General features: G+C 36.2%; 1 protein-coding gene, 1 long non-coding RNA gene and 3 other non-coding genes across 5 annotated transcripts in view; 4 read left to right on the top strand and 1 right to left on the bottom strand.

Annotated features, from left to right (window-relative positions):
- The window catches only part of LOC111473780, a 13,952-nt gene extending 10,858 nt beyond the window's left edge, over positions 1-3,094 (top strand). The window contains exon 3 of the long non-coding RNA XR_002715771.1: positions 3,084-3,094. This is a non-coding gene — a long non-coding RNA (uncharacterized LOC111473780). The remainder of the gene's footprint in view (positions 1-3,083) is intronic.
- A 25,259-nt stretch (positions 3,095-28,353) lies between these two features.
- On the bottom strand, positions 28,354-37,790 carry LOC111473779 (probable DNA-directed RNA polymerase). Its single transcript, XM_023119191.1, has 7 exons — positions 37,638-37,790; positions 37,175-37,588; positions 37,054-37,074; positions 30,526-31,621; positions 29,340-30,448; positions 28,652-28,841; positions 28,354-28,514 (listed from the first exon to the last, which is right to left on the bottom strand). The coding sequence occupies exons 1-7, from the start codon at positions 37,788-37,790 to the stop codon at positions 28,354-28,356; spliced, it is 3,144 nt and encodes a 1,047-aa protein (XP_022974959.1).
- Positions 37,791-42,015: 4,225 nt separating this feature from the next.
- On the top strand, positions 42,016-42,089 carry TRNAI-AAU. The gene has a single exon. It is a non-coding gene; the product is annotated as a tRNA-Ile (tRNA).
- Positions 42,090-43,561: 1,472 nt separating this feature from the next.
- Positions 43,562-43,635, top strand: TRNAI-AAU. The gene has a single exon. It is a non-coding gene; the product is annotated as a tRNA-Ile (tRNA).
- Positions 43,636-44,899: 1,264 nt separating this feature from the next.
- On the top strand, positions 44,900-44,973 carry TRNAI-AAU. Its single transcript has one exon. It is a non-coding gene; the product is annotated as a tRNA-Ile (tRNA).
- The last annotated feature ends 20,256 nt before the right edge of the window (positions 44,974-65,229 follow it).

Below are 65,229 nucleotides of genomic sequence, written 5' to 3' on the forward strand. Positions count from 1 at the left end.
TATTTTTGCCCGCCATAATCTAGCTTTGAAGCCCCAAAGCCCCCCATCTCCCTTATATTTCTTCTTCCCACATTGCTTCCCTACTCCTTCATTGGCACCCTCTTTCTTCCATTTTTTGTGTTTTTCTCAGGGTGAATGGCTATCCATTTTCAGTGTTTGAGGGAATTTGCTACTTTTTGGGTTTTCTCTCTTTTTAAATATCTTTTTGTTTCCTTTGTTCATAAATTATGTTGTCAGTTTAGGTTCATTTTGTTGGTGTTATTATAACACGTGCGGAAGAAATTTGGATCTTAGGCACTCTAAGTACATCAATTATAGTAAATTAGCTAGCATGTTCAAAAGCTTTGAAACTTATTGAGTTTGAATACTGACCTTTTGTAGTTCAAATTCATTCTTCCAAACGAATGGTTTTGAACCACCGCTAGTGTCTTTCGTACTATTCTCCGACCTTAGAATAGGATTGTGGAATCCGGTGAGTGATGAAACTTGATAGAAATTTAGTATAGGTAAAGAGAGAGTTTTGAGAGATTTTTTCAAAGTTTTTGAAGAAGAATTTGCATGTACATTGATCACTCTATTTATAGAGTCATATTTGCATGTTCATGCAAATTTGAGATTACCAAATTTTGGCACTCAAAATTCCACCCTAATTTGTGGGATTATGTGGCAAGCATGCAAGTTTGGTTAAACCATATATTGACCATCAATATTCCACTAACTCAAGCATGAATTTTTTCATTAGGTGGAGTAAACATTTTGACTTTCTTTATTTAATCTAACAATTAATTACAAATCAAAATAATATTAAATGATTAATTAAAAAATTTAATTAATATTTAACATTAAATAAAATGTCAATTCCAATTAATTCCAGCACATATTCATTATCTATCACTATTCATAATTAAAATATTTAAATCTTATTTAAATATCTCCAATTCTCTCTTTTTGTTCAATTCATAACTAAAAAAATGAGGTTAAATATATCGTATATATTTAACGTGTATTCTGTAATTCTAATTCGAAAACTTTGAACTCACTCATCACACTGTTCTAAGGTTTCGTTCGATATGAGCTACCAGAGGGATCTAATGGACCTACATCTCATGGGCTCCAACGATCCGAGATTAACCGGCTAAACTCATTAACCTTGTTATCCAACATTCGTTCACTACTAGGACACTCCATTGTAGCCTAGTTGTTGCACTCCTCTCACTATAGATATATTTCTGTCCATTTGATATAACCATAATTAGTAAGTCGATCCTTCACAGGTTGATCGTAACTAGAGCTGGGTCAATTTAAAGTTTTACCCCTAAAGTTACTTTTTGTTCCTTAAGTCTCACTGATCCTCTAATGAAAAATTGGTTTGTGGTTCAACCACCAAACCGAATCCCTCTCAGGCCCATGAGAGGGTGGGGCTCCTCGTTCAAGACTTGGAGTCAGTACTTAAGGGAACAACCTCTCTACTAAACCTAAAAGTGGGTAGGAGTGTTCCATCATACACCCTATGTCCTCAACTATTCATCCAGTCTTACCCTTAAAATGGGAGGCTTAATGAGTCGACGAACTCGGGCCACTCTCACCCATGAAAATCTAAGGATAATTTTGAATAAACTAGAGTTCATAGTTAGCTCAGGATTAAGATCGAGTTACCTAGGTCATAAATGAAAAAATCAGTCTCAATAGTAAACGACATTATAAAGTGAGAGAGGTTTTTTTCATGGTCCGATCTTATGCAATACTCATTGCATAGGATGCTCCCATTCACATGTCTCCAGATGTACAATTTAGTGATCACATTGTTTATATCATATACAAAAGTGGGTCGCATCCATAGTGTCCCCAAAATAAGGTACTCAGCCTTATCCCTGTACTATAAACCATTTTGACTATATACTTGAACTTGATCCACTCTTGTGTCTGTACATATAGTTCAAGTAATCATACTATAGCCAGAGTGTTCTTAGTTTATTGGATTTAGATTAATGATCGTAACATTTACTTTATTCAATAGCAATCTTTTATATTTATTCAATAGCAATCTTTAATAAATAAATATCAATAATAACTTTATTGAAAACAGAATATGTTTTTGTTTACAAACTATGAGCAATATAGGTACTGTCAATATACTTCAAACACCTTAAAAGGGAAACCAAAAATCAATTCGGCTCAAAGTTGCATTTACATTTTATTTCAACGACCCGAAGCTACCCCTAAAAATTACTATAACATTATAACTCAATTCAAGGGTTTTGATCCAGTAGAAAAGGTTGGACGATAATATTACCTATGAAATCTCATCGAGAATGCTTGATTAAGACTAAGTAACAACGTTAGAAAACTCAAAGATACCCCAAAAAATGAACTAAAAAATTATAATTCACTGAAAATTATTAAAACATTATAACTCAATTCAAGGGTTTTGATTCAATAGAAAAGGATGGATAATCTTACCCATAAAATGTCATCAAGAATGCTTGATGATTAGAAATCACGAACCTTCATAATAGTATAATATTGTCCACGTTAAAAAATAAGTTCTAATTGTTTTACTTTTGGTTCCGTAAAAGGCAACACACCCTAGACATCACACCAATGGAAATAGTAATTCTTACGTATAACAATAAGCAGTTAGGATTGTCTATTGGCTTGTTGGCTTCATTCCCCTTTCCACACCCTATTGGCTTGTTGAGTGGGCATCATCGTATTGCCTGAAATGATTCTCACATAGGCTTGTAGTGGGATTTATTTGAGTTATCGGTGCTACTGGAGGTGCGTAGCCTAAGGTAGCACAACTTAAGGTGCGTCCGCCCTAGTCACTAAACCTTCACGAGGTAGGCTATCTTCACCACCACCTTTTCCTCTACCTCTAATACAGGGTCATCTCCTTCCTTGTCATTCTCTTTAGTGTCCTTTATGTGACATGATGCTAAAACCAATACATAATTTCTTAAGTCTATATCTCTCTAACATAAATTGCATCCTATCACATATAGTCACAACATATAATTCAGTAAACATGACATATTCATAAAAATACAACTAGGTAGAACATAATGCTTCCATAAATCATATAGTTAGAGCTCCACATATTTGATACTAAATTACATTCAATATTAGTAAACAAAAAAAAGTACATGCAACTAAAGACATTTCTTTATCTTATCTTATACCAGACATACCTGATGGTGACATGACATCGATTGTGAAATCATGGAACGTTGCAAGCCTATCTCTTAGGCAAGTCTACCGAATCTATAACTTAGAGCTCTGATACCAACGGTAACGACCCTAGATTTCTATTAGCCTAAAGTTTCCACCGTCATCATATCCTATGCTCTTATACGAAATTAAGCATTTAAACTTCATCTTAAAATAGTGGCATGGACTTACTCATTTGAAAGAGTCTTTAAAACAACATAAAGAAATAGTAACTAAAACCATTAAAACATCAAAGTAAAAATGCCCTATACTAACCTATGCCTAAGAAAATTAAATACTACTATTCTATGCACGTGTCATTATCTCTATTTGTGATGTCCTCGTCAGTTGTATAGGGGTGTCTAGCTCTTACCTAAAATAGAAGTAGCACAAGGCTTGAGTATTTTAAGGAATACTTGACCCCACTATTGAGGCTAGGAATGCAAACACATGGAACTAATGATCTTAAGAACCTATTGTTAAAAATATCATAGGGGTAGCACAAGGATAGTCAGGCCACTTACTTGGTTGGTATTGGCCGACATTTTCTTTAAACTCGAGTACGTTTGAATTTTGTCTCTCGAAGTTACTCCAAGTGTTGTCAGGAGTTGTTTCCTATTAAAACACCCATCTCATTTCGTTAGTAATTTACATTTCTAATCTAATTTAACTTGAACTTCATAAATAAGACTTTATACTGCACTTAAATATTTCTATTAGAGTAAAAATAAGCTTTGGGAGGGAAAAAAACGTAAAGGTCGTTATCAAAATTTCAAACCGAGCCTAATACGCCATTTTTTAGCCTAGGACTCCGAAATGCCGAACCGAAGGAGCCGGTGTATGCAATAGTGAACCTGTCGCTGAGGGACAATGACATATGAGCAGGTTTCTTAGTGGTTCGAGGCGCAGGTCTCAAATGTTCATGTGGGTTCACAGGTCTGTGTAGTGGATCCGTGGGTTGGACTATGTTCTGTGCATTTGGGCTTGAATGTGGGTTTTTGGAAAAAGCATAGAGGAACTAGACTACTGGACTGGTTGTTGGTGGGTATCAGGTTGTGGTGTTGGGTATCTAGTTACTATACCAAACTGGGTATGGGGTTGCTTGACTAGAATGAGGTTGCGGGTATTCGAGTTTGGGTCCGAGCAGGTGGACTTCATCTTCTCCACTCATTTCCACGCATTTTCCTTTCTTCATTCCTTCGTATAAAAACTCGTTGTCTACATCCTATTTCTTCTCCTTCATTCTCATGGTGTTAACCGTCTTTGTAAGTTTGATCCTACCCCTCTATCTCACTAGTGTTGTGTACGTTGGATCCCATGGTCGTCATCTCGACATCGTCATTTGTGCAGAGATGCCTTGCATTTACCTAAATAATAAGAGCAGCACATGTCTTTAGTATTTTAAGAAATACTCATTAAGTAACCCCACTACTAGTATAGGGTAATGCAAACACGTGAAATCATGGTTATCATAAAATATCATTTTATGGCCTTGGTCTCATATTCGTTTCGGGTAGAATTTGATGTGCAGTACTTCTCTACTCAAAACTTGTATACACAAACATTAACTTGGGCTTCAACTAGCATACGCTCACGCTGTTGGTATACCATGGAGGGAAGGGAGTGCACATAGTATTGTGGTGTATACAATATCGTATCATAACATCATTGTTAACATAAATGTCGTAAGGTACGTGTCCGTACTATTCATGACGGGGAGGTATTTCGGTACACATGAACATATAATATGAATTAGATCCCAATAGTTTAAAATAATGGCATATAACTATGAATAAGGTAGTGTACAATGCAATACCATACTTTCATATCATGTCACGTTCCTCAATGACATAACGTGTCAATATGATATTCTATAACTTATATATCTCATCATTACAACAAGTCATAACATAATAAGCAAATATAACAATCAAAAGGTATGACACTTGTAACCGTCACTAGGCATGCGCCGACAATTAATCAAACAAGTCACCTCTAATTTACCTTCAATTCATAGTAAGCTTATTCCCGCCGCTGAGCTCACAATTAATCAAACAAGTCACCTCTAATTTTTACCCTCAATTCATGGTAAGCTTATTCCCAACACTAGAAGGATTAATCAAACAAGTCACCTCTAATTTACCTTCAATTCATTGTAAGCTTATTCCCAACACTAGAATGAGGGTTTAAACCTTCGACCTTGTGGTTAACAGCCACACAGTGTGGCTAACTGTGCTATTCCAGGTAATTGTTTGTAATACCTCAAGCCCACCAGACCCTTATAAGAAATGTTTCATCCCTCTCCAACCAATGTTGGATCTCACAATCCACTCTCCTTGGGGGCCAGCGTCTTCGCTGGCACACCGCTTTGTGACTAACTTTGATAGCTTTTGTAATAGCCTAAACCCACCGCTAACAAATATTGTCCGCTTTTGCCCATTACGTATCATCATCAGTCTCACAATTCTAAAACGAGTCTATTAGGGAGAGGTTTCCACACTCTTCTAAGGAATGCTTCGTTCCAATTTTCAGCCGCTAAAAAATATTGTCCATTTTTACTCATAACAAATCGTCGTCAGAATCACAGTTCTACAACACGCTACTAGAGAGATGTTTACAGACACTCATAAGTTATTCTTCATTCTTCTCTCAAACCGATGCGGGATCAAAGGGCATGGGTTCAAATCCCACGTCTGACTATTCAAATAAAGGCAAAATAAAAATACAATTATCACGACATGATTTTCCAAGCATCTAAGAAATTTAGTGTTCTTCAAGTTTACCCTTACGCCCGAATCTCAAGGACACTGTGATTTTCTGTACCGCCTTGGTGCATAACAAATGGTGAGTTGTGAGCCTCCAACAATATCTCATTCCATAATTCCTCAATTGTTGGAATATACAGGCGTCCTTGACATAACCCTTCAAAGAAACTGTGTACTCGACCTACTACTCATAATATATATATATATATATATATTTGGTATGTTTTGGTCTTCTTGTAAGAAATTCGACAACTAATCTCGAGTTGCAAATCATCTGATCTTCCAGGAGTCATATATGCCATATAGTCATATATTACATATTCGCCAACTCACCTATTGCAATTTGAATCGATTTTAGGGGAAATGGTAAGGGCATAACTAAATTACCTCATTTCTGGTATGCTTAGAAGAGTTAAACTACGTGGCACCAATGGTCCGGAATAGCTTAGATAAGCTAAATAGGGCACAACTGTAATAACTCAATTTTAAAGACTTCAAAGCACAACTATAATAACTCAATTTTCAAGACTTCAAATCCATTATTCATGACACATCGTGACACATAAAAAAATTCATAAAATTTGGAACAAGATTCGAAAACTATGTACAACAACTCGTAACACATAGAACTGACGTGACAAAGAAAAATTTTGATAAAAATTGGAACGAGATTCGAAAACTATGAACAACAACTTGTACACATAGAACTGACGGCTCGAGACGACCCTCCTCTGTGACCTTAACTAACAATTAGTGATCACCCTAAAAGGAAAAGTAATATCTAGTGCAAATAAATAAGTAACCTACTTGTAGGCGGTAATCGAATCCTTGTTCGAGCGAGTTGCCACGGGTTTTTCTCTAAGTTATAGAAAGTTCAAGTGTAGATTATATGTAATGACCCGTTTTCTAGGGACTTAGAGTCACTAGAATATGCATGATGTAACTACTTTATGCGAAAATATTTTTTACATTATGTTTTTGTATTGAAGCTACCCCTAAAAAGAACACAATATTATTATTAAGAATGCTAGATTAAGACTATGTAACAATGTTAGGAATCACGAACCTACATAATTATATGACATTGTCCACTTTGGTTGGAGAGTTAAATTTTTCCACATACTAAAATGGAATGATTCATTCCCATTGCTAAAAAGAGAGATGAACCTCCGACCTTATGGTTAACAATCATTAGCCTAGATATTGTCTACTTTGACACATTACATATCGTCGTCAACCTCACGGTTTTAAAACACGTCTAATAGTAAGAGATTTCCACATGCTTATAAGAAATGTTTCATCCCCTCTCCAATTGACATGGGATCTCACAATCCACCCCTTTGTGTTCCCGGCAATCTCGTTGGCACACCACCCAATGACTAGCTCTAATACAATTTGTTACAAACCAAGTGTACCTCTATCAGATATTGTCTACTTTGGCTAATTACGTATCACCATCAGCCTCACAATTTTAAAATATGTCTAGTAGGAAGAGATATCCACAACCTTATAGTTAATGTTTGGTTCCCATCTCCAATTGCTAGCAGATATTGTTTGTTTTGGCCTGTTACGTGTCATCGTAAGTTTAAAAGTTTTAAAACGCGTCTTTTAGGTTGAGGTCTCCACACCCTTATAAGGAATGCTTCATTCCAACCAATGTTAAGTCTTATAATAAATAGTTAGGATGGCTAAGTTGTTGAAGGTGGTTGAAGGTGTTAGGACGTAGTTTTGGTCCTCGTGAGTTGAAATCCCACTTTTGACAACTTAGAAAGGTTTTCTTTTATAAGGTGTTTTTTCCCACTTTTGACAACTTAGAAAGGTTTTCTTTTGTCAAAAAGGCTTTCTTTTATAAAGTGTTTTTTATTAAATTGGTTCAAAATTTTTACTCAAAAGATGTGGATTTTTGACAACTTAGAAAGGTTTTCTTTTATAAAGTGCTATTTTTTTTATTAAATTGATTCAAAATTTCTACTCAAAAGATGTTTTCCACTACCTTAAGAAATGAACTCATTCCTGTTAGTAGAATGTCCGACCTTGTTGTTAAAGGCCGCATGCTCTAACCAATTGAGTTATTACAACTAAGAGCTGTTCCAACTAATCATTTGTAATAGCTCAAGGCCACCATTAGTAAATATATTCAGCCTTGGCTCGTTACGTATTATTGTCAACTTCACGGTTTTAAAACACATCTATTAAGGAGTGGTTTTCACATCCTTATGCGGGATGTTTCTTCCCCTCTCCAACCTACGTTCAATCTCACAATCCATTCGCTAACAAATATTGTCCATTACACATCACCATCAACCGAACAATTCTAAAACGAGTCTACTAGGGAGAGGTTTCTACCTCCTTATAAGGAATGTTTCATTCCCCTTTCCAAAGGATAAAAAATATTGTCCACTATTTTATTAAGAGGATATTTTGGAGATATATTAGTTAGAATATATGTGAGATATTTAGGAAGTTGTTAGTATAAATTTGATTAATCGTGTATTTTATTTATTTACAAGATTTAGTTAGTTATATATTTTTTTCTATTTTTAGGCATTAGTTGATAGTTTGTATCTATTTAAACGTGGTAAACCTGAATGAAGATCATACACTTTTCCAATTTTATTTTCTATTTCTATTTCTTAACATGGTATCAGAGAATCGATCGTGGTGTTCTTAAATATCAAAATTTCCTTTATGGCGGAATTCCTTGTGTTTTCGTAGGATATCCTTGTGGTCATAAAGGTTACAAATTGTATGACATGCAATCTCACAAATTCTTTATCAGCCGTGATGTTAAATTTTGTGAAGATGATTTTCCTTTTTCATCAGCTTCACAAATTTCGACATTAGCTCCTTCAACTCCTGTTGTTCCACTTCATGATCCATCCTACTTAAGCATCCATCCTCCACCTTCCATTCCTCTTTCACCTCCTATCCCTTCACCTACTACTTCGTCGTCTTCTCCACCTTCTCCAGATTTTCCCACTGATTCCAATCCTATCCCGCCTGATACATCAGCTCCACTCTGACGTTCTACTCGCACTAAACAGCCTCCAGCTTGGCATAAGGATTATGAGATGTCTTCTGGAGCCAATCATTTAACCTCTAGCTCAAGTCCCGACACTGGCACCAGGTATCCCCTTCATCATTACCTTTCATTCTCTCATTTTTCTCCTACTCAACGTGCTTTTCTAGCTCTTATTACATCCCAAACAGAACCTAAAACCTATGACGAGGCAGTTGGCGACCCTGTATGGTAGCAGGCTATGAAAGATATAATTGCAGCTTTGAAACGTAATCATACATGGTCTCTCGTTCCTCTACCACCTGGTCATAAAGCTATTGGTTGTCGCTGGGTGTACAAAATTAAATACAACTCTGATGGTTCTGTTGAACGTCATAAAGCTCGTCTTGTAGCAAAGGGATACACTCAGGTTGAAGGTATTGATTACACAGAAACATTTTCCCCTACAGCGAAACTTACTACACTTCGTTGCTTACTCACTATTGCTGCTGCTCGAAAATGGTTCACCCATCAGTTGAATGTTCAAAATGCCTTTCTCCATGGTAATCTAGACGAGGAAGTTTATATGTCTTTATCACCAGTTCTTCGCCGACAGGGGGAGAATACAGTATGTCGGCTCCATAAATTTCTTTATGGATTAAAACAGGCTTCTCGCAATTGGTTCTCCATATTTTCTACAACTATACAAAATGCAGGCTACACTCAGTCCAAAGCAGACTAGTCTTTGTTTACCAAGAGTAAAGGTACTTCTTTCAATCTATGTTGATGATATTCTGTTGACAGGCAATGATCTCAAAGAAATGCAATATCTCAAGACTAGTTTACTCCAGAAATTTCTTATCAATGATTTAGGAAATTTGAAATATTTTCTAGGCATTGAATTTTCTCGGTCTAGAAAAGGAATTTTTATGTCTCAAACGAAGTATGCTCTAGACATCCTTCAAGACACAGGCCTTACACGAGCACGTCCAGACAAATTTCCTATGGAGCAAAATCTGAAACTTTCTTTAACTGAAGGAGAGAAATTGAATGATCCAAGTAAATACAGACGGTTGATTGGCAGATTAATATATTTGACTGTCACTAGGCCTGACATAGCTTATTCAGTTCGTATGCTTAGCCAATTTATGCATGAACCAAGAAAACCACATTGGGAGGCAGCTCTTCGAGTTCTGAGGTACATCAAAGGCACTCCTGGTCAAGGACTCCTACTACCATCTGAAAACAATTTAAGATTACAAGCATATTGCGACTCTGACTGGGGTGGTTGTCGAACTTCCAGACGGACTATTTCTGGGTTCTGCATTTTCCTTGGAAATTCAATTATTTCTTGGAAGTCTAAAAAGCAGACTAATGTGTCCAGATCATCAGCAGAAGCCGAGTATCGAGCTATGGCAAATACTTGTTTAGAGTTAACTTGGTTAAGATACATTCTTCAAGACTTGAATGTTCCACTGTCCGAACCAGCATTATTATATTGTGATAATATAGCAGCAATACATATAGCAGCCAATCCAGTTTTTCACGAACGTACGAAACACATTGAAATAGATTGTCATATAGTTCGAGAAAAGTTTAAAGCTCTGGGAAGACAGCAATTTGACCTTTTGAAGGACAAGTTGGGTGTGATCAAGGACAAGTTGGGTGTGATCGACATACACTCTCCAACTTGAGGGGGAGTATTAAGAGGATATTTTGGAGATATATTAGTTAGAATATATGTGAGATATTTAGGGAGTTCTTAGTATAAATTTGATTAATCGTGTATTTTATATATTTACAAGGGGGAGTATTAAGAGGATATTTTGGAGATATATTAGTTAGAATATATGTGAGATATTTAGGGAGTTCTTAGTTACAAGATTTAGTTAGTTATATATATTTTTTTTTTCTCGGGGAGTATTAAGAGGATATTTTGGAGATATATTAGTTAGAATATATGTGAGATATTTAGGGAGTTCTTAGTTACAAGATTTAGTTAGTTATATATATTTTTTCTATTTTTAAGTATTAGTTGATAGTTTGTATCTATTTAAACGTGGTAAACCTGAATCAAGATCATACACTTTTCCAATTCTATTTTCTATTTCTATTTAACATATTTCTTATTATATCGCGGTTAGCACAATTTTAAATCACGTCTACTAGAGATATGTTTAAAGACTCTTATAAGTTGTACTTCATTCCCCTCTCCAACCAATGCGGGATCGAGGGTGTGCGTTCAGATCCCACTTCTGACAACTCAAATAAAGGTAAAATAAAAATACATTAGCTTATCATTATTGAAATCAATTGAACACATTAGAGATTTAAAATGGCCACGACATGGTTTTCCAAGCTTCTACAAAAATTAGTATTGTTCAAGTTTACTCTTACGCTCGAATCTCAAGGACACTCTGATTTTTTGTACTACCTAAGTGCATAGCAAATGATGAGTTGTGAGCCTTTGTCAATATCTCGTTCCTTAATTCCCCCACCATTGGAATACATAACCTCCTTAATTCCTTCATTACTGGAATACATTGGCGTCCTTGACATAACTGTCCTTCATCTTAGGATTTAGAGAAACTGTCCACTGGGTCCTCTATTCACTGACTCATAATGACCTATATTAAAAAAAAATCAGATTCGGAAAGGTAAAAAATGTAAAGGTTCGTGCTAAAAATGTCAAATCGAGCCAAATATATCGTTTTTTAGCCTAGAATTATGAGAAGCTGAGCCGAAGGGGCTGGTGTATGCAGTAGTGACCTTGTTGTTGAGGGATATTCACACATGAGCAGGTCACGAAGTGGGTCGAGGCACAAGTCTTGAATGTTCATGTGGGCACACAGGTTTGTGTAGTGGATAATTGGTTGGGTCGTGTTCTGCGTATTTTTTGGTTTGAATGTGGGTTTTTGGGCCAAGCACAAAGGAACCAGACTATTGGACTAGTTGCTAGTGAGTATCTGATTGCATTGTTGGGCTGAAGCTTTGTATTTTATGTTACTAGATCAAACTAGATATGGGGTTTCTTGGCTATAATGAGGTTGCAGGTATTCGAGTTTGGGTCCGACTAGGTGGACTTCATCTTATCGACACCTCACCTCGATTAGGGTTTCCTGTGGGTTTTGGGTTGTGAGTTGGATCTCAGGTCGGACTTCGTCTCCCTCACCCCGATTACTAGAGAATTTTTCAGTGACTCTCTCTCTCTCCTCAGTCACATCATTTCGACGTCCTTTTTCCTCCTCTTTCCTCCATTTTTGAGTCTCCTTCTCCCCCTAATCCCGTTTATGGTGATTGTTTGGTTCGTAAGGGCCTAAACTCTCAAATCTTAGAGGGTTCGAAAATCCAACGTTCTGACTTCCTTACCCAATCTCGAGCCTAAAATTTTATTCGACTTTGCTCCACGACCTCTGTTTGGCGCTTTCGACTAAGGATACCAGTTTTTAACCCTGTTTGAGATGAGTACGATCATTGTTTCAAATAACTAAAATATTATAAGAAAAATTATAGGTTTACTTACCCATAGTAGCTAAACGTGGTCGTTTGATCTGTGCTAATTCAGTGTGCTAACGAGTAGTAGGTTAGCTTTGGTGGGTTTAGTTTTAACTTGGAGGTTAGTGAGAATGAAAAACATTAAGGATACGGAGAAGGTGTTCGAAAGAGGAGAGAGTTTTGATACAATTTGGATTAGGAAAAGTAGAATGTCTTCTACTTTAATGGTGAGAATACGACCAGCTCTTGAAAATAGTCACCTCTTCCTTGGTTCTTTTTCTTCTTAATTGTTAGGACGTTTTCTTCATTGTGTGGAATGTGTAATGAGAGAAAGAACGTTAAAACAAACGATATAATCGGTAGAATTTTTTACTCTTTAAGTGTAAAGTTGTCGAAACGATTCTTTTATTAACTTCTCTGGGTCGTATTAAAAGAGAAATAAATACTACTGTTGATGATCTCATGGATAAACATCGAGACCAAAGATTAAGAGTTATTGGGCTCTCGATCATGGCTACAACAAGCTTGGGTACCATATTTAAGAATGGTAGGATTTCAAATCAAAGCGAAGCCCTTATAATGAGCTTAATATTGTACGAGCCAATTTGCAACATATGAATGATTAAAATGCTAACTTTTTTTATTGATCACATTGGGTCAAAATTTTAGAGAAAGGTAAAAAAATGTATTTGATTTTGAATTTTTTTTTTCAAAAGCTTTGAAAATTTTAATGTGATAGTGAATATAAGTAAAAATGTTGATTAGTTTAATGTGTTAGGTTTTAATTAAAATGCAATCACATACAATCATGGTGCGACCTACCTTTTCATAAGACATCATGACTTTATTCTCTACTTCAAGTTCGAGTAAAGTTTGATGTGTAGTACTTCTCTATTCACACCACATATACATACATGGACCCACTAAGTGAGCTCATATACATACCACTGAGTCTGACTGTAGGTTAGTGTACACCCACATTGTCGGAAGCCACAAAGGGAAATGAGCATGCATAATATCATCGTGTACAAAATAAGGAAGTGTACACATGTGTACTAATCATAACAACTAAGTATCTCGATACATGTGACATGCAAAATGCACGAGGTCTCACAGTTTCGAATTATGATATATAATTATGATGCAAATCATACATCCATTCTTTTTATGACATAGTCTTCCTATGAGACATGCATACGTAAACGGAACATATCTTTTATGGTTAATCTACATGGCTTGTCAATGTCTCATAGGCATAGTGTGAACATGTTAACATAATATGCATGGTGTAATATATAGAGGTTTATGCATTATATATCATCCATATCATAACGTAGATTCACAGCAAAGTATAATTCACATCATAATATAAAGTGTCACATAGAACAACACATATTAACAAGGGCTACAAGACACTTGTCATTCATACAACATAAAAGGTATCCAACATGGCCCATAAGCATCAATAGTTCTAATTTTGTGTTCAAGATGTGTGACTAAACTGAAACTATCAAACTAAAACTTACATTATGTAATAACTTCAACTAAAACTTACATTCCATTATGTAATAACATATGTGCAAAATATGATATTATCAACTTACAAACTAATTAATTTAGTGGTTCTAAGATTCTAACAAACTCGTAGCATTCCACATTCCTAGATGTCCAAAGTTCATGTTTATCTTCTCTTATTAATTCTCTTTTTCTATTCAAGATACAATGTGTAAAATATGTTATTATCAACTTACAAACTAATTAATTTAGTGCTCTAAGATTCTAATAAACTCGTAACATTCCACATTCCTAGAGAAGTGGACACCATAAGTTCCTAATGGTCCTAACATTATTAGAGGAGTGATCATCCTAAAGAAATGGTAGCCATTTCAACCCTAGAGAAAAGGTCTAGTATAACAATCTTTAACAATTTCTCCCTTAAACTGATTGCAAGGTTGCCTTCAGTTTACTCGTGGTACTACACACATACTCATTGACTCATGTAGTTTTATGAACGCGTCCAACTTTAGTAGTTTTGTCATAATATCTACAACTTGTTCTTGTGTGACACAATGTTTCAGCTCAATAACTCCATCTCTGGTCAAATCACGCAAGAAATGAAACCAAACATCAATGTGTTTACTACGTCCATGCATGATTGGATTCGTGGATAGCTTAATAGTGTAACTGTTATCAAATAACATAGTTTTTCATAAACTCTCCTCATCCACACCCCATGACAAGCACAAGAGGCGGCTGCCACATATTCTGCTTCAGTAGTAACAAATTAACTACAAGTTATTTTTTTGAGACCAAGACACAACTCCATCACTGAGTAAGAACACATAACTAGAAGTGCTTTTCCTGCCTTATATATTTCCTTCATAATCACTGTCAGTATATGCTATCAACTCTCCATTACCCCTTTTCCAATAAAAAACTCTCAAATCTACAGTACCTTTTAAGTATCTCAACACTCTTTTTGTAGCTTGCAAATGCAACTCTGTTGAATTTGCCATAAATTTACTAATGAGAGACACTGCATACATTAAATCCAACCTTGTTGCTATTAGATACATTAAATTCATCCTTTGTTAGTCTAACCGCAGGAACAACATGGTTTTTCAAACTATTAGTCCAAAACTTCTTTTGCATACTTTCTCAAACTAATATAAATGTCTTCAAGATTTTGTAAAATCTCTACACCTAGAAAATATTTCATTTTTCCCAAACCTGTCATTTCAAATTGAAGTTTCATAAAATTCTTGAACTTAACAAACATGCTCTCATCATTACTAGTAAAAACTAGATCGTCAACATATAGACTAAAAATCAAAATTTTACCTCTATCTCCTGTTTGTATGAATAAAGTAAGGTCACAGTTGCACCTCTCAAATCCTTCTTCGATAAAGTGTTCTTAAAGTCGACTAAATCATGCACGTAGGGCTTCTTTAAGACCATATAATGTCTTCATCAATTTGTATACCTTGTATTCTTGACATTTTTTCTCATAACCTTGTGGTTGCTCGAAAGACGGTTTCTTATAACTCTCCATAAAAGAAAGCCCTTTTCACATCAAGCTGATACACATTCCAACTATTCCGAGCTGTTAAAGCAATTATCATTCGAATACTATCCCACATAGCCACAGGTGCAAATGCCTTGGTATAGTCTATACTATGTTGTCGTGCACAACTTTTTGCTACAAACGTAGCCTTATACTGTCAACTTCCCCATTTTCGTTGAGTTTGATTTTGAAAACCCACTTTACTCCAATCTTCTTCATTCCTCTAGGAAAATCTGTCAACTCCCAAGTCTCATTTCGTTCGATGGCTTCTATCTCCAAGTCCATTATAGCTCACCATTTTGAACTTTGAACAGCTTCTTCAAAGGTAGTCGAATCTGTAGTTGAGGATAATAGAACTAAATTGTTGTGCTCAGCTTCTTCAGGAAATTCTCCCTTGCTCACATAATCTCCATCCATAATGGTGCTCCTTTATTCCTCACTTCGGGTGTGCTTTCTTCAGATGTTGAAAAATTTGATTTAGATGACTCATTGGAAGATATATCAGCTTCCCCTTCTTCTTCTTCTACTATCACCTCCTCTTCAGATTCTTCCCCACTTTGATCATGTTCGCTTTCTTCTATATTACTATTTTTCCATTCGTGGGTATCAAGTCTAACTTCTTTGTTATTTTTACCCCAATTCCAACATTTGTTTTCTTCAAAAATCACCTCTCTACTTGCAATTATCTTGTTGGCCATAAATTTACTAATGAGAGACACTGCATAAATTAAATCCAACCTTGTTGCAATTAGATACATTAAAATTAAATTAATTCTTTGTTAGTCTAACCGCAGGAACAACATGGTTTTTCAAACTATTAGTCCAAAACTTCTTTTGCATACTTTCTCTAACTAATATAAATTTCTTCAAGATTTTGTAAAATCTCTACACCTAGAAAATATTTAATTTTTTCTCGAATTTGTCATTTCAAATTGAAGTTTCATAAAATTCTTGAACTTAACAAACATGCTCTCATCATTACTAGTAAAAACTAGATCGTCAACATATAGACTAACAATCAAAATTTTACCTCTATCTCCTGTTTGTATGAATAAAGTAAGGTCGAAGTTGCACCTCTCAAATCCTTCTTCGATAAAGTGTTCTTAAAGTTGACTAAATCATGCACGTAGGGCTTCTTTAAGACCATATAATGTCTTCATCAATTTGTATACCTTGTATTCTTGACATTTTTTCTCATAACCTTGTGGTTGCTCGAAAGACGGCTTCTTATAACTCTCCATAAAAGAAAGCCCTTTTCACGTCAAGCTGATATGCGTTCCAACTATTCGGAGCTGCTAAAGCAATTATCATTCGAATACTATCCCACCTAGCCACAGGTGCAAATGCCTTGGAATAGTCTATACCATGCTGTCATGCATAACTTTTTGCTACAAACGTAGCCTTATACTGTCAACTTCCTCATTTTCGTTGGGTTTGATTTTGAAAACCCACTTTACTCAATCTTCTTCATTCCTCTAGGAAAATCTGTCAACTCCAAAGTCTCATTTCGTTCGATGGCTTATATCTCCAAGTCCATTGTAGCTCACCATTTTGAACTTTGAACAGCTTCTTCAAAGGTAGTCGAATCTGTAGTTGAGGTTAATAGAACTAAATTGTTGTGCTCAGCTTCTTCAGAAAATTCTCCCTTGCTCACAGAATCTCCATCCATAATGGTGCTTTTCTATTCCTCACTTCGGGTGTGCTTTCTTCAGATGTTGAAAAATTTGATTTATATGGCTCATTGGAAGATATATTAGCTTCCCCTTCTTCTTCTTCTACTATCACCTCCTCTTCACATTCTTCCCCACTTTGATCATGTTTGCTTCCTTCTATATTACTATTTTTCCATTCGTGGGTATCAAGTCTAACTTCTTTGTTATTTTTACCCCAATACCAACATTTGTTTTCTTCAAAAATCACCTCTCTACTTGCAATTATCTTGTTGGCCATAAATTTACTAATGAGAGACACTGCATAAATTAAATCCAACCTTGTTGCAATTAGATACATTAAAATTAAATTAATTCTTTGTTAGTCTAACCGCAGGAACAACATGGTTTTTCAAACTATTAGTCCAAAACTTCTTTTGCATACTTTCTCTAACTAATATAAATTTCTTTAAGATTTTGTAAAATCTCTACACCTAGAAAATATTTAATTTTTTCTCGAATTTGTCATTTCAAATTGAAGTTTCATAAAATTCTTGAACTTAACAAACATGCTCTCATCATTACTAGTAAAAACTAGATCGTCAACATATAGACTAACAATCAAAATTTTACCTCTATCTCCTGTTTGTATGAATAAAGTAAGGTCGAAGTTGCACCTCTCAAATCCTTCTTCGATAAAGTGTTCTTAAAGTTGACTAAATCATGCACGTAGGGCTTCTTTAAGACCATATAATGTCTTCATCAATTTGTATACCTTGTATTCTTGACATTTTTTCTCATAACCTTGTGGTTGCTCGAAAGACGGCTTCTTATAACTCTCCATAAAAGAAAGCCCTTTTCACGTCAAGCTGATACGCGTTCCAACTATTCGGAGCTGCTAAAGCAATTATCATTCGAATACTATCCCACCTAGCCACAGGTGCAAATGCCTTGGAATAGTCTATACCATGCTGTCATGCATAACTTTTTGCTACAAACGTAGCCTTATACTGTCAACTTCCTCATTTTCGTTGGGTTTGATTTTGAAAACCCACTTTACTCCAATCTTCTTCATTCCTCTAGGAAAATCTGTCAACTCCAAAGTCTCATTTCGTTCGATGGCTTATATCTCCAAGTCCATTGTAGCTCACCATTTTGAACTTTGAACAGCTTCTTCAAAGGTAGTCGAATCTGTAGTTGAGGTTAATAGAACTAAATTGTTGTGCTCAGCTTCTTCAGAAAATTCTCCCTTGCTCACATAATCTCCATCCATAATGGTGCTCTTCTATTCCTCACTTCGGGTGTGCTTTCTTCAGATGTTGAAAAATTTGATTTAGATGGCTCATTGGAAGATATATTAGCTTCCCCTTCGTCTTCTTCTACTATCACCGCCTCTTCAGATTCTTCCCAACTTTGATCATGTTCGCTTCCTTCTATATTACTATCTTTCCATTCGTGGGTATCAAGTCTAACTTCTTTGTTATTTTTACCCCAATTCCAACATTTGTTTTCTTCAAAAATCACCTCTCTACTTGCAATTATCTTGTTGGCCATAAATTTACTAATGAGCGACACTGCATAAATTAAATCCAACCTTGTTGCAATTAGATACATTAAAATTAAATTAATTCTTTGTTAGTCTAACCGCAGGAACACCATGGTTTTTCAAACTATTAGTCCAAAACTTCTTTTGCATACTTTCTCTAACTAATATAAATTTCTTCAAGATTTTGTAAAATCTCTACACCTAGAAAATATTTAATTTTTTCTCGAATTTGTCATTTCAAATTGAAGATTCTTCAACTTAACAAAAATGCTCTCATCATTACTAGTAAAAACTAGATCGTCAACATATAGACTAACAATCAAAATTTTACCTCTATCTCCTGTTTGTATGAATAAAGTAAGGTCGAAGTTGCACCTCTCAAATCCTTCTTCGATAAAGTGTTCTTAAAGTTGACTAAATCATGCACGTAGGGCTTCTTTAAGACCATATAATGTCTTCATCAATTTGTATACCTTGTATTCTTGACATTTTTTCTCATAACCTTGTGGTTGCTCGAAAGTTGGCTTCTTTTAACTCTCCATAAAAGAAAGCCCTTTTCACGTCAAGCTGATATGCGTTCCCACTATTCCGGGCTGCTAAAGCAATTATCATTCGAATACTATCCCACCTAGCCACAGTGCAAATGCCTTGGAATAGTCTATACCATGTTGTCGTGCATAACTTTTTGCTACAAACGTAGCCTTATACTGTCAACTTCCCCATTTTCGTTGAGTTTGATTTTGAAAACCCACTTTACTCCAATCTTCTTCATTCCTCTAGGAAAATCTGTCAACTCCCAAGTCTCATTTCGTTCGATGGCTTCTATCTCCAAGTCCATTGTAGCTCACCATTTTGAACTTTGAACAGCTTCTTCAAAGGTAGTCGAATCTGTAGTTGAGGTTAATAGAACTAAATTGTTGTGCTCAGCTTCTTCAGAAAATTCTCCCTTGCTCACATAATCTCCATCCATAATGTTGCTCTTCTATTTCTCACTTCGGGTGTGCTTTCTTCAGATGTTGAAAAATTTGATTTAGATGTCTCATTGGAAGATATATTAGCTTCCCCTTCGTCTTCTTCTACTATCACCGCCTCTTCAGATTCTTCCCAACTTTGATCATGTTCGCTTCCTTCTATATTACTATCTTTCCATTCGTGGGTATCAAGTCTAACTTCTTTGTTATTTTTACCCCAATTCCAACATTTGTTTTCTTCAAAAATCACCTCTCTACTTGCAATTATCTTGTTGGCCATAAATTTCCTAATGAGAGACACTGCATAAATAAAATCCAACCTTGTTGCAATTCGATACATTAAAATTAAATTAATTCTTTGTTAGTCTAACCGCAGGAACAACATGGTTTTTCAAACTATTAGTCCAAAACTTCTTTTGCATACTTTCTCTAACTAATATAAATTTCTTCAAGATTTTGTAAAATCTCTACATCTAGAAAATATTTAATTTTTTCTCGAATTTGTCATTTCAAATTGAAGTTTCATAAAATTCTTGAACTTAACAAACATGCTCTCATCATTACTAGTAAAAACTAGATCGTCAACATATAGACTAATAATCAAAATTTTAACTCTATCTCCTGTTTGTATGAATAAAGTAAGGTCGAAGTTGCACCTCTCAAATCCTTCTTCGATAAAGTGTTCTTAAAGTCGACTAAATCATGCACGTAGGGCTTCTTGAAGACCATATAATGTCTTCATCAATTTGTATAACTTGTATTCTTGACATTTTTTCTCATAACCTTGTGGTTGCTCGAAAGACGGCTTCTTTTAAATCTCCATAAAAGAAAGCACTTTTCACGTCAAGTTGATACGCGTTCCCACTATTCCGGGCTGCTAAAGCAATTATCATTCGAATACTATCCCACCTAGCCACAGGTGCAAATGCCTTGGAATAGTCTATACCATGTTGTCGTGCATAACTTTTTACTACAAACGTAGCCTTACACTGTCAACTTCCCCATTTTCGTTGAGTTGGATTTTGAAAACCCACTTTACTCCAATCTTCTTCATTCCACTAGGAAAATCTGTCAACTCCAAAGTCTCATTTTGTTCGATGGCTTATATCTCCAAGTCCATTGTAGCGCACCATTTTGAACTTTGAACAGCTTCTTCAAAGGTAGTCGAATCTGTAGTTGAGGTTAATAGAACTAAATTGTTGTGCTCAGCTTCTTCAGAAAATTCTCCCTTGCTCACATAATCTCCATCCATAATGTTGCTCTTCTATTCCTCACTTCGGGTGTGCTTTCTTCAGATGTTGAAAAATTTGATTTAGATGGCTCATTGGAAGATATATTAGCTTCCCCTTCTTCTTCTTCTACTATCACCGCCTCTTCAGATTCTTCCCAACTTTGATCATGTTCGCTTCCTTCTATATTACTATCTTTCCATTCGTAGGTATCAAGTCTAACTTCGTCGTTATTTTTACCCCAATTCCAACATTTGTTTTCTTAAAAAATCACCTCTCTGCTTGCCATTATCTTCTTGGCCATGAATTTATTAATGAGAGACACTGCATACAATAAATCCAACCTTGTTGCAATTAGACACATTAAATTCATCCGGTGTGAGTCTAACCGCAGGAACAACATGGTTTTTCAAACTATTAGTCCAAAACATCTTTTGCATACTTTCTCTAACTAATATAAATGTCTTCCAGATTTTGTAAAATCTCTACCCCTAGAAAATATTTCATTTTTTTCCAAATCTGTCATTTCAAATTGAAGTTTCATAAAATTCTTGAACTTAACAAACATGCTCTCATCATTACTAGTAAAAACTAGATCGTCAACATATAGTCTAACAATCAAAATTTTACATCTATCTCCTGTTTGTATGAATAAATTAAGGTCATAGTTGCACATCTCAAATCCTTCTTCGATAAATTGTTCTTCAAGTCGACTAAATCATGCACGTAGGGCTTCTTTAAGACCATATAATGTCTTCATCAATTTGTATACCTTGTATTCTTCACATTTTTTCTCATAACCTTGTGGTTGCTCGAAAGTTGGCTTCTTTTAACTCTCCATAAAAGAAAGCCCTTTTCACGTCAAGCTGATATGCGTTCCCACTATTCCGGGCGGCTAAAGCAATTATCATTCGAATACTATCCCACCTAGCCACAGTGCAAATGCCTTGGAATAGTCTATACCATGTTCTCGTGCAAAACTTTTTGCTACAAACGTAGCCTTATACTGTCAACTTCCCCATTTTCGTTGAGTTTGATTTTGAAAACCCACTTTACTCCAATCTTCTTCATTCCTCTAGGAAAATCTGTCAACTCCCAAGTCTCATTTCGTTCGATGGCTTCTATCTCCAAGTCCATTGTAACTCATAATTTTGAACATTGAACAGCTTCTTCAAAGGTAGTCGAATCTGTAGTTGAGGTTAATAGAACTAAATTGTCGGGCTCAGCTTCTTCAAAAAATTCTCCCTTGCTCGCATAATCTCCATCCATAATGGTGCTCTTCTATTCCTCACTTCGTGTGTGCTTTCTTCAGATGTTGAAAAATTTGATTTAGATGGCTCATTAGAAGATATATTAGCTTCCCCTTCTTCTTCTTCTACTATCACCGCCTCTTCAGATTCTTCCCAACTTTGATCATGTTCGCTTCCTTCTATATTACTATCTTTCCATTCCTGGGTATCAAGTCTAACTTCTTTGTTATTTTTATCCCAATTCCAACATTTGTTTTCTTCAAAAATCACCTCTCTACTTGCAATTATCTTCTTGGCCATGAATTTACAAATGAGAGACAATGCATACAATAAATCCAACCTTGTTGCAATTAGATACATTAAATTCATCCGGTGTGAATGTAACCGTAGGAACAACATGGTTTTTCAAACTATTAGTCCAAAACATCTTTTGCATACTTTCTCTAACTAATATAAATGTCTTCCAGATTTTGTAAAATCTCTACCCCTAGAAAATATTTCATTTTTTCCCAAATCTGTCATTTCAAATTGAAGTTTCATAAAATTCTTGAACTTAACAAACATGCTCTCATCATTACTAGTAAAAATTAGATCGTCAACATATAGTCTAACAATCAAAATTTTACCTCTATCTCATGTTTGTATGAATAAATTAAGGTCACAGTTGCACCTCTCAAATCCTTCTTCGATAAATTGTTCTTCAAGTCGACTAAATCATGCACGTAGGGCTTCTTTAAGACCATATAATGTCTTCATCAATTTGTATACCTTGTATTCTTGACATTTTTTCTCATAACCTTGTGGTTGCTCGAAAGTTGGCTTTTTTTAACTCTCCATAAAAGAAAGCCCTTTTCACGTGAAGCTGATATGCGTTCCCACTATTCCAGGCTGCTAAAGCAATTATCATTCGAATACTATCCCACCTAGCCACAGTGCAAATGCCTTGGAATAGTCTATACCATGTTGTCGTGCATAACTTTTTGCTACAAACGTAGCCTTATACTGTCAACTTCCCCATTTTCGTTGAGTTGGATTTTGAAAACCCACTTTACTCCAATCTTCTTCATTCCTCTAGGAAAATCTGTCAACTCCCAAGTCTCATTTCGTTCGATGGCTTCTATCTCCAAGTTCATTGTAACTCACCATTTTGAACTTTGAACAGCTTCTTCAAAGGTAGTCGAATCTGTAGTTGAGGTTAATGTTAGATAAAACCTAAGTTTTACCGTTTTTCTTATTCACACGATTTCAGAAAATTGTCAGTTTGACCATTTGACAAAACACGTCGAATGGATCACCAGAGTTTTAGACTTAAATTTTGTAGGGAGTGGCACAGATTTAGTTGGCCACTCTCCAGCCATTTTTAGAATGATTTTTACTATTAAATAGGAGATTTGTTCAGAAAATAAAACAATCCGAACGCAGTCAAAATTCAGTTAATTTTCTCTCTCTTTTTTGTTACTCATTTTCTTCCAACACCCAATTTCCTCTCACCGAAATTCTGCGAAAAGCAACAAGTGGTATCAGAGCCCAGGTTGAAGATCGGTGTATATCATTGCAGAGGAGCCAACCTATCAACACACAAGTTGAATAGCTCAAGTGGTTAGAGTTTTGACCTAATATCACAAAGGTCTCAGGTTCGAGTAGAAGAAAATGCGAAGTGTCAAAACACACACATCGTGGGGCCTCATCTCGGGCAGGCTCACTCACTCCTCCACACCGTCGCCGTGTGCCACATCTCCATCACCGCCACCACGAAGAGGCCAACGCTGTGATGATGGGCGTCAAGTTATCGTTGAGCGAGAGTGATCAGGGAGACAACGACTGTCGTCTTTCAGTATCCAATATTGACAAAGTCCAATTATAACGAATGGATCTTGTTGATGCGCGTCAACCTACAGGCGCAAGGGTTATGGCATGCTGTTGAGCTAGAGGAAGGAGAAACGATTGAGTACCGTGAGGATGCCCCCAGAGATGCTGGCATCTCTCTCCACCAAGCACACCGCGCAATCGGCTTGGGAGGGAATCAAATCCCGTCGGGTCGGTGTACAGCGAGTGCGGGAATCCAATATCGAGCAGTTGCGGAAGGATCTCTCGAAGATCCACTTCAAGGACGGTGAATCCGTCGATGATTTTTCAATGCGGATCACGGGGCTCGCCAACAACATCACCACACTCGGTGGCAGCATCAGCGAGACAGAAATCGTGAAGAAGATGCTGCAGGTTGTCCCTGATCACCTCGAGCAAGCGAGACAACACCTACAGGCGCAAGGGTTATGGCATGCTGTTGAGCTAGAGGAAGGAGAAACGATTGAGTACCGTGAGGATGCCCCCAGAGATGCTGACATCTCTCTCCACCAAGCACACCGCGCAATCGGCTTGGGAGGGAATCAAATCCCGTCGGGTCGGTGTACGGCGAGTGCGGGAATCCAATATCGAGCAGTTGCGGAAGGATCTCTCGAAGATCCACTTTAAGGATGGTGAATCCGTCGATGATTTTTCAATGCAGATCACGGGGCTCGCCAACAACATCACCACACTCGGTGGCAGCATCAGCGAGACAGAAATCGTGAAGAAGATGCTGCAGGTTGTCCCTGATCACCTCGAGCAAGCGAGACAACATCGCCGCAAAGACCGTGAAGAAGATGCTGCAGGTTGTCCCTGATCACCTCGAGCAAGCGAGACAACATCGCCGCAAAGACTGTAAGAAGCCATGGATCTCCCACGGGTGCATGCGCGGGAAAGATGGGAATCAAAAGAAGGAGTCGACCAATGGCAGGCCGATCTGCTCGAACTGTGGGAAGAGAGGACACCTAAGCAGGAATTGCTGGAGCAAGCTTAGGAACAAGGAGAAGGCCGAAAAGGCCCATGTGGCTCAATCCGAGGAGGACGAGCCAGCTCTTTTCATGGTAAGTGCATGTGTCCCCATTGTCGATTCCAAATCCACGAAAATGGAGGTAATCAACAACGATGTTGAACTCGAGAAAGAGCCCCAGCTGGGCGTAGCAAAGGTGGCACCAGCTAGGGAGCCAATTCAACTAGAGGAGGAGCGAGTGTTTGCTCAGATCAGCGAGCGGGACGAGCAACACAAGGACCGGCGATGGATCCTAGACACAGGGGCAACAAACCATATGACCGGGGCTAGATCTGCATTCTCCGAACTCGACTCGGGGATCCGCGGGACGGTGAAATTCGGCGACGGATCCGTCATCGAGATCGAAGGACGCGGCACCATCCTATTCGCCAGCAAGGGAGGCGAGCATCGCAAGCTGACCGACGTCTACTTCATCCCGAGGCTCAAGGCTAACCTTGTGAGCCTGGGTCAACTCGATGAGACAGGCTGTTTCATCTCCATCGAACGCGGACTACTCAAAATTTGCAATAATCAACGACCGCTGCTCACACAAGCAAGGCGCACGACAAACCGTCTTTACATCCTGGAGTTAGAGATAGAGCAACCTGTCAGTCTCTCGGTCAAGACCGAAGAGGTATCTTGGAGGTGGCACGCAAGGTACGGGCATTTAAACTTTCCTGCTCTAGAAAAACTACAGAAGGAGGAGTTAGTGCACGGTTTGCCAGCAATCAAAGGTGTGAACAAGCTGTGCGACGGGTGCCTCATCGGCAAACAGAGGCGCACACCCTTTCCGTCTCGAACATCCTATCGAGCCGATGAGCCGTTGGAGCTTGTACACGGCGATATCTGCGGGCCCATCAAGCCGGCGACCCCAGGCGGTAAGAGTTTCTTCCTCCTGTTAGTCGATGACAAAAGCCGCTTCATGTGGCTGACCCTGCTGCAAGCGAAAAGTGAGGCGGCAGAGGCGGTTAAGTGCATTAAAGCGCGAGCGGAGGCCGAATGTGAGAAGAAGATGTGAGTGCTGCGCACAGACCGAGGCAGAGAATTCACCTCGACAAGTTTCGGTAAGTACTGTGACGAAATCGGCATACAACGGCACCTAACGGCGCCCTACTCCCCCCAACAGAACGGAGTGGTGGAGCGCCAGAATCAGACCATCGTCGGGACAGCAAGGTCATTGTTGGTGACGGCCAGGATGCCTGGGAGATTCTGGGGAGAGGCAGTAATGACGGCCGTATATCTCCTCAATCGGTCACCAACCCGAAGCCTTGACGGGAAGACACCATATGAGGCCTGGTACAACAAAAAACCAGCGGTACATCATTTTTGCGTGTTCGGCTGCGTCGCTTACATGAAGGTAACACGTCCCCACTCGCCAAGCTCGATCCTAGGGGGCTGAAGGTCGTTTTTATCGGCTATGAACCCGGGAGCAAGGCGTACAGACTATATGATCCTGTAGGGGGGCGAGCTCACGTGTCTCGCGACGTCGTCTTCGATGAAAGACCCTTATGGCAGTGGAATGACGTGATCGAGGCAGACCATAATCCAAATCAATTTACGGTGAAGTACCTCATCACCGAGCCGGAAGAAGGAGGAGCCCAGCATCAGCAGCCGTCACCGCCGCCAGCAGGTGCAATGCCTGAACCAGTGGAATTCACAACACCACGGACTGCGGATTCGACGTTGGATGCCGATCACGATACTAATCTGGAGGCCAGGTACCGGAGGATGGACGACCTAGTAGGAGGAGGTGAACCACCTGGACTGGCAGTGTGCGAGCTCAAAGAAGTGGCCGAACTACATGCCATCAGTGCAGATGAACCGAACACCTTCGCCGAAGCAGAAAAGAACCCGTGCTGGCTGAAGGCAATGCAGGAGGAGATGACATCCATCACCGAAAATCAGACGTGGAGTCTGGAGGATATGCCGCCGGGACACCAAGCCATAGGGCTCAAATGGGTCTTCAAACTGAAGCGCAACGAAAAAGGAGAAGTTGTGAAGCACAAGGTTCGTCTGGTGGCGAAGGGCTACGTCCAGAAGCAAGGAGTGAACTTCGAAGAGGTATTTGCGCCAGTGGCAAGGTTATAATCCGTTCGTTTCTTACTTGCAATTGCAGCACATTACTCTTGGGAGGTTCACCATATAGACGTAAAGTCTGCTTTCCTTAACGGAGAGCTGAAGGAGACTGTTTATGTCCGACAACCACCTGGCTTCCTGGATAACAACAACCCCAATAAAGTATTGCGCCTGCACAAGACACTCTACGGGCTTCGACAAGCTCCACGAGCCTGGAACACGAAGCTCGACAGTACCTTACTGTCACTGAAAGTTTGGAGTCCCCCAAAAACGTTACCCTTTAGAGCTATACTATTTTATACAAATCAGACTACTCAAACTATTAATTACTCCTTATACTAATAAACTTTTACACACACTCACACAAAAAGACATATTTTTATATAAACATATACATACTCACATAATTAGGCTCGGTCTCTAGTATCATTCAATATAGAACACGGTCACGTCTCAGGGAAGTGGCGCATGAGTTAGATATAACTTATGAAATCATCCCACGATAGATAATACGTTCATATGATTGAGAGCGATACGTTGACTCTATTAACGCCGTTCTTCAGATAAGGTAGTTGGAACCATGCTTTTACGCCCGACTACTCTGATGCTGAAGGAGACTTGATCACACATTACATCCTAGAGACCACGATAATAATACCGGGTGAGTTATCCTCTTTAACATTCATGGGATGCGAATTACAAGGACAGTTAGATGCTTTGTATTCCACTACAACCCTTCCATTGGATGGGGATTAGAATAACACACTCCGGTGAGTTATCAAACAGCCTAGACGACGTAGAGAACACTTTAGCTGGTAGCGTATCCTCCTTCTATCCTACTTTTGGAGTGGTGCCTAATCCTCTTTTTGGAGTGGGACCGAATTTCCCAATTTCTGTATAATACGCAGTGCAAATTACCCACATCACTTAAGAGGATTCACTAATTGAATTACAAGGACTGTTAGATGCTTTATATTCAAATACTACACATCCATAGGAAGGGGATTATAATAACTAACTATGGAGAGTTATCAACCTACGTTGAAGCCGTAGAGAATGAAATGATGGTTAACACTTTAAACATTTTCAGTATAAGAAGCAGTGACAATTACCCACATAACTTCAGAGGATTCACTAATCGAATTACGACGCCAGTTAACTGCTTTATATTCAACTACTACCCATCCATAGGAAGGGGATTATAATAACTTACTCTGGCGAGTTATCAACCTGCGTAGACGCTGTTGAGAATTCAATTATGAGGATTCACTCCTTGAGTTGGAATACCTATTACCCCACAAGCCTTATGAGGATTAACTCCTTGAGTGGGAAAGCCTATTACCCAACATGCCTTATGAGGATTAACTCCTTCTTTCACAATGTGTAGAACAGGAAAATTCAATTGCCTTAGTTCTAAAACAACCAATAAATATATAAAATTAATATTAAACGAACTAAGGCAATTGAATTTTCCTGTTCTATGAATGATTTCAGCTCACTCCTACGTGGTTTGAGTGCTGTGATATGGGTTGGATAGCGACTATGCGTACCATGTTTGATCTTTCTTGCAGTAATAGGCTCCTCGATCTCACTCAATTTTCCTTCAATGATTGAAGAAAGTGTGTTATATCTCTCCTCCTCAGAGGGAGAAGGCCTATCCTCTTCCTTCTTTTTGCTGTCCATATAGACTCGGATCATGAGTCGAACTATATAATCTCCGTCGTATACTTCAGCATATTTCTGAATATATCGAGATATATGAGCATAGACATCACTTTTTGGAATTAACTTACAATCCATATAAGTGAGGGGTATAGCCTGACAAAGCGTAAATGTGATCTCCTCCCCGAAAGAAAGAGCGCTTCATGGTTAAGGAAATTGTGAACTTACCGTAACCTGATAAGGAAGGGTAAGCTAACTGGTTTAAGAGATCCATGGTTGTAAGACTAAGTAGCGCAATCTCGTTAACAAGAGGGTATGGCTCATTGAAGTAATATGATGCTATTATTAAACCAGGATGAGGTTCATGGTATGCAGTTCGTTCTATCTTTTGAAATAAGCGATTCAATAACTGTTCAGTAGTAGCATTGATAGTTTTATTTTTGTACGCCATCATTCTTTTTTTATTCATTATCAATAATGGACGCAGAAAGAATTCTTCAATTTATATGAAAATTGATTCCACTTTTCTTCATGTGATTTCCATGATTCATAATCACTATTATTTTCACCGCACACTTTTTTCACATAGTGACTGTAACAAGTGACTATTTCATTTATCTTTTTATCCCAAAGAATCTGGTTCTGCTTACTTATATTCTCAGGAATATTTTTAAATTCAGTAAGATATTCCTTGGAAATAACATGATTTTCGTAATCAAATGAATTTATACATTTAAGATTTTCAATAACATTTATATAGATGAACTTGTTAATGATTGAAAGTGGAGGGCCCAAGCTATGAAAGATTTCGAGATAAGCCATTGGAATAAATCGGCTTTTCTCAACAGTTGTTATAAAGTTGTCGTGGACAGGAGCATTACAATTCAGCATTTCTTCAACTACTTTCATAGCAATAAAGGCATCCTTCTGATGGATGAAATTGACGAAGGTAGAGATCTCTGTCTTCCAACGATCTCTCTTAGAAGAAGACACTCGGAGAGTAACCCGACGCCTCTTCTTATGAAGTCGGTCATATACCCATATATAAGTTGACTCCATTTTCATATAATCCTGAACACTTGTAAAGTAACTAACATTATATTTAACAGCACTATCCCTAGAAGACGCGACCCAGCCTATAAGACGTATCAACCTGATCAGGCATTCCATTCCTGGATATTTTTCTTTGAAGAACTTAAAGCAGACAGAGGCCACATTGAAGCATTCCTTACTCGTAAGGTGTTGAGAGAAATGTACCATCAGATCGGTTGATGTGCTCATTACAGTTTTTCCATAGATAATTGGCATAAAGATTGATTTAACAATCTTACGAGAGAGGTGTTTGCAAACAACCGAACATAAATTTGGATCAAGTTCTTCTTTCATGAACTCCTTGAGCTCAGCGAGGAAGTACAAATAAACATCTTGGATTTGATTTGGATTATCCAGAGATAGGAAGAGATTTGTTCTCTCAGCCAGGCTCTCATCCAATAAAAAGTAACTCATAATCTTATATGCACTTGATGCAGCGTCCTGGGTAATAGGGACAAAGTCTTTTAAAAACTGAAATTTGTGATTTAGCATTGCATAAATATTGGCTGCAAACTGAAAAGGCCGTTTAGCCAACGTTATGTTTTGAGATATAATTTTATTGTCTTTGTTATTAAAATCGTTGATAAAATCCACTGCTTCAACCATTGAGTTAAAGACTTAAAATGGAAGAATGTTGATAAGCTAATTTCATCTCTTATATAAGAATTACACTTTATCTCCTCCTTCTGATGATTATGATCAGCAAACACAATCAGGCTTCGTGCAAGATCACACTCGTGAAAATGCAAAATACCACAGCGATAAATTCTACCTCTGAAGTCAAGAAAGGCGGGTAGATAAAATTTATAGCCATCGTAGGCTCTTGCGAGATTGAGAATTAATCGTTCATAGCGTGAACGCTGGATAGTCTTAATCACTGTATGTAACAAATCGTTAAAGGAAAATTCATTGTATATTTCCTCATCCTTCATGTGGAAATCTCTAAGAATGGGGCTAACATCTCTGATATTCATCGTTTCCAGAAATTGTGGCATAAGAAGACCATCGTCAACAAAATAGTCTTCATTTTCCATTAAATGGTTCAACCAATCACGGTTGATTGTAAAGGGCTGACGCTGCAGGGCATTCATGACTTTACACATAGACTTGTAATCATTCTTATAATAAGAAGAATAACCTATATATATATAAAAGTGATTTAGGTCACCAGAACATAATAAGCGGTAACGATCATAAATCTCACCAGTCGGTCCACTTAGGTAACCCCCTGATAGATCTGAGAGATATCTAGGAGATTGATTCGGCGGACACGCACTCATCCAATCAAGAGGTGGGCATATCATAGGAAGGTTGAGCTTGATGGGAAGTAAAGTAACATCAAAATTACAGACAATGAATAGATTGCTTTCATAATAATAGCCACCTTTCGACTTTTTCTTAACACCACTACCAAAGGATTCCATTGTAATAGAACTTACCAATCCCCGCTCCTCTATAAACTCGAGTAAGAAGACACCGAAGGAAAAAGTCTCAGACTTTTCCATTTTATCAGACATATGAACATTAGAAATGCTCTTTTTAGAGGAGTGGGATTTTAATAACCTAGAATGTGTACGTACAGAAGAGTCGAGTTGATTAATTAAAGAAGCTGCACAAACCATACTTTCATATGTGTTGAAAACAATTCCCAGAACGTGAATAATTAATGCCTCTAGAGTATATTGACCCAACTCTTCAAGCATTTTTATGTCATCATCATCAGCTAATTTCTCAATTATATAATCCTTTGCACTCAATTTATCCTTCTGTATTAAGATTTTAATAAAGTTAAGAACAACATTATATATTAAACTCTCGTCGAACTTCATACTGTCATCTTCTATTTTCTGTTGTAGCTGACGTAATTCAATTTTCGATAAAGGAAACTTTATTTATATTCTTCCATAAGATTCAATACTGACAGTTTATACAATTGTGATTTGCTCCTCTTAACGTCTTCTCCCGGAAATTTCAATTTATTTTTTTCCTCTAAAGAAGTATAAAAATGATTTAAAAATACGATTAGCTCTTGAGAATTTTTTTGCTTAGAATTCAAAAACGCTAAAATCCATTTATTTTGCATTGTGTTATTTTTTGTTATTGTTTTTCCTCATTGTTGGTTTATCGAACACTGGGTATTAGATAAGATGTGTAAAGCATGTGTGATCCTGTCTCGCGAAACAGTACCTCCCTCTAAGAAAGGGTACCATTTCAGGTACATATTGTACTTTGACTTTGACTTTGACTTGTTGTTACTTGTACTCTCAAGGTTAAAAATAGTGTGTACTACTTTAACTTGTACAGAATATGTGTATTATATACCTTTGGGAACTTTGATTTAAAGAGTAATCAATAGTTGTTGAATGTGTTTATTGTTGAATGTGTTTATTGTTAAGGAGTAATTAATAGTGGTAAAATGTGTAAAGTTTATTAGTATAAGGAGTAATTAATAGTTTGAGTAGTCTGATTTGTATAAAATAGTATAGCTCTAAAGGGTAACACTTTTTGGTGGGAAATTAGAACGTGTTTAAGGTATGAACTCTATGAAATTAGGAAGGTTTGAAATAAGGTTGAATGTTGTATCTAAGTTATTCCAACATTAAATACCCACACGAGATATGAAGCTTGAATCTACTTGATTTTTTTTTAGTGGCCAGGACAACTTGGCAGAGTTAAGGTAGACCCTGCCATAGACACATGAGCTACTAAGTCAGGACTTCACACTCCTCAACATTTGTTTTAGAGAGCAATATCTCTAGTCGTTAAGAGGAAATAATGGGCACACACGACGATATATTGAACATTAAGAGTTGATCCAGATAGTTATTAAAAAGAAAAAAAAACATGCATACATGTAGAAACAAGGGTTCCCTCAAGCATATGAACCAATAAGGCAAGGTTAAAAGGTTTTCTCGGAGTTCGACATAGTTGTGTGAGTTAGAAAGATGTTGTTGGGCTCACTAATTTCCCATAGCTCAAGTAATTTTTATGAATTAGATATTTAACAAGGTTTCTAAACATGGTTTATAATAGTGTTCATATCGATTATAGGAGGCTAATCAGAGACAAAAAAGATAACAAGATGAGCCCTTAAGCCAACTTGATACCTCTATATAATGAGCGTTATACCAAACTCTCCGATGTAGAGTCTTGGTTGAACAAAAGTATTTTCCTTAGACATTGAATATTATAGAATATGGTCTGGTGAACCATTTTAAAGGAGGAACAAATTGTAGTTTGTCTAGACTTATTTAGAGATATAAAGTTGTAAGTTTCCTAGCTTTGACAAGGTAGAAGGTTTGTTGAAAAGTTTTGAGTTTAACTCATTCAATACATGCGATCACAACTCGCACTTACAATGAGTTTGTGAGAAGAGATTTCAAAAGTTAAGGAATTTGCTGGCCTTAGTTATAGTATAAGGATGTACTAGATGATATATGAAGGTAAGTAAGATTTAATGATGTTATGAAGAGATGACTAGTTAGAGTATTAAGACAACTCAAAAAGTAAGTATCCAAATTCATATTTACCAAACGAACATGAGATTATTTTCCTCATCCTTAATGTGAATACCACACTAAATTACTGATACATAGTGAGTGAATCCCAAGTTGGTTAACTTCTTCAACGTGGTAGGTCACATAGATAGTTGTTAAAGGATATGCCCAAACCGTTGGTTAGTGAATCTGATGGGTACTCAAAGGTTCAACAACTTAGAGATTATGTCATGGAATTCTTTATAGGTTTACATAAGATAACAAAAGGACACACTACCATTCGAGTAGTGGTGGGCTGTTGCACTCACAAGCTTACACATGTACTTTGGATAAAGTCTCGACCTTATGGGATATACGCAAAACTTTTTCATGTTTTAAAACTACGTTATTTCTTACTTTCTTGTTTTAAATTAAATGTGTAAGTCTATGACTTCTTTTGAAAATGTATCATTTCAATGTCCGCATATGTTAATTAAGGCATGCATGTTTGACACCTCTAATTAAGGTAAGAAATTAGGGGTGTTAATGTTGGTATCAGAGCCAGACAGTGAGTGGTGTACTGGGGAGAACGAATAACAGTGTATGCATTGATTTTCATTTAGTAGTTGACAAATGCATTTTTAGATCTCACATTGGTTGGAGAAGAAAACAAATCATTATTTATAAGGGTGTAAAAATCTCTCCATAGAAAAAAGCATTTTAAACCCTTGAGCAGAAGCCCCAAAGGAAAAGTCAAAATAGGAGAATATTTACTAGTGGTGGGCTTGGGCGGTTACAAATCGTATTAGAGCCAGACATCGGGCGATGTGCTAGCGAGGATGCTTGGGCTTGAAAGGGGTTGGATTGTGAGATCCCACATTGATTGGAGAAAGTAACGAGTACCAACAAGGATACTGAGTCTCGAAAGAGGATGGATTGTGAGATCCCACGACAGTTGAAGAGGGGAACATTCTTTATAAGGGAGTGAAAATTTCTCTATGCGTTTTAAAAACGTAAGGTAATCTCGAAAACCCGAAGAAGACAATATCTGCTAGCGATGAGCTTGGGCTATTACAATTTGCAAAGCCACGAGCACGTGTCATCATACAATACACAATTATAACCAAATGATGGTAAGACCACTTACTTGGTTAGCCTTCGAAGCAGCTACAACCATTTTACGTTATCTTAATGCTGGCCTCTAAATTTTAATTTTCCCTAAGAAGTCCAACAACCATAAATTAAAATTTTATTATGGAAATTAACTCACCTACTTTTGTATAAAGTAATTTAAACTTACTTATAAGTATATAAACTAACTAAACCTACCGGTACATTAATAATTTAAACTCGATTCTAAAAATTTAACTAGGCAAAAGATAGTCATACTAATTTAAGCTTCTGAAAAGTTGAAAGAAGAAAGTGTCCGAACGTATCAAACCCAAGCCGGATCAGCCAAAATATTAACCTAGAGCCGTCAAAAAATGTATTTTTCGAATGACTTTAAACAGTTCAAGTGGGCTTATAAAATGAAGTGATGGACCTCCCTTTTACCATGGGACAATATCATTAATTATCTTAAAAACATCTTTTCATGATACGGGGTTACAACACTACGAACTTTAAATATAATGTTTTAAAATGAAGTGATTGGCTAGATTAGGAGCTATTGATCTGCAAGTTGCATAAAACCTTTGGTCCATTAGCTCAGTTTGTTAGAACGTCGTGCTAATTAAGTGCGAAGGTAGCATGTTTGCCACTTGGATGGGTCAATTTAATTAATTCTCAAAGATATCTTTAATGATACGGGGGTAAAGCACTACAAACTTTAAAAGATAACGACCTAAAGTTTTAAGTTTATTATGCATAAAATTATGTAACCTAAACTCGATTGACTGGTTTAGGAGCTACTACTCTGCAATGAGTATAAAACTTGTGGCCTATTAGATTAGTTGGTTAGAACGTCGAGTTAATAACATGAAGGTTGGATGGGCTAATTTCATGATGACTTGAAATTAAAGAGTTTTAAGTTTTATTATGCATAAAATTATGTAACCTAAACTCGATTGGCTATATTAGGAGCTACTACAGGTTTGACACTTGCATGGTTAATTTCATTCCTTCTCAATAATGATATATTTAATGATACTAGATTTAAAATATAATCACTTATAGTTTTAAGTTTATTATGCATAAAATTATGTAAGCGAAACTTGATTGACTGAATGAGGAGCTATCGATCTACAATGTTCATAAAACCTATGGCCTATTAGCTCAGTTTGTTAGAATGTCGGGCTAATAATGTGAAGGTCGTTGGTTTGACACCTGCATGGGCCGATTTCATTTCTTCTTAATAATATCTTTTCATGATACGGGGTTACAACATTACGAACTTTAAAGATAATGACTTAAAGTTTTAAGTTTATCATGCAAAAAATTATGTAACCTAAACTCGATTTATTAAATTATGAGCTATCAATCTACAATGTGCATAAAACCTATGGCTTATTAGCTAAGTTGGTTAGAGCGATGTGCTAATATCGTGAAGGTTGCAGGTTTGACATCTCCATGTGCTAATTTCATTTATTTTTAATTATATCTTTTCATGATACGAGTTAAAACACTATGAACTTTAAAAGATAATGACTTTTTTAAGTTTATTATGCATAAAGTTATGCAAACGAAACTCGATTGACTGGATTAGGAGCTAACGATCTATAACGTGCATAAAACTTATGCCCAATTAGCTCAGTTGGTTAGATTGTTGTGTTAATAACGTGATGGTTGTAGATTCGACAAATTACATAGGCCAAATTTTATTAATTCATAATAATATCTTTTCATGATATGGGGTTACAACACTACGAACTGTAAACCGATAAGACCTGCGAGGTAACCTTTCTCATTCACAATTTTTCTTTAGTCGTTCGATATGTTCTTCTACGAAGAATGAAATTCGAGGATTTCTGAGGGTCCTTTTAGGAACAAGGAGGTAAATGAACTTATTTTGGCCGTTCGATATGTTCTTATACGAAGGATGAAATTTGAGGATTTCTGAGGGTCCTTTTAGGAACAAGAAGGAGGTAAATGAACTTATTTTGGCCGTTCGATATGTTCTTCTATGAAGGATGAAATTCGAGGATTTCTGAGGGTCCTTTCGGGAACAAGGAGGTAAATGAACTGACTTTGAAGGCCAGATTTAGTATTGCGACTCTCAGGAGAGAAAAATTTCCGGCAAGCCACATGTCAACTTGTTGGAGGGAAAGCGCGTTAGATAGCCTGAGGGACACGTATTGACGATTGGGTGGAATAACGCGTTATGCGCATTGTCAGGAGAAAATTTTTCGACAAGCCACGTATCAACTTGTGGGACAGAAAGCGCGTCAGATAGCCAGCAAGCCACGTATCAACTTGCGGGAGGAAAAGCATGTCAGACAGCCTGAGGGACACGTATTGACGATGAATGGAATAACGCGTCATGCGTGTTGTAAGGTGACGCGGCTCCACTCGATTTGCAACACGTGGTAGCTCTTCCAACCCATGCCCACATCTAACCCAGTTTGACTAGATAGATGTTTGACCCGATCAGTATGGTGCCAAGCTTCAATGTAAAGAATCTCACTTCCCAACGCACTCCTCCGATTTTGAACCCACCACTCATCAGTAGCTGACCTCTATCACTCCACACCTTCTTCAATTCTCTTCATAAGCTCACAAATTACCTTCTCATTCTCTTCCTTCTCCTGTTTGAGATAGAAACAACTCTCACTCAGCTCAGCCACTTTCTTTTCTAACCTTTCAATCTCCATTTCTAAAAGCTTTCTTTTCTTTTTTAATCTCTACTTTCTCCTTCAAAAGGCGCTCGTTCAGGAATTTCAACGTCTGCAACTGAGACTTCTCCACAAATTTATTAGCGGCAGATTTTGGTTGTTGCTCTAAATCTCTATTCTCCTTCTGATGATTTGGAAGTTTCTTTGGCTCGTTCGTCGATTGTGTGTTCAATCTAGATTCCTTCTTCGATTTTTTTGTCTCTAATATCGTGATTTTGCCAAATCTGCTGTGTATCCCCTCGTTTCCAATGGCTTCCACCGCTTCACAACTACGGCCATCATCTTTTTCTTCGCCATGTTCTTTCGCTTTTAGATCTTCATTTTGAGCCATCAAGAGAAGACCTTCGTTTGTTGTGTCATCCAAGGCTAGGTTGATTGTTTTTTTCCACCTTTTTATCGACTCGACAATTGTTTGCAAAATGCCCCTCTGCCATAATTGTAACATTTGTCAAAGTTACAATCGTTCGCATAGTGACCATATTTGTGACATTTGTAACACTGAATGTTGGAGTAAATTGATTGGCTGCCTCTTCCTCGACTGCGTCCTCTTCCATGCAAATTTGCTTGGCTCGATTGTCCCTTCTTCTTACAGTATCCTTCATGACTGCTGCCTTGACAATCATGACCATTTTTACTACTTTCGTGGCCAAAACCTCTACCTTCAAAATTTTGAGAGTAGAGTACCTTTTCATCTTTGATTCACGCCTTGGTTTGAAGTGCTTGATTGACTCCTTCATTTCAGTTGAGTTGTTGGTTAATGATCTTAAAATCATCTCCAAAACCCGCGTCTCGGCTAACATTTCTCCATTTTGGTTGAGTTGGTTTACCACAGTGTGTACATGCGTGACGTAGTCAAATACACTTTATAACTTCTTTATCTTCATGCTCTCCAACTTGCCACGAAGAGTTTTGAGACGCACTTGTTTGACTCGGTCGATTCCTTTGAACACTTTTCCTAAAGTGTCCGATGCTTCTTTTGAAGTAGTTGCACTGACAAGCTTCTCAAAGCCCGACACGTCAACGGCTCGGAACTACATGTAAAGTGCCCCCTCATCCTTTGATCGCATCTCTTTTAACGCCTTGTTTTATGCTGCTGTATAAACGAGGGTATCTTTTGGTTCTTCTAACTCTTCTTCGACCACCTCCTATGCATCTTGAGAACCAAGAAAAGCTTTCATATGAATGCTCTAATTCTCGTAGTTTGTCTTCATTAGTCGCGGTAGCGACATTTGACCCGTCACATTCGCCATTGGCTTGATACACATTTGTTAAACAAAACTAATAAATTTGTGAAAGAAGTCTCACACACACTAACGATAGAAGGAGACAATTCTTCATATAAAGATTCTTGGCCTTTCATCTTCAACACTCTTGGCCTTTCCCTCTAAGACTGACTCTTGATTTAAAACCCACTAAAATTCTCCATAAGGAATCCGATCCCTGCCACTTCCTTGCGATGAATCCCTTACCCTGATCCCCACACAAATAAATAGAGAATTTTATGGAAATGGAGAATGAAATAGATGGTGGGGATGATGACAGGGAATGGACATCTCTACCTGTGGCCCCTGCACATGTCGTGTTTTATGGTTGTATGACATATACTATGTTATGTATATGATATGATATACGATATGTTGCATACAAGTTATGCTATGATATCATATACACTATTCTAGGACTATGAGGCATTAGAAAATCGTGTATTGTTAATTATTAAAAATATGAAATGAATCAAGTATTTATATCTCATAGGAACACTATGCTAGGAATAGATTTGAGGTATGATTAGCGCCATGAATATATGTCATGCTTTGATGTTATGGGACCTCATGCATTTTGTATACCACGTGCATCGAGATACTTCTATATTATGTTTAGTACACCCTATGCCTATGAAACATTAGAAAAACCATGTATTGTTAATCATGAACAATATGACAAGAATCAAGTATGTATGTCTCATAGGAACGTTACGTCGTGTTTTAATGTTAGGGATCTCATGCATTTTATATGGGAGGTGCATCGAGATACTTCCCCATTATGATTAGTACAAACACATACCTTAAAATATTTATGTTCCGTATGATATTATGCTGGTCGTTTCCCTTCATGGTATTTGGTAGTGTGAGTGTGCACAAGCTCGACGACGCAAACCCATAGAGTACTCTTATACCAACCCACTTGGTGGTCAATGTGCACATTCATGAGTCGTGTGTAGGGAAGTACAACATATTCAACTCTGCTCGGACTGAAAAGCAAAGCCCAAGCCCATGCCACAATGTATTTCTGAAAGGATAGGTCCCACTACATTACACGTCATTCATATTCCGACCCTAAGAGTGGGATTACTTACTGAGTATTTATTAAAGTACTCAAACCACATGCTACTCTTATTTTAAAGTAAAGGTAAGATACCCATTTACGGATGACAACGTTGCGTTCAAGGCCAAGAAACCAAAGTTAGGGTAGTTGCATTCATGTTATTTTTAGTGATCCTTAGGTTAGATGAGGGCATTGCTTTATTTTTATTTAAACTAAAGTTATCTGTTTTCCACTATGTTGTTCATAACAATATTGTTTTAATGAGTTCATTATGAACATTTAAGTCCATAGCACCATTTATGAAATGTTGTAAATACATTCTTTCATGCATAGTAGTAATGTCATGTATGCCGTGACTATATTTTTTAATAGGAAAATAGAGTAGTTGATTATAAAAACCATGAATAAAAAGGGATAAAAATCTGTGTCCTCTGACAAGTGTAGATATTTTTTGCAGATTATCCAGAAAGTTCAATCTCAAAATCACAGTGATTCTGAAGCTCTCAATGCCAGTTTAAGCTTTCCCTATAAAGTTGAAAGTTTAGGTAACAGTTTCGAACAAGAATTGAGCTCTTTTCCAAAAGGCATAACAAGTTATTCATACAATTCAACCTTAGTTTTGAATTACATAGGCATAACAAGATTGTCGTGTTAAAAACGTGGAGGTCGTAGGTTCGAAAATTACATAGGCCAAATTTTATTAATTCTTAATAATATCTTTACATGATACGGGGTTACAACAGTACGAACTTTAAACCGACGATACTGTCGTTCACAATTTTTCCTTAGATCTGAGTCGTTCGATATTTTCTTCAATGAAGGATGAAATTCGAGGATTTCTGAGAGTCATTTCAGGAACAAGGAGGTAAATGAACATATTTTGGCCGTTCGATATGTTCTTTTACGAAAGATGAAATTCGAGTATTTCTCATTTCACGAACAAGGAGGTAAATGAACTCACTTTGAAGGCCAGATTCAGTATTGCGACTCTCATGAGATAAAATTTTTCAGTAAGTCACGTGTCAACTTGTGGGAAGGAAAACGCGTGAGAAAGCCGGCAAGCCACGTGTCAACTTGCGGGAGGGAAAGCGTGTCAGACAGCCTGAGGGACACGTATTGACGATTGGGTGGAATAACGCGTCAGGCGCATTGTTAGGCAAGAAAGTCAATGGCCTATTAGCTTAGTTGGTTAGAGCATTGTGCAAATAACGTGGACGTCGCAGGTTTGACACTTGAATGGACCAATTTCATTCATTTTTAATTATATCTTTTCAAGATACGAGTTAAAACACTACGAACTTTAGAAGATAATGACTTTTTTAAGTTTATTATGCATAAAGTTATGTAAACAAAACTCGATTGGCAGTATTAAGAGCTAACGACCTATAAGGTGCATAAAACCTATGCCCAATTAGCTCAGTTGTAAGATTATTGTTTTAAAAACGTGGACGTCGTAGGTTCGACAATTCCATAGAACAAGTTTTTTTAATTCTTCATAATATCTTTTCATGATACAGGGTTACAACAGTACGAACTTTAAACCGATGATACGGCCGTTCAAAATTTTCTTTAGATCTGAGTCGTTCGATATGTTCTTACATGAAGGATGAAATTCGAGGATTTCTGAGAGTCATTTCAGGAACAAGAAGGAGGTAAATGAACTTATTTTGGCCGTTCGATATGTTCTTTTACGAAAGATGAAATTCGAGTATTTCTCATTTCACGAACAAGGAGGTAAATGAACTCACTTTGAAGGCCAGATTCAGTATTGCGACTCTCATGAGATAAAATTTTTCAGTAAGTCACGTGTCAACTTGTGGGAAGGAAAACGCGTGAGAAAGCCGGCAAGCCACGTGTCAACTTGCGGGAGGGAAAGCGTGTCAGACAGCCTGAGGGACACGTATTGACGATTGGGTGGAATAACGCGTCAGGCGCATTGTTAGGCAAGAAAGTCAATGGCCTATTAGCTTAGTTGGTTAGAGAATTATGCAAATAACGTGGACGTCGCAGGTTTGACACTTGAATGGACCAATTTCATAGATCAAGTTTTTTTAATTCTTCATAATATCTTTTCATGATACGGGGTTACAACAGTACGAACTTTAAACCGGTGATACGACCGTTCAAAATTTTCTTTAGATCTGAGTCGTTCGATATGTTCTTACATGAAGGATGAAATTCGAGGATTTCTGAGAGTCATTTCAGGAACAAGAAGGAGGTAAATGAACTTATTTTGGCCGTTAGATATGTTCTTTTACGAAAGATGAAATTCGAGTATTTCTTAGAGTCTTTTCACGAACAAGGAGGTAAATGAACTCACTTTGAAGGCCAGATTCAGTATTGCGACTCTCATGAGAGAAAAATTTTCGGCAAGCCACGTGTCAACTTGTGGGAAGGAAAGCGCGTGAGAAAGCCGGCAAGCCAAGTGTCAACTTGCCGGAGGGAAAGCGTGTCAGACAGCCTGAGGGACACGTCTTAACGATAGGGTAGAATAACACGTCAAGTGCATTGTCAGGCAAGAAAATCTATGGCCTATTAGCTCAGTTGGTTAGAGCGTTGTGCTAATAACGCGAAGGTCGTAGGTTTGAGACTTGCATGGGCCAATTTCCCTCATTTTTAATTATATCTTTTCATTATACGAGTTAAGCCACTGCGATTTTTAGAAGATAATGACTTTTTTTAAGTTTATTATGCATAAAGTTACGTAAACGAAACTCGATTGGCTGGATTAGGAGCTAACTATCTATAATGTGCATAAAATCTTTGCCTAATTAGCTCAGTTGTAAGATTATCGTGTTAAAAACGTGGAGGTCGTAGGTTTGACAATTACATAGGCCTAGTTTTATTAATTCTTAATAATATATTTACATGATACGGGGTTACAACACTACGAACTTTAAACCGATGATACGGCCGTTCACAGTTTTTCTTTAGAGGATTTATGAGAGTCATTTCAGGAACAAGAAGTTGGTAAATGAACTAGTTTTGGCCGTTCGATATGTTCTTTTATGAAAGATGAAATTTGAGAATTTTTTAGAGTCTTTTCCCGAACAAGGAGGTAAATGAACTCACTTTGAAGGCCAGATTCAGTATTTCGACTCCCATGAGAGAAAATTTTTCGTCAAGCCACGTGTCAACTTGTGGGGAAGGAAAGCGTGTGAGACAGCCGGCAAGCCACGTGTCAACTTGCGGGAGGGAAAGCGTGTCAGACAGCCTGAGGGACACGTATTGACGATTTGGTGGAATAACGCATCAGGCGCATTGTGAGGTGAGAAAATCTATGGCTTGTTAGCTTAGTTGGTTAAAGCTTTGTGCTAATAATGTGAAGGTTGCAGGTACGACAACTGCATGGGCCAATTTCTCTCATTTTTAATTATATATTTTCATGATACGAGTTAAAACACTACGAACTTTAGAAGATAATGACTTTTTTAAGTTTATTATGCATAAAGTTATGTAAACGAAACTCGATTGGCAGTATTAAGAGCTAACGACCTATAAGGTGCATAAAACCAATGGCCAATTAGCTCAGTTGTAAGATTGTTGTTTTAAAAACGTGGAGGTCGTAGGTTCGACAATTTTGTAGACCATGTTTTTTTAATTCTTCATAATATCTTTTCATGATACGGGGTTACAACAGTACGAACTTTAAACCGATGATACGACCGTTCAAAATTTTCTTTAGATCTGAGTCGTTCGATATGTTCATACATGAAGGATGAAATTCAAGGATTTCTGAGAGTCATTTCAGGAACAAGAAGGAGGTAAATGAACTTATTTTGGCCGTTCGATATGTTCTTTTACGAAAGATGAAATTCGAGTATTTCTCAGAGTCTTTTCACGAACAAGGAGGTAAATGAACTCACTTTGAAGGCTAAATTCAGTATTGCGACTCTCATGAGAGAAAATTTTTCGGCAAGCCACGTGTCAACTTGTGGGAAGGAAAGCGCATGAGAAAGCCGGCAAGCCAAGTGTCAACTTGCGGGAGGGAAAGCGTGTTAGACAGCCTGAGGGACATGTATTAACGATAGGGTAGAATAACACATCAAGTGCATTGTCAGGCGAGAAAATCTATGGCCTATTAGCTCAGTTGGTTAGAGCATTGTGCTAATAATGTGAAGGTCGCAGGTTCGAGACCTGCATGGGCCAATTTCCCTCATTTTTAATTATATCTTTTCATTATACGAGTTAAAACACTACGATTTTTTTTTAGAAGATAATGACTTTTTTAAGTTTATTATGCATAAAATTATGTAAACAAAACTCGATTGGCTGGATTAGAAGCTAACAATCTATAATGTGCATAAAATCTTTGCCCAATTAGCTCAGTTGTAAGATTGTCGTGTTAAAAACGTGGAGGTCGTAGGTTCGACAATTACATAGGCCAAGTTTTATTAATTCTTAATAATATGTTAACATGATACGGGGTTCCAACACTACGAACTTTAAACCGATGATACGACCGTTCACAATTTTTCTTTAGATCTGAGTCGTTCGATATTCGAGGATTTCTCAGAGTCTTTTTACGAACAAGGGGGTAAATGAACTCACTTTGAAGGCCATATTCAGTATTTTGACTCTCATGAGAGAAAACTTTTCGGCAAGCCACGTGTAAACTTGTGGGAAGGAAAGCGCGTGGGACAGCCGGCAAACCACTTTTCAACTTGCGGGAGGGAAAGCATATCAGACAGCCTATCGATTGGGTTGAATAATGCGTCAGGCGCATTGTGAGGTGAGAAAACCTTTGGCCTATTAGCTCAATTGGTTAGAGCGTCGTACTAATAATGCAAAGGTTGCAAGTTCGATACCTACATGGGGCCAATTACCCTCATTTTTAATTATATCATTTTCATGATACGAGTTAAAACACTACGAAGTTTAGAAGATAATGACTTTTTTAAGTTTATTATGCAAAAAGATATGTAAATAAAACTCGATTTTTTTTAAGTTTATTATGCAAAAAGTTATGTAAACAAAACTCGATTGGCTGGATTAGGAGCTAACGATCTATAATGTGCATAAAATCTATAACCATTTAACTCAGTTGTAAGATTGTAGTGTTAAAAATGTAAAGATCGTAGGTTCAACAATTACATAGGCAAAGTTTTATTAATTATTCATAATATCTTTTCATGATACGGTTGTTCCCAATTTTTCTTTAGATCTGAGTTGTTCGATATGTACTTCTATGAAGGATGAAATTCGAGAATTTCTCAGATTCAGTTTGTGACTCTCATGATAGAAAATTTTTCGGCAAGCCACATGTCAACTTGTGGGAAGGAAAGCGCGTGATACAGTCGGCAAGCCACGTGTCAACTTGCGGGAGGGAAAGCGTGTCAGACGGCCTGAGGGACACGTATTGACGATTGGGTGGAATAACACGTCAAGCGCATTGTCAAGCAAGAAAATTTATGGCCTATTAGCTTAGTTGGTTAGAGCATCGTGCTAATAACTCGAAGGTTGCATGTTCGACACCTGCATGTGCCAATTTCCCTCATTTTTAATTATATCTTTTCATGATACGAGTTAAAACACTACGAACTTTAGAAGATAATGACTTTTTTAAGTTTATTATGCATAAAGTTATGTAAACGAAACTCGATTTGTTGGATTATGAGCTAACAATCTATAATGTGCATAAAATCTATGCCCAATAAGCTCAGTTGTAAGATTGTCGTGTTAAAAAGCCAAAATAACAGATGCAAAAAAGAACAAAAGGCCTTGGACACGTAGAGGTCGTAGGTTGGACAATTACATAGGCCAAGTTTTATTAATTCTTAATAATATCTTTACATGATACGGGGTTACAACAGTACGAACTTTAAATCGATGATACGGCCGTTCACAATTTTTCTTTAGATCTGAGTCGTTCGATATGTTCTTTCAATGAAGGATGAAATTCGAGAATTTCTGAAAGTTCTTTCAGAAACAAGGAGGTAAATGAACTTATTTTGGCGGTTCCATATGTTCTTTTAAGAAAGATGAAATTCTTGGATTTCTTATAGTCTTTTCACGAACAAGGAGGTTAATGAACTCACTTTGAAGGCCAGATTCAGTATTGCAACTCTCATGAGAGAAAATTTTTCGACAAGGCATGTGTCAACTTGTGGTAGGGAAAGCGTGTCAAACAGCCTGAGAGACACGTATTGACGATTGGGTGGAATAACGCATCAGACGCATTGTCAAGAGAGAAAATTTTCCACGTGTTAACTTGTGGGATGGAAAGCGCTTCAGATAGCCAGCAAGCCACGTGTCAACTTGCGGGAGGGAAAGCGGCCACGTGTCAACTTGCGGGAGGGAAAGCGGCCACGTTTCAACTTGCGGGAGGGAAAGTGTGTCACGTGTCAACTTGAGGGAGGGAAAGCGTGTCAGAAAGCCTGAGGGACACGTATTGACGATTAGGTGGAATAACGCGTCAGGCTTGTTGTAAAGTGACTCGGCTCCACTCGATATTCGACACGCGATAGCTCTTTCGACCCACGCCCACGTCTAACCAAGTTTGACTAGAAGGATGTTCAACTCGATCCGTATGGTGCCACGCTTCAATGTAAAGAATTTCACTTTCCAGCACGCACCTTGGTTTTGAACCCATGACTTATCATTAACATTCCTCTCTTTCTCCATACTTCTTCAATTCTTTTCACAAGCTTAGAAATTACTTTCCCATTCTCTTTCTTCTCCTGTGTGAGATAGAAAGAACTCCCACTCAGCTCAGCCCATTCTTCTCTAAGCTTTCAATCTCCAATTCTAAAAGCTTTCTTTTCTTTTTCAATCTCTACTTTCTCCTTCAAAATGCGCTCGTTCAGGGATTTCAATGTCTGCAACTAAGACTTCTCCATAGATTTATCCACTGTAGATTTTGGTTGTTGCTCTAAATCTCTATTCTCCTTCTGATGATCTGGTAGTTTCTTTGGCTCGTTCGTCAATTGCGTGTTCAATCCAGATTCCTTCTTCGATTTTCTCATCTCCAATATGGCGATTTTGCCGAATCCCCTGTGTATCCCCTCGTTTCCAACGGTTTTCACCGCCTCACAACTACCGCCATTGTCTTTTTCTCCGTCGTGTTCTTACGCTTTCAGATCTTCATTTTTAGCCATCAAGAGAAGACCTAAGACCTTGGTTTGTTGCGTCACCAAGGCTAGGTTGATTGTTTCTTCCACCTTTTTTATCAGCTCGACAATCTTTTACAAAATGGCCCTCTACCATAATTGTAACATTTGTCGGAGTTATAATAATTTGCATAGTGCATATTTATGACATTTTTAGCACTGAATGTTCTACCACAATTGTAACATTTGTCGGAGTTATAATAATTTGCATAGTGCATATTTATGACATTTGTAGCACTGAATGTTGGAGTAAATTGATCGACTGCCTCTTCCTCCATTGCGTCCTCTTCCATGCCAATTTGCTTGGCTCGGCTGTCCCTTCTTCTTATATTATCCTTCATGACTACTTCCTTGAGCACAGTGACCATTTTTACTACTTTCACTATCAAAACCTCTACCTTCAAAATTTTAAGAGTAGAGTACCTTTTAATCTTTGATTGACGCCTTGGTTTGAAGTGATTGATCAAGTGTTTCCTCCTTCTTCTTCTTACGTTGCTCGTCTTCCTCGAGAAAACTGGCTAGCTCGTCGACTGTGAACGTTGCTAGGTCCTTTAACTCTTCTATCGCGCATACAACATTCTAAAGTTGTTGGTTATGACCTTAAAATCTTCTCCAAAACCCGTGTCTCGGCTAACATTTCTCCATTTCGATTGATGGTTAACTAGAGTTTGTACATGTGTGATGTAGTCAGATACACTTTCTGACTCCTTCATCTTCATGCACTCCAACTTGCACGAAGAGTTTGGAGACGCACTTGCTTGACTCGATCGATTTCTTTGAACACTTTTCCTAAAGTTTCTGACGCTTCTTTTGAAGTAGTTGCATTGGCAAGCTTCGCAAAGCCCGACTCGTCAACGGCTCGGAACAACATGTATAGTATCGCCTTATCCTTTGATCACACCTCTTTTAACGTCTTGTTTTGTGCCGCTGTATAACCCGTGGTATCTTTTGGTTCTTCTAACCCTTCTTCGACCACCTCCCATGCATCTTGAGAACCGGGAAAAGCTTTCATATGAATGCTCCAATTCCCGTAGTTTGTCTTCACTAGTCGCGGTAGCAGAATTTGACACACATTCGCCATTGGCTTGATATAATTTTGTTAACGAAAACTCATAAATTTGTGAAATAAGTCCCACACACTAACGATAGAAGGAGACAAAGAACACTCTGAAAAAACCTTCTATTTCTTCTCTGTTTCTTTTCTTTTTCTACTTTGCTCTACTTTACCATTTTAAGATAGTAATAACAAATGTATTTATAAGGTTTTCTAAAACTAAAGAGAGACATAACAATGCCACTGTTCCTAACCTTTAAAAAGTCATTAATCCTATAAAGATTCTTGGCCTTTCATCTTCAAAACTCTTGGTGACTCTTGGATTTAAATCCCACTAAAATTCTCCATGGGGAATCCGATCCCGGCCACTTCCTTGCCATGAATCTCTTACCTTGATCCGCACAAAAATAAATAGAGAATTTCATGGAAATGGAGAATGAAATAGATGGTGGGGATGATGACGGGGAATGGACATCGCTACCTGTGGCCCCTGCACATGTCGTGTTTTATGATTGTATGACATATACTATGTTATGTATATCATATGATATATGATATGTTGCATACAAGTTACGCTATGATATCATATACACTATTGTAGGACTATGAGACATTAGAAAATCATGTACTGTTAATTATTAAAAATATGAAATGAATCAAGTATTTATATCTCATAGGAACACTATGCTAGGAATAGATTTGAGGTATGATTAGCGCCATGAATATATGTCATGCTTTGATGTTATGGGACCTCATGCATTTTGTATACCACGTGCATCGAGATACTTCTATATTATGTTTAGTACACCCTATGCCTATGAAACATTAGAAAAACCATGTATTGTTAATCATGAACAATATGACAAGAATCAAGTATGTATGTCTCATAGGAACGTTAGGTCGTGTTTTAATGTTAGGGATCTCATGCATTTTATATGGGAGGTGCATTGAGATACTTCCCCATTATGATTAGTATAAACACATACCTTAAAATATTTATGTTCCGTATGAAAGAATAGATCCCACTATATTACACGTCATTCATATTCCGACCCTAATAGTGGGATTACTTACTGAGTATTTATTAAAGTACTCAAACCACATGCTACTCTCATTTTAAAGTAAAGGTAAGATACCCATTTACGGATGACAACGTTGCGTTCAAGGCCAAGAAACCAAAGTTAGGGTAGTTGCATTCATGTTATTTTTAGTGATCCTTAGGTTAGATCAGGGCATTGCTTTATTTTTATTTAAACTAATGTTATCTGTTTTCCACTATGTTGTTCATACCAATATTGTTTTAATGAGTTCATTATGAACATTTAAGTCCATGGCATTGTTTATGAAATGTTGTAAATGAATTCTTTCATGCATAGCAGTAATGTCATGTATGCTGTGACGATATTGTTTAATAGAAAAATAGAGTAGTTGGTTATAAGAACCCTGAATAAAAAGGGATAAAAATATGTGTCCTCTAACCCGTGTAGATATTTTTTACGAATTATCCAGAAATTTCAATCTCAAAATCATAGTGGTTCTGAAGCTCTCAATGTATGTTTAAGCTTGCCCTGTAAAGTTGAAAGTTTAGGCAATAGTTTGGAACAACAATCGAGCTCCCAATAGTAGGCAATATGCTTTTAGATTTTGGGTCTCCTTCTCTGAGATTTCTTCAAAATTCAAGAGAAATTCTACACCATTTCTCTTCAAACTTGTTCTTACAATGCTGAAAGTGCCATGAAATCATTCCCCCAATCCAATTCGTCGATACACGAGAATACGTCAAGCAAGGACGATCCCAATTGCACCTCCAAAGAATGTTTCCATAGAAGACAACGAAGAGAAATAACCTCAAGAACAAGCCAAATTCAAGAAAATCTATTTTTGGCTCAAATTAGGGGTAAGTTTCAAAATCCTATCTACAATCTCTTTTCCTTCAAATTAAGGATTCCTTCTTCTTTAGAGCAAGAAATTACTTCTACTCCATTTATACGAACTATGAAGCCAAGAAAATTAACTTTTTCCATGCAAAAACTACACTTATTAAAATGAGCATAAACTTTCTCTTTCCTAAGCATAATCAAAAGTTACTTAACATGCTTTACATGCTCATACAAAGTCTTTGAATAAATTAAAATATCATCAAAATGTACAACAACATGCTTTTCTAAATATTCTATCAAAACGCGATTCATTAAGATAAATGTACTAGGAGCATTAGTTAACCCAGAAGGCATAACAAGTCATTCATACAATCTAACCTTAGTTTTGAAAGCTCTTTTCCATTCATCTCGTATATGCATTCTAATTTAATGATATCCAGATTTCAAATCAATCTTTGTAAATAGATATGAGCCATGCAATTCATCAAGCATATGGTCTAGCCTAGGAATAGGATGTCGATATTTTACAGTGATTTTGTTGATGGCTCAAGAATCCATGAACATGGACTCAAGGCTTAAAATCATTTTTCATGACACGTACTGACAAAGAAAAAATTTGATAAAAATGGAACAAGATTCGAAAAATAAGAACAAAAACTCGTAACACATAGAACTGACGTGACAAAGAAAAAAATGATAAAAATTGGAACGAGATTTGAAAACTAAGGACAACAAGTCATAACACATGGAACTGATTGCTCGAGACGACCCTCCTTTATGACCTTAACTAACAATTAGTGATCCCCAAAAAAGGAAAAGTAATATATAGTGCAACTAAATAAGTAACCTACTTGTAGGCGGTAATCGAATCCTTGGTTAAGCGAGTTGCCACAGATTTTTCTCAAGGTTATAGAAAGTTCAAGTGTAGATTATATGTAACGACCCTAGTTTTTTAGGGACCTAGAGTGACTAGAATATGCATGCCACAATTTTCTACTTAATTTAAGGTCGCTACCGTATACGTACCATAAACATTGAATGCGGAAGACTTCATTAAAATTTCATAAAACATAACCTTTATCTTAAAACACAGCCATGAACTTACGTGTTTAAAAAACATCTTTACAACGACACCACAAAAGACTAAATAAAATGAATAAGAGTTTAAGTTAGAAACAACCTAGTCTAGCCTAAGTCTAAGAAAACAAATACCATTACCCTATGCATGTGCCATGGTCAAGAGTTGCGATGCCGTTGTCAGCCGTAAGAAAAATGTAGTAGCACATGGCTTGAGTATTTAAAGGAATACTCAGTAAGTGACCACACTATTAGGGATAAATACAACAATCACATGCAATGAAATGATCGGACCTATCTTTGGTTTCATTTCTCTTTCCCTACGGTGTTGTCCTAACGGGTAATCGTGGACGTGTATCATATACTCTACACACAGCCCATACTTGCGAGTATTGGCTCACCAGCTAGTTCGCACACCGCTAGGCCACTTTCCTTATCCGGTGGGCATACTCTAGGAGCCCCTTATGTCGGGACCCGTTAAAACTAGTAACCGTCACGGCAGCGCTATGCAAGCATAACGATTGTTGTCCTGTCATTAGATGTACACGTCCTACCCTCGTTATGGGATAGGGTTATCCCCCCAGATGCATGAACACACATAATGCATGAGGTCCCCCCTACTTCTACATTTATCATTAATGAACATAACCCCCCTGTCACGTTCCATGCTTCATGTCATTTTCATTTTCAATTTACATTTCATACATATTCCTATCGGGGTTATGATTCCAGACAGTTTATCGTGTTTCACGTCATACAATTCATGCTATTAACATTCAAATATGAGTGACCTAACATAACGTTCTATGCTTTTAACATAACATTTCATCATATACACATCATACCATGACATATTGCATCACAATGTATCATATCATAAACAAGTCATAACGTAAATCGTAGTCATATCGTTTCCTAACTTATCATAGCCTTAACGTTCTTATACCTATCATAGACATATCATTACGTGAACGTACCTCAGTCATATCATCACAAGAACGTAACCTAACGTTATCGTTCTATCAATCCTAACGCTATCGTTCTACCAATCTATCACAAACCTATCCTTTTCTACCCGTAGCCTAATAGTATTCTTCCATCAATCTCTCTTATCCATATCACTCCGGTATGTAACCTAACCTTAATGTTTCATGAATATATTTGACTCCTATCGTTACATTTCGTTTTGTGCATCCTTATCGTATCCTATCTCAAACATATCATTGAACACATCGTACCATAATTATTATCAAACAATTCACATATTATAACATATACATAACAAATAAGAAGCATATCGATCCACAGACATTTCACACATATCAATATATATGACACGTGCAGAACAACGGAACTTGTGTCAACAGCAAATATAATCATGCCGATAGCGAGGTCACTTACCTGGTTGGCTTAGGTTGATGTTCCGTCGTCATTCTTAATGAAAGTTCATTGAAAACCAAGTCAACCTATATGAGTCCATGACATCAATTTCAAGTTTGAATTTCTACAAAATTGTTTCTCTAATTTATGTTGATCTATGTGTTATACTTGGTGCGAAAGTTAGAGTCTTTGCTTAAGTTAGGTCTTGAAATATTTATATATGTTTCCAGATATTTTATTTTCTCTTACAATGTTTAATACCCTTTAACATTTATTTTCTATTATATTCACAATCTTCCTTCCGTGTCTCTTACTGTGTTTTCCTTCTTTTTATTATCCCTCCCTCTATTTATGATGACTTTTAATATCATTAAATAAAATAAAAGGAAAACTACTAACCTCTTCAAATGCAATATCTCTTTTTAGTAAAATATCTCTTACTACCAAAACTAAATCAGAACCTTCTTGTGTTTGTTTTTAGAGGAGGGAAGAAATTCTGATATGTTAAATCTGTTAAACCTTTATTTATATTTTTGTTTGTTACTTTTTCAATTAGGTTAGATTTAATCTGTTAAACTAAATCAGAACCTTCAACTGCTTTTAGCCAATTTAATAGATTCTATTTTCTTTCTGTTATAGATCATGACGTATCTTTCTAACATAATGACTTATCTTTCTAACAGGTAAATTGCTAAAAAAAAATAAATAATTTGATGAAAGAAATGGAGATGTGAGATATAACTTACCGAGAAACTTAGAATCTCTCTCATATAAATCTTGATCATCTCTATAAACTCATCTCCTATAAATTTGATGTGAGGCATTTTGTTTTCTCAAATATAACATTTTTCTGTTTCAAGAACTATTAGGTGTGTTGAGGAGAGATTATTTGGGGAGAGTGATTGCCGAGAAAAACGGGAAATAATTGTTTTTATTTACTTATTTTTTAATTTATTATTATTATTATTTTACATAATAATAATTATTGTTTATAATAATTTTTTTATTTGTTTATTTATTTATTTATTTATTTTTTTTATTATTTTTTTTTTTTGTTTTGGGCTGTTTAGGTTACTTCTATATGGTTATTTAGAATTTTAGGACTAGTATGTAAGACTCACTTTCAATCAACTACAGTCTGTCTACTAATTTCTTTAGCAGCATGTAACATTATATGCCAAAGGTCAGGAATACTCATTGTTCCTAACTTAGTACACACCGCGTTGGTCAAGAACTCTGCCAGAATTAGTAGACTTCAATACTCATATTCTAAATCTTTCGATAATTTGTTTTACAATAAATGGAAATGCAGCAAAGATGAGAATCAATATTTTGTTTACCATGGTTAGAAAAAATCTCTCTGAAAGCACAAAATTTTAATTAACAATCATCGAAAAGCATTGATAGATTTTCCGACGCTTGCTTATTTTGTTAGCCAATGTATACTACGTGACAAAATTTAGTGCATCTAGAGATATTTTTGCCCACCATAATCAGCCTTGGAAGCCTCCAAAGCCCCCCACCTCCCTTATATTTCTTCTTCCCCATTTCTTCAATTTTTTGTGTTTTTCTCGTGCTGAATGGCATCCATATTCAGTGTCGAGGGAATTTTCTACTTTTTGGGTCTTCTCTCTTTTTAAATACCTTTTTGTTTCCTTTGTTCATAAATTATGTTTTCAGTTTAGGTTCATTTTGATGGTGTTATTATAACACGCAGAAGCAATTTGGATCTTAGGCACTCTATGTGCATCAATTATAGTAAATTAGCTAGCATGTTCAAAAGCATTAAAACTCAATGAGTTTGAATACTAACCTTTTGTAGTTCAAATTTCTTTTTCCTCACGAACAGTTTCGAACCACCACTAGTATCTTCCCTACTATTCTATATCTCTCTAATATAAAATGCATCATATCACATTATAATCACAACATATAATTTAGCAAACATGACATCTTCATAAAAATACAACTAGGTGGAGCATAATGCTACCATAAATCATATAGTTAGAACTCAACATATTTGATACTAAATTACATTCAATATTAGTAAACAAAAAAAGTACCTTCAATGAAAAACATTTCTTTTTCTTATCTTATACAAGACATACTTGACGGTGACAAGACATCGATGTTTAAACCATGGAATGTGCCAAGCCTATCTCGTAGGCAAGTCTACCGAATCTATAACCTAGAGCTCTGGTACCAATGGTAACGACCCTAGATGTCTATTAGTCTAAAGTGCCAAGCCTATTTTGTTGTTTGTGTTTTCGTTTTGGCCTTTGCCTACAAACTCAAACAATATAATTGTTGTATATCTATTTACTTTTTTTACGTAGTTTATTCTTACTGTATTAAGAATACGAGTAAAAATTCATATGATAGAGAGTAGAAATAAATTGCTTAAGAAATTAAGTAGAATTTCAAAAGAGTGAAACTAAAAATGAAACCTTCAATAAAATTTTTGGTTTTTCATTTGAAAGATATTTCTATAAGGAAATTTGAATTGATGTATCAATTGAAGAATTGAAAATATAAGGGCTCATTTTGTCACCCTAGCTTTCCTTTTGAGCGNTCTATCACAAACCTATCCTTTTCTACCCGTAGCCTAATAGTATTCTTCCATCAATCTCTCTTATCCATATCACTCCGGTATGTAACCTAACCTTAATGTTTCATGAATGTATTTGACTCCTATCGTTACATTTCGTTTTGTGCATCCTTATCGTATCCTATCTCAAACATATCATTGAACACATCGTACCATAATTATTATCAAACAATTCACATATTATAACATATACATAACAAATAAGAAGCATATCGATCCACAGACATTTCACACATATCAATATATATGACACGTGCACAACCACGGAACTTGTGTCAACAGCAAATATAACCATGCCGATAGCAAGGTCACTTACCTGGTTGGCTTAGGTTGATGTTCCGTCGTCATTCTTAATGAAAGTTCATTGAAAACCAAGTCAACCTATATGAGTCCATGACATCAGTTTCAAGTTTGAATTTCTACAAAATTGTTTCTCTAATTTATGTTGATCTATGTGTTATACTTGGTGCGAAAGTTAGAGTCTTTGCTTAAGTTAGGTCTTGAAATATTTATATATGTTTTCAGATATTTTATTTTCTCTTACCGTGTTTAATACCCTTTAACATTTATTTTCTATTATATTCACAATCTTCCTTCGGTGTCTCTTACTGTGTTTCCCTTCTTTTTATTATCCCTCCCTCTGTTTATGATGACTTTTAATATCATTAAATAAAATAAAAGGAAAACTACTAACCTCTTCAAATGCAATATCTCTTTTTAGTAAAATATCTCTTACTACCAAAACTAAATCAGAACCTTCTTGTGTTTGTTTTTGGAGGAGGGAAGAAATTCTGATATGTTAAATCTGTTAAACCTTTATTTATATTTTTGTTTGTTACTTTTTCAATTAGGTTAGCAACTGCTTTTAGCCAATTTAATAGATTCTATTTTCTTTGTGTTATAAATCATGACGTATCTTTCTAACATAATGACTTATCTTTCTAACAGGTAAATTGCTAAAAAAAACTAAATAATTGGATGAAAGAAATGGAGATGTGAGATATAACTTACCGAGAAACTTCGAATCTCTCTTTCATATAAATCTTGATCATCTCTATAAACTCATCTCCTATAAATTTGATGTGAGGCATTTTGTTTTCTCAAATCTAACATTTTTCTGTTTGAAGAACTATTAGGTGTGTTGAGGAGAGATTATTTGGGGAGAGTGATTGTCGAGAAAAACGGGAAATAATTGTTTTTATTTACTTATTTTTTAATTTATTATTATTATTATTATTATTATTATTTTACATAATAATAATTATTGTTTATAATAATTTTTTTATTTGTTTATTTATTTATTTATTTATTTTATTTATTATTATTTTTTGTTTTGTTTTGGGCTGTTGCAAAGTATTTCAACTACACCTGCTTAGGTTACTTCTATATGGTTATTTAGAATTTTAGGACTAGTATGTAAGACTCACTTTCAATCAACTACAGTCTGTCTACTAATTTCTTTAGCAGCATGTAACATTATATACCAAAGGTCAGGAATACTCATTGTTCCTAACTTAGTACACACGGCGTTGGTCAAGAACTCTGCCAGAATTAGTAGACTACAATACTCATATTCTAAATCTTTCGATAATTTGTTTTACAATAAATGGAAATGCAGCAAAGATGAGAATCAATATTTTGTTTACCATGGTTAGAAAAAATCTCTCTGAAAGCACAAAATTTTAATTAACAATCATCGAAAAGCATTGATAGATTTTCCGACGCTTGCTTATTTTGTTAGCCAATGTATACTACGTGACAAAATTTAGTGCATCTAGAGATATTTTTGCCCACCATAATCAGCCTTGGAAGCCTCCAAAGCCCCCCACCTCCCTTATATTTCTTCTTCCCCATTTCTTCATTTTTTTGTGTTTTTCTCATGCTGAATGGCATCCATATTCAGTGTCGAGGGAATTTTCTACTTTTTGGGTCTTCTCTCTTTTTAAATACCTTTTTGTTTCCTTTGTTCATAAATTATGTTTTCAGTTTAGGTTCATTTTGATGGTGTTATTATAACACGCAGAAGCAATTTGGATCTTAGGCACTCTATGTGCATCAATTATAGTAAATTAGCTAGCATGTTCAAAAGCATTAAAACTCAATGAGTTTGAATACTAACCTTTTGTAGTTCAAATTTCTTTTTCCTCACGAACGGTTTCGAACCACCACTAGTATCTTCCCTACTATTCTATATCTCTCTAATATAAAATGCATCATATCACATTATAATCACAACATATAATTTAGCAAACATGACATATTCGTAAAAATACAACTAGGTGGAGCATAATGCTACCATAAATCATATAGTTAGAGCTCAACATATTTGATACTAAATTACATTCAATATTAGTAAACAAAAAAAGTACCTTCAATTAAAAACATTTCTTTTTCTTATCTTATACAAGACATACTTGACGGTGACAGGACATCGATGTTTAAACCATGGAACGTGCCAAGCCTATCTCGTAGGCAAGTCTACCGAATCTATAACCTAGAGCTCTGATACCAATGGTAACGACCCTAGATGTCTATTAGTCTAAAGTTGCTACCGTCATCATTGATGGTGTTAATATAACACATGCGGAAGCAATTTCAATCTTAGGCACTTTTAGAACATCAATTTGGATCGAAGATGAAGAGTTATTGGGCTCTCGAAAGCTTTGAAAATGTATTTGATTTTGATTTTTTTTTCTTTTTTCTTTCTTTCTTTTTTTTTTTTTTTTTAATATTCAAAAGCTTTGAAAATTGTTTAAATGGTGTGCATCAAATGACATTAGAATATAGTGATTTCAAAATAAGACCAAAAGAATCTTTAGAAAAATTAGTAATTAAAAGTTTTTTTTTAGATTAACTTTTTTATTAGTGTTAAAAAAAGAAAAAAACTTTTTTAGATATTTGGTATTGAGTATAAATAAAAAGGTTGATTGGTTTAATGTGTTAGGTTTGAATTAAAATATATTTTGTTAATTTTGCAATTATAATAGATAAAATCTTAGAAAAGAAAAGGGAATGAAATTTTGAAAGAAAAAGAGAATGTATAAGTCTATAGTAATAAGTAAAACGGGCTAAATAAATTTGAATTGGGTGGCATATTTTACTCGATTTTTCTTACTTGTCACTACTTTTTTTTTATTGTTAAAATTATTTTCCTACCCGCACGCTTTAATTCAATGAAATTTTTTTAAATTCCTACCTCATATCAGAACTTAAATGAAAACTTCATTTTTATTCATAACTTACTTAATGACTAGCTATGCATAATAAGACAATAATTAAATAACATTTATTGTAAAGGATTATATAATAAACAATCCTGTAAATTATTTATTCTTGCATTTTCTCTCTCCTATTTTTTATTTTTTATGTAAATAAAAATAAGTCGCAACACCATTGAAGAAATGAAGATCATGCAAATTCTCAAGTCTTTTGTTGTTTGTGTTTTCGTTTTGGCCTTTGCCTACAAACTCAAACAATATAATTGTTGTATATCTATTTACTTTTTTTACGTAGTTTATTCTTACTGTATTAAGAATACGAGTAAAAATTCATATGATAGAGAGTAGAAATAAATTGCTTAAGAAATTAAGTAGAATTTCAAAAGAGTGAAACTAAAAATGAAAACCTTCAATAAAGTGGGGAGTGGTGATTTGGAACCATCCTTCATTCCATTGACAAAGTGGGAAGCGGTGATTTGGAACCATCCTTCAAGTTCACCTCTTGAGACTCATTACAAATCTAAAGACGAAGATTTAGGTTAGTAGAGAATATATATATACATACTCACGATGAAATTCACGTTTTTATTTTAAGTTTTGAAATTTAAAAAACAAAAAATTAAACTATTTAATTTTTACATAATATTTATTAGGTTTTTAATGGTTTTATTTTCGTATTTAATGTTTTTATTTTAGCATACTTCTTAAAATTTATATGTATATATTTATCTTAGTTTGGGTGTATCTAACCTAAAATTTCGGATTTGCTATGGACTTAGGCGTGCATATCGTCAATCCAGGAACCCAATTCTATTGGGACTTTAAGGAGAATTTTTTTCGAACCACATTGTTTTGGTGTGACTTTGAGAGAAAATTAGGGCATGCCTCATTTGAGGTTTTCTGGTCTGAAAAGGGAACATGACTTTCTGATCGATAGGATAATGAAATATGCATATGGTTGGCAGATAATAATGGCTTTTCATTGTTTAATAATCCTTTAAACAAATTTGAGTTCTTGCACGGATGGGAAGGTTGTTCTCCACCTTATTAAATAATGATCTAAGTTAGTGGATGAAAATGTCGCATCTTTATTGCTTTTGTGGAATAAACCTTTCTGAGACCAACAAAGAAAATAAAGTTGTTTCCGTTATTTACTCTGTGAACAAAACGCGAAAGGTAAAATAATTATGGAAAATGAAATCCCGCCTAAATGAGAGTAAAATTATTGTGGTGGCTGGGATTTGGGCTCAAATCTCTATTGCTACATCATGAAATTCTTGCCACTAAACTATAGCTACTTATTGGCTAAGTTTTCACGACCATAACATAAAATTCTCACAATTAAACTACGACTACTTGAGGTTATCTTTTAAATTTATTATTAAGTTACTCTAAATACTTTGAATTAAATTCTGGTCGTTGATTTTGATGGGCAATATCAAGACTGTTGCGAGTTAGATTCAAATTCTATATCTAGGTCAAATTCTTAGAGGCATTACACCCTTAAATGAAGCAATGACCAATTTCAAGCTCTCTAGGTAAAACAAATAATAACCATTGATATAACAATCTCAAAATGAATATTAATGTCTTCCTAAACTTTCTTTTAATCGCACAAGTTTATGAAACATTTGCTAGGAAAGTGTCTAAAATATAAGTGAAAGGTGTCTCAAATTAAGCTGGGAGGAATGACATATGATGGATCTAAATTAAACGAGTGAAGTATTTTTCTTCAATCTTGCATGGACTTTTGTTTGGATTCACGAGAATTCTCACAAGTCGTCATGATTTTCATTCCTTCCACCGGGACTTTTGTTTTTATTTTTAACTATTACATAAACAATTTGATACACCATAAAATATATCTAATTTATTATATCATTAAAGTTTATCAATTGATGTACTTAAAATGCATTTTAAATGAGTACGAAAATTAAAAAAAATTAGATTATATATCGAGTACAATCGATTACTTATTGTCAAACGACTCTAATTTTTCATTAAAAAATAAGGTCCCTACGACATGCATGTCATGACTACCAAATGCAGAAATCCTTTAAAATAATTTGCTAAAACAATGCTATGGACCAAAGATTACCATTCAAACCAACAAATACCGAAATCAAAATACAATAATTTAAAATAATGCAACACACTTATTAAATCTAAGGGCTGCTACATCAAATGCAAATGCAACTACCTTGACTTCACTTCCATGGTCTCCACAGTGACATCGTCATTCATACACTGTTTGCTTACCTTTACCTCAAAAAGAAGTAGCACGTGACTTGAGTATTCAAAAATACTTAGTAAGTAATCCCACTATTCAGGTTAAAAAATGCAATCACATACAATCATTATGGGATCTATCTTTTCTTAAGACATCCTGACCTTATTCTCTACTTCAAGTTCAGAGTAAGGTTTGATGTGTAGTACTTTTCTATTCACGAAACACACGTGCGCACATGGACCCATTAAGTGAACTCGTATACATACCTCAAGGGTCTGATGGCAAGCTAGCGAACACTAACATTGCCAGAAACCACAAAGAGAAAGGAGCATGCATAATATCATAGTGTACATAATAAGAAAGTGTACACATGTGTACTAATCATAAGGAGAAAGTCTCTCGATGCATGTGACATGCGAAATGAATGAGGTCCTATAGTTTCGAATCATGATACATAGTTATGATGCAAATCATACATCCATTTTATTTTTCATGACATAGCATTCCTATTAGACATACATACGTATATTGGACAAATCTTTTATGGTTGGTTAATATACATGGTTTATCAATGTAAGACACAACGTGAACATGTTAACATAATATGCGTGGTGTAATATGTGAAGGTTCAAGCATTATATATCATTCATATCGCAACGTAGATTCATAACATATATATCATTCATATCATAACATAAAATGTAACACCCCTAAGTTTCTGAAGCTAATTAGTGACGTCAACTCATGCCTGCTTAAATCATAAATGCGGAAATTCATAATAGACATGTACTAACTTAAAATTCAACAATTTTAAAGGAAAATAAAGCTTCACACAAACACCTAACAAAATTGACTAAAATCAAATATGTACTATCAGGTACTAATTTAAAATTCAAAACATTCAAAACATTCAACTGCCCTATTATTGTCTATTTTGACTTCCATGGACTGCACAACGTTCACCTTCTGATGTTCATAGGATCTTTACCTTTACCGGAGAGATTGAGTTAGTACCTGTCTTGAGTATTTTATAAAATACTGAGTAAGTGACCCAACTGTTGAAGTTTGATACGTAAACACATGCAATATATGAGTGAGACCTATCTTTTATAAACATAACATGGCGTTGGGCTCTTATAGTTTTAGGAAGGATTAGATGCAAGGTACTTCTTCATACACGGCCTACGTCCATGCACACGGGCCCACAGGGTGGGCTCGTATCGTACCCCTGGGCTTGACTTGGTCCGGCACAACACATTATAGGTCACCACTGTTGAAATATCATCACTAGCCCAATAGAGTCAAGCCCAATAATTGTAAGAGCTCATTGTATATTTATTTTAGGAAAGATATCTATAGATTTTAGGAGGAAGAGATCTAGATGTTTTAGGAGAGATCTAGATATTTTAGGAAGAAGATTTAGATTTGTTAAGTCTAGATTTAGATTGGTTAGGTCTAGATTGCATAGGCTCTAATTTAAAGACCCCTCTACCCTACCTAGGTCTTCATATAAGAAATCCAAAAACTAGTAGTATTCTACAGAGTCTTGTATTCTCTTATCGATTGGTCTTAATAAAGAGTGTGAGTGTTTCCCACAGAGAGTTGTGTTTAACAATTGGTATCAGAGCCATGCCCTAAACTTAGTCGTGTCAATAGATAGGCAAATCCTCGAATGTCGAACAAAGGACTCCAAAAAGAAAAAGGAGTCAAGCCTCCTCGAAGGCAGTAAAAAATGACTAAGACTCCAAAGGAGTCGAGCCTCGATTAAGGAGAGGCGTACTTTGTTCGGGGGGGGAGGGGGGTGTTGGATGAAAGTGTCCAACATTAGTTAATTTAGTGAATGGTCATGGGTTTATAGTCAAAGAATACACTCTCCATTGGTATGAGGCCTTTTGGGGAAGCCGAAAGCAAAATCATGAGAGCTTATGCTCAAAGTGGACAATATCATATCATTGTGGAGAGCGTGTTCGTCTAACTTGGTATCAGAGCCCTATTTAGTCTGAGCTTTGTATCTCACGATTGATCCATCTGAGGTATGTGTTCAATCTCGGTTCAAGAACAATTTTTGGGTGTAACAAAAGACAACCAACAGTATCATTGCAAATTAGAGAAGCAAAGCACAGAGCAGCAACTGGAGCAGCTCAGGAAAATACATGGTTAAAACTTTTGATGGATTATTGGCACCAGAAAATTAAGTATCAATACCACTCCATTGCAACAATCAATCTACAATTTGCCTAGCAGATTCGCCTAGCAGACATGTTTACAAAAGGCTGAATACTAACAAACATGAGAGTTTTCGTTGTCAGCTCAACATGGTGTGGTTAAAACTTTTGATGGAAGATTGAGATCAGAAAATTAAGTCTCCAATACCCCTCCATTGAAACCATCAATCTACAATTTGCCTAGCAGATTCGCCTAGCATACTTGTTTACAAAAGGGCTGAATATGACAAACATGAGAGTTTTAGCATACTTGTTTACAAAAGGGCTGAATATTGACAAACATGAGAGTTTTCGCTGTCAGCTCAACAGGGAGCAATGAGAGGGATCTACCTATTTTAGGAGAGACCTACATATATTTTAGGAGAGAGACCTACCTATTTTAGGAGAGAGCTACATATATTTTAGGAGAGAGACCTACATATATTGGAGAGAGACCTACATATATTTTAGGAGGGAGACCTACATATATTTTAGGAGAGACTACATATTTGTCTCTACCTATTTTTATGAGAGAGACCTATATTTTAGGAGAGAGACCTACATATATTTTAGGAGAGAGACCTACATATATTTTAGGAGAGAGACCTACATATATTTTAGGAGAGAGACCGATATATTTTAGCCTACATATTTTAGGAGAGACCTACATATACATATTTTAGGAGAGATAGTAGATATTTTAGGAGAGACCTACATATATTTTAGGAGGGAGACCTACATATATTTTAGGAGAGACTACATATTTGTCTCTACCTATTTTTATGAGAGAGACCTATATTTTAGGAGAGAGACCTACATATATTTTAGGAGAGACTACATATTTGTCTCTACCTATTTTTATGAGAGAGACCTATATTTTAGGAGAGAGACCTACATATATTTTAGGAGAGAGACCTACATATATTTTAGGAGAGAGACCGATATATTTTAGGAGAGAGACCGATATATTTTAGCCTACATATTTTAGGAGAGACCTACATATACATATTTTAGGAGAGATAGTAGATATTTTAGGAGAGAGATAATAGATATTTTGAGATAGGAGAGATACATATTTTAGGAGAGATAGTAGATATTTTAGGAGAGAGATAATAGATATTTTGAGATAGGAGAGACCTACATATTTTTTGAGAGAAACCTAGATATTTTGAGAGAGATCTACATATTTTAGAAATAGACCTAGATATTTTAAGAGAGAGACCATTAGGATAGGGACCTAGATTTTTTAGGAGAGATATGAGAGAAACCTACATATTTTAGGAGAGAGACCTATATATTTTAGAAGATCGATTTTAGGAGAGATATGAGAGAAACCTACATATTTTAGGAGAGAGACCTATATATTTTAGAAGATCGATATTTTCGGAGAGATAGGAGAGAGATCTAAAATCTATTCTAGGAGAAAGACACCTACCTATTTTAGGAGAGAGACCTATATTACCTATTTTAATTGAGAGACCTATCTATTTTATATGTTAGGAGAGAGATCTCCATTTTAGGAGAGAGACCTATATTTTAGGAGTGAGATCTCGATATTTTAGGAGAGATAGGAGAGAGACCTACNGGGACCTAGATTTTTTAGGAGAGATATGAGAGAAACCTACATATTTTAGGAGAGAGACCTATATATTTTAGAAGATCGACCTAGATATTTTCGGAGAGATAGGAGAGAGATCTAAAATCTATTCTAGGAGAAAGACACCTACCTATTTTAGGAGAGAGACCTATATTACCTATTTTAATTGAGAGACCTATCTATTTTATATGTTAGGAGAGAGATCTCCATTTTAGGAGAGAGACCTATATTTTAGGAGTGAGATCTCGATATTTTAGGAGAGATAGGAGAGAGACCTACTAGGAGAGAGACCTATATTTTAGGAGTGAGATCTCGATATTTTAGGAGAGATAGGAGAGAGACCTACTTTTTTTTAGGAGGGAGACCTACCTATTTTAGAAGAGAGACCTCCATTAGGGGAGAGACCTATATTTAGGAGAAAAACCTAGATATTGTAGGAGAGACCTAAATATTTTAGGAGAGATAAAAGAGATCTACATATTTATTTGNTAGGAGAGAGACCTATATTTTAGGAGTGAGATCTCGATATTTTAGGAGAGATAGGAGAGAGACCTACCTATTTTAGAAGAGAGACCTCCATTAGGGGAGAGACCTATATTTAGGAGAAAAACCTAGATATTGTAGGAGAGACCTAAATATTTTAGGAGAGATAAAAGAGATCTACATATTTATTTAAACCTAGATATTGTAGGAGAGACCTAAATATTTTAGGAGAGATAAAAGAGATCTACATATTTATTTGAATTAGGAGAGATAGTAGATATTTTAGGAGGGAGACCTTCCTATTTTAAGGGATAAACCTAGGTATGTTAGGAGAGAGACATAGATATTTTAAGAGAGATAGAAAGAGAAAGAACTAGATATTTTAGGAGAGAGACCTAGATATTTTCGAAGAGATAGGAGAGAGATCTACATATTTATTTTAGGAGAGAAATCTACCCATTTTAGGAGAGAGATCTACTTGATATTTTAGGAGAGATAGGAAGAGTTTTACATATTTATTTTAGGAGAGAGACCTCTCTATTTTAAGAGAGAGACTCGGAGAGATAGGAAGAGTTCTACATATTTATATTTGGAAAGAGATCTACAAAGAGAGACCTACCTATTTTAGGAGAGAGACTTAGTTATTTTAGGAGATAGGAAGAGTTCTACATATTGAGTTCTACATATTTATTTTTGGAAAGAGATTTACGTAGTAGAGAGACCTAGCTATTTTATGAGAGAGCTACCTATTTTATGAGAGAGACCTCCCTATTTTAGGAGAGAGATCTACCTATTTAGAAGAGAGACCTACCTACTTAAGAGTGAGACCTATATTTTATGAGAGACACCTATATTTTATGAGAGAGACTAGGAGAGAGATCTAGATATTTTAGGAGAGATATT

Source organism: Cucurbita maxima, unplaced genomic scaffold, assembly GCF_002738345.1.
Source record: "Cucurbita maxima cultivar Rimu unplaced genomic scaffold, Cmax_1.0 Cma_Scf00160, whole genome shotgun sequence".
Classification (NCBI taxonomy): domain Eukaryota; kingdom Viridiplantae; phylum Streptophyta; class Magnoliopsida; order Cucurbitales; family Cucurbitaceae; genus Cucurbita; species Cucurbita maxima.

Coding starts and splice junctions, on each gene's coding strand:
- LOC111473779 (XM_023119191.1), bottom strand. CDS start 37,790: ATGGTCATGATTGTCAAGGCAGCAGTCATGAAGGATACTGTAAGAAGA. Junction 28,842..29,339: donor ACAGTCACTATGTGAAAAAA/GTGTGCGGTGAA, acceptor CGATATATTCAG/AAATATGCTGAAGTATACGA. Junction 28,515..28,651: donor TGCAAGAAAGATCAAACATG/GTACGCATAGTC, acceptor TGGTTGTTTTAG/AACTAAGGCAATTGAATTTT.